This window comes from Rosa chinensis, chromosome 1 (assembly GCF_002994745.2).
Source record: "Rosa chinensis cultivar Old Blush chromosome 1, RchiOBHm-V2, whole genome shotgun sequence".
NCBI classification, from domain to species: domain Eukaryota; kingdom Viridiplantae; phylum Streptophyta; class Magnoliopsida; order Rosales; family Rosaceae; genus Rosa; species Rosa chinensis.
The window spans coordinates 24,647,254-24,719,342 of record NC_037088.1 but is presented as its reverse complement, the minus strand read 5'-3'; the positions used below and the strand labels follow the sequence as shown (position 1 = coordinate 24,719,342).

Sequence of the window (72,089 nt, the reverse complement as noted above, 5' to 3'; positions counted from 1 at the left end):
AAAGAATATTATACATGTGCTTTCGTTTCTTATAATATGTGATATACTTGCTATCTTTCACATATACTTGAGTGTATAAGCTTTTAAGCATTGCCATGATCTGAGAGAAGAAAGAGTGGATATACCTTGTGAGGAGTTGAATCATACTTGTTTGAAACGTGCTTAACAGAAACCATCACCATTGTTCCAACCAAGTCCTACTTGTGTATATGTAACTTATGTGTTTTAATTAACTCTCGAATGCCTATACATTTATTCTTGGTGAAGTGCTAATCTTGGTGTTATGAAAGTAAGAGATTGCTGAGACAAAAAGTTAATGGGCAATAGAGTCTGTTATGTGTCGAGTCTTTAATTTTTGTTGAGTCGTAGTCGTGTCTGTGTTGTGATTTTGCTAAGGGACTAGCAAAAGCTAAGTGTGGGGGAATTTGATAGGAGCATTTTAATGCGACGTTTTAACTGCATTTCCCTACATTTTTCTGCGCCATTTCCTTGAAAAATCCCTGTTTGGGAAAGTTTCCATTCTTTGATTGGGAAAGTTCCTTATTGTAGAAAGTTTCCATTTTTGTAGTTTTCATTTCTCATTTCTCATTTCTCATTTCTCATTTTTGGAAAGTTTCTATTTTTAACTTTTAGTAAGTTTCTATTTTTCATTTTTTAGAAACTTTCCATTTCTCATTTTTAGAAAGTTTCTATTTTTCAAATTAGGTAAGTTTCCATTTTTCATACTAGTTTCTATTTTCAGGACCTCCGAGCTAAAAAGTGGAAATGAACGCACGAATGGAAAGAGGAGCTTGCGAACGTTAAGGCGAACAAATATGAAAGAAAAAAGGCCACAGAAATGAGCAGAAATGAAGAAACAAGCTTTCCTAATCCAACTAAGAAACCCTGCGAAATGGAGGAAGGCTTCCCGAGCAAGTTTCCAACGCAACCATGAAAAAGAAATGGAAAAATAATGTGTTTTGCGTTGGAAGATGAGAAGGCTTAAAGAAGAAGCAACGAGGCCCAAGAACTCTTTGGATTTTCGGCAAAATGGATCAAGGCCCATCAAAGCCCATGACATTAGGGTTTGTGACGCAAAACCCTAACCCTAGGGAGGTGTTGCCGTGAAAACCAAAGGGGAGAGAGGCAAAGTGGCGTGAAAATCAAAGAAAGAATAAAAGATTACGCAAGAGATTTTCTAGGGTGAAGTTTATGGAAAGAAATCAAGAAAATGCACCAAATGGCGTCTAGATTCATTCCTAGAAACCCTAAGTATATTTTGGCCGAAAATACAAGAAGAAAATCAGAAAATATTCAAGGAATTTCGGCAAGAATATATTAGGATATCTTCTTGGAGTTTTATGATTGGTTGGATGACACACTAGGGCTTACTTGGAAAATTCTCATTGGTGGAAGGCATGTGGAATTAATAATTTAATTCCTTGGAAAATAAATCAGAAAATCACGGCTTGGAGGCCAAGCATTGCCGTTCCCTATATATACAAGCACCCTAGACGTCTCAAAGGAAGACTTCACAATTCAGAAAATTCTCTCTATGCGCGGAAGCTCTCTCCATTCTCTAGTTCAACTTTTGGCGTTTTCAAGCAAGGAAGGAAGAAGCAAGCTTAGGCCGTGAGCATCATCATCCATTCCACCTTGAAGCCGTGCACTTTGAAGCTTGCTTTCAAGCTTCATTCGTTCATTGTTCAAGTTATTCATCCATCTCTCCATTCACGGTGTAATTCAACCTTCTTTCTTGTAATCACTTTTGATTCTCCTTGTTTGATTTCATTGGATGTTGTTCTAGTTAACATTGATGTTTGAACAAGGTTTATATTCTGAAATTTTATGATTGAATAAAGGATTTTCGATTTCTATGTTGTGATTCCATAGTTGCTTATGTGTGATTGTTCGATTGAATTTGCTTTATAGATAACTTTTATATTTTAATCTTATGTGGTTCGAAACACTTAGGGTTTTGATATGAATGGTGCTAGATTTAAGAACATGAAATCAACTTTTTGTTTTGTGTAACTTGAATCAAAAGTAGTAAAGGTTTTGGACAAAAATCGAATTCAATTGAAGAGGATTGCAATTAGATGAACTTATTCATACTAAGTTGTACACTTGAGTTGATAGCCTTTCTATGTGTTTCATGCGTTGAATGTGTATGATTGACTAGCTTTCTAGGGCTTGATTACATGTTTGATAGGATTAGTCTTTGTGCTTTCACTTAGATTAATTAGCGTTAAAAGTAAAATATGGGAAATCGTTTGCTTCCGAATGTTTCACATGATTAACTCCTTTCACATGACTTGGAAGAACAATATAAACTTGATTCGAATTCAATCATGAACTTGGTTTTAATCTTTGTTTCTTACATGTCATTCTTGTATTTGTGTTTTTGTTTATACTTAGTTTTAATTCTTGTTTTTAATTTTCGAAAACTAAACCCTAAAACCCCCTTTGAATTCGTAAATAATATGTATTTGTGTGAATATTATACTTTGTTTTGTTTTAATTGTTTAAATTGTCTTACATTGACAGGTGTACCCTCAATCCCCGGAATAGAACGATCCCTACTTGCTTATACTACTAATGATATTTCTAGGGTTAAATTATATGCTTGCTTTGAGCGTATCAAATAATACTAATTTTGTTTAACGTTTTTGACAGGAAGTATACCCCAATCCCCGGCTTAGAACGATACCCTATTTACTCATACTACAATTCAATGCAAGGTTTAAATTGGCACTCACTTTGAGTGTATCAAATGGCCAGCCTTACTCTCTGCCATCTGTTTTCTTTTATTTATTTAACATAGCAAATCAAATCAAAACACCCCCACAAACTTCGTGTGCGTGTGTAATTTCAGTCAATATGTTAATAACTCACTTGTAAATTATTGTTGCATTTTGTTAAATTTAGAGTTGTCTAGTAGTAGAATTTTTAGAACTGGAAAAATTAGCTAGGTTTCTTTGTAAAAAAAATCAAGCCATTAATTAGGTTGTTTTGACACTATCTTGTGCAGGAGACCCCTTGATAGGACCCGCCCCAGGTTTCACCCTAAAATTCAAAGTAGTCCTACGGGGCCCACATCAGGAGAAATTCTACCGAAAATTCAACAGAACTTCCCCTAAAAATGGACTACCCAACCATGTAAAAAACAATTGGATACTTCCAATCATACAAATCAATTCTCAACCCGTAGTACCTGTTCTTCATAACCTTAACCACCCCCCCACTAAAAATAACAGGGGTCACATCCTATCAGATCTCAATCATGCATATCCATATCAAAACATATATCAATATACATATATCGAATCAACAATTATAATAGCCACCAGTACATCTCCTTTGTTCTAGTGCCACAACAATAACTATGACCACCAGTGCATCCCCTCTCTCCTGTTGCCACAACATGAAGAATATATGGCCACCAGTATATCCCCTCTCTTCTGGTGCCACCACAATAACTATGACCACCAGTGCATCCCCTCTCTCCTGGCGTCACAAGTCGATTAAGACCGCTACTTCATTCTCTCTCTTCTACTGTCTCCGAAACAATATAAATCTCCATTTCAATTAATCAAAAATATCAAGTATATAATCCAATCACAACCCCAATACAAATACGAAATATTCATCGGATAAACATAAAATATAATTCAATGCAATTCCAAGATATTACTCAAGTATTCACAAAATCACTTATAAAAATTTTATCCAAAGATATCTTAATTTATATATAATCATTCACATTCAAAACTCCCATAAGAATAAGTCAATAGTTAATTAATTACGCAATCAAATAAAACTCCGAAACCCTAATTTAACAACTCGTCTTAATTCTTGAAAATTTGAAATTGCGTCAGAATTGACTCAAACTTCAAGGGTTTCACAAAATCAATAATTCTAACTTGCTCATGAAAAATCAAAGTGATCTAGCATTCGGATCATCACGAATTTCTGAAACTACAGAAATTCCAGTCGATCTTAAAGTTCGACGTATTCCTACCAAACTATGTGCACACGATCGCAACATCATGCGCTACACATTGGAATAAAATGGAAGACACGAAGCGCCCCCACTTGTGGACACCAACGGCAGTGCGTGGACCCCACAACAACATGCACAACAACTTATTCAACTGCACCTAACATAGATTTCAAGCGAGAATATTTGAATTTACCTTGAAAGTGCCCTAAATTTCGGGCTTAAATTCCGGCGGCTTTTGACTGAATTGGGAGACAAAGATAGTGGCGTTGAGTTCACAAGAGAGAGGGCTTCTAAGCTTAAGTGGTGGTGTTGCCGGTGATGACCGGAAACGGGGGATCGAACCATGTAGATTTATCCCAGTTTCAGCACCTTCTCGGCCTCATTTCTCATTGTACACCCCAAATCAAAGCAAACTGTGGCCAAGGATCGACGGAGAGAGCAGTGACGCTTCTTTTCTGACCGATGGTGAGTCAACGACTACCGGACGGCGGAGAACCCACTAGGTTCAGGTTTCCGGGTTAGAAAAAAAAAACTAGGGTATCATAAACTTCTGCATACTGTATCTTTCACATACGAACTCCAATTTGGGTGTGCCACATGTTCACAAACTCAATTTAACATGCTCTACAACTTTCCATAAGAGAGTTTCTTCAAAAACTGAACCAAACAAAAAGTCAACTTTTGGTCCTCTAAATAATCGAAATGAAGATAAAAGTAAAGATTTTAATCGTTTACCGTCCAAAATGATCAATAAACGGGTAAATTAAGGTATGGGACGCAAAACCCCTACTTTTCTTTTATTCAAAAGCGAGTAAAGGCTAGCTAAATGCATTTACTCGAATTTATTAGATGAAATAGAGGTTACAGCAAGCAAGTCGGACATTACCCTCACTTGCAACGAATACAAAAGGAAAAGAACAACAAAAATGAGCTTACAGTAACTAACCGTAACCTTGAATAAAGCTAGAGAACTAAGAAAAACGACAGAGAGTACATGATGATAGGTCTCGCGCGTCTATAAAGAAGAAAATTATTGGTTTCGCCCTTGCTCGGCCACAGCCGTCTCTATCAGGAAGACGAAGGTGGACGATGGCAACTCTTGAAGCCCAAAATCCCAGCAAACATCATGAACCACCACTGCAATGGCCACAGGAACTGATAGCTATGTCGCCCATATCAAACAATCACCACGTCACCATCCCTGAATAACAGATCAGAATGAAACATAACACGGCAAAAGAGATATATACCACGACCAAGTGATAACATGTTAGATAATTAATAACTAGAACTCGCGAGTGGCCAATGACGAGGACAAAAAATCCCTCAATCCATACATGGTACTAGTCGCAAACCCTAAATTGGGAACCAGTATTGCATGCTATTCTTCTCCTAAAAAACTTAGCAGAGCTTTCAAAGACGTTTGACAAACAGAGGTCGTAGTATTCGTTTATCTGTCAGATTCTATTCAGAACCTCCATAAAAGAAAAACAAGAAAATGGAGCATAGAATAAATTCCTTGATATCCACTCTAATTAAGCGTGATCATGCAAAATTCGATTGTTTCCAAAAAAGAATATTGATTTCTCATAGATTCTTTGAAAGTGCATGATGTATAACAAACAATGACGATACGTGGCCAACAGTAATTTGATCACTGAGAATATTGAGCTAATCGATCGTATATCTGGGTAGAATACACGCACTTCAAATGGCCAGCTTATATTCTTGGTCCAATATTCATATAAAAAGTAAGAATAATGCATGGCATCGATCAAACTCTACAGCCTTCCATTTTGACCAAGTTGAGCAACCGTTATACGTTTCAAGATGGAGAGTTCTACAACTAATTTATTCTTGAAAAAAAGTACTTCTAACAGCAAATTAATTAATATTACCTAGCTAGATATACAAACGACTTTCTGACAACTAGCGAGAGAGTATTTAGTGCACCGATATACACTTGCTCCAACAAAAATGAACGGCTGGATATCAAATACAATTTTTAGTTATTAAAAAAATATTGCCTATAAGTATCAACAACTGAAATTTTCTGGATCTACTAATAATTTACTTGCACTGCCAACGCATAGAAAAATTTTTCCTAGCTAAGAAATAAAGAAAAAGTCGGTGTGAGTTAATTTTTTGGGGCCGTGACCACTTACCCAATTTCAGCTTAAAAATTGCCCACTTACTCCACTAGGAGTTTTTTAACCCCACTTACCCAATCTAACATCTTTTGACAATTTTGCCCCTATTATTAAATTTTCACTCTCTCCTCTCAGTCTCTCTCCCCCCTCCCCTCTTCGATCTATTTTCTCTCTCTCCCCCCTCACAGATCTCTCTCTCTCTCTCTCTCTCTCTCTCTCTCTCTCTCTCTCTCTCTCTCTCTCTCTCTCTCTCTCTCTCTCTCTCTCTCTCTCTCTCTCTCTCTCTCTCTCTCTCTGCGTCGAAATTAGGATTAGCGCTTTCTCTCTCCGGTGCGGCGGTGCGGCGGTGCTGCGTCGAACTCCGGATCACGCCTGAAGTTCTCTCTCCACCGGCGGGGCGGCCTCGAACTCCAGATCTTGCCTGAAGCTCTCTTTTCACCTCCGGTGCGGCGTCGAACTCCGGAATCACCCTGAAGCTCCAGTCGGAGCTATCAGAGTTTAACTAAGTCTAGATGCAGAGCGTCGACTGCAAGGCCGATAACAGGTTGGTGTAGACCACTGCTCTGCTTATGCTGCTCTTCGCAATTCCCTTCACTGCTTCTGCTATGGGTATCGAGCCTCACCCATCTTTAATCTGTCTTATAACTTGATTATTTGTCCATGGCAATTCCCTTCACTGCTTCTGCAATGGGTCTCGGGCCTCACCCATTGAAGTCGGAGAAGGGAGATCCGCAACCGTCGAAGTCAAAGATGGGAGGAGAAGAAGAAGTGGGTGCCCAGAGCATTTTCTGGGTGCCCGGACTTTTTTTTTTTTTTTTTTTCCGGCATCCTGAGTTTTTTTTTTTATTTTTTTGTTTTTTTCGGCAGTAGACACATTATTGGCCCCCAGTAGACTTTGATACGATGGACAGGGATCACTATAGTGTGGTGTTTTGATAAGTTACCTGTTGTTTTCTGTGTATTAAAGTCAAATTATCTGTGAATCCTACAAAATGGTGCATTTTTGGTGGTATATTGGGAGGCAGTAGAGACATTGGACTTTGTATTGGGGGGCAATAATATGCTTATTGGGAGGCACTAATATGATTATTGGGAGCCAATAATTTGATTATAAATTGATCAATTGTGCCTGTAGTGTATTCATTTTGGTTTTGCGAGTTCATACAATTCACTAGACGACAATAATAGGATTATTGGAGGCAATAATATGATTTTTGAGAGGCAGTAATATGATTATTGGGGGGGGCAATAATATGATTACTAGGGGGCAATAATATGGTTACTGGATATTATTAGGGACCGGTCGCGGGATTCCGGTCACCGGTCGTCAGATTCAGGTCACGGTCACCGGATTCCGGTCACCGTTCGCCGGATTCCGGTCACCGGTCGCCCGCGCCTTGCCACTGGTCACCGGAGGCCGGCAAGGTAGAGGATGACTTCTCCCTCTAAGTGAAAAAGAAGGAGAGGGCAAAAAAGTCTCAAAAAAAATAAAAAAGAATTAATTGTGTAAAGGGGAAATAATCCCTTAGAATGTTTTGGGTAAATGGGGTTAAAAAACAGTTTGTGGAGCAAGTGGGCAATTTTTAGCCTAAAATCGGATAAATGATCATTTCCCCTAATTTTTATATAATGTCTCTTTATATCATCGATATGTTTGCATCTTCAGAGTCTCGATATTTTCATTAATTTAGATAAGGGCAGGTACATACTAGTTTTACGAATTCAGGACTCTCAAGAGGCCTGAATAAGATCCTGCAATAAAGATAAAAGGATATATAGTTGGGTAGTGCAGAATATTTATATGACGTATGGAAAGTTGAAGTTTGCTTATATATAAGCTCTTGCAGCTCTAGTTATTCCCAAAATCATCATTAAGCCCGTCATACTTTCCTAGAGATCGAAAAACTAGCTAGAGGAGAAGAGAGAGTAACAGAAATGTCAAGGTCGTCATCAAGTCTCAATTTGCAGGTATCCGAAACAGCTCCACCCCGACTTCTTCGTTTGGAGCGGAGGCCTACTTTCGGGAAAAAGTTGGAAACCATCGAGGAGGAGAACGAGCAGGGAGGTCACAGCTACAATCGCAGCGAGAAGCAACCTTCATTTGGATCGACAAATAAGGCCGAATTCACCAAACATACTCCTGGTGTGGTGGCTCGTTGATCAAGCTAGTAACACTGCAAAATATATATGCATCACAAATGTTTGATTAAGGAGTTTGCAGTTGTCTGAAGGGTTAGCGGCGTCAAACATAATAAGAATTGTTGTTCTTAGATCATTACATGGATATGGTTCTGGTTAATTATACCATAATGCGTAAGGATTGTATAATATCTGGAAACAACAATTGGTTACCTCTTGAAAGACTATATGTATAATACAATATATTGGAGGAACTATATGACACGTATTTTCCTCATTCCAAGGAATTAATGTTGTTATGGATCATCTTCATTAATTATATCCTCATCATTGATATGTCGATCAGGCTTTCAGGGTGTTCTGCCGCCTTCATTTATCACTAAGTGCTTTAGGCTGGCCTGACTCAACAGTTTGGATGTTTTTGGGTACTTTGGGTCTATATATGGTATTTAATTGCTAATTTATTTGGATCATGATTTTTATGAGAGTTGGTAACTATCCAGAATGTAACTGTTGTATTTCGAGCGACTTATCGATGAGGAGTAGCTCCTATTTGTTTGCTAGGAAGTTTCATTATGTTGGTACCACAATTGCATGCAGGCTAATAAGAGACTAGTTAATTGTTTTTCCCTAAAAGACACGGAGTTGTTAGTTGCTCTATAAGAGCAACTCCAACAGCTTACCTATAATTTTTGTATTATAGAGAAGCAAAAGTCAAAGCTTTAGCTATTTTTTCTTCTCCAACTCCAACAGATTCCCTATTTTGCAGCAATCTCTAAAATCTCCATAATTCTTCCTTAAATTTTAGAGATTGCTGTAAATTTAGGGAATTTGGTTTTCTCTCTCTTCATTATCTCTAAAATAGGGATGGTTATAGGGACTCTATTGGAGTAAAAGAGGCTCATTATTCCCTAAAATAGAGTAAAATTAAAATATGGGGAAGCTGTTGGAGTTGCTCTAAGTTCTCTAAATATAGAGCTTAAAATATATTTGAAATGAGTTGCTGTCACGCCCCGAATTTTGAATAAAGGAAATTCAAATCCGAAATGCGATAACTCAACAATAGCCCAAATGCTTAGAATTTTTTTCATTTAAACTAAGCAACAAAATAAACTGAAACCGCAAATGTTAATACAGACTCAATCACTAGAGTCAAATATTACATTACCAAGTGTTTACATAAACTTGAAAGCACCAAAGTAAAATATAAAGCTCACTAAGAGCATATTACAACAGTAGTACAATAACAAAATAGGTTCTGAACATAATCCTGCTGCAACTACACGCCTCGATCTCAACTATGGTTGTCTTTACCTGTAAGAATAACCCCTACACCATCAAATAGTGCATTAGGTTGCAAACAACAAACCCGGTAAAACGACTCAAACACCGCATGCTTGACAATTTATCACTCATGAATAAATTAAAGCAATCTGAAACCAACTCCACAATTTAGTAGGAACCCAAGTCCCTCAATGGACAATAAAAGAAAGAAACCACCCAACACTCTTTTAAGAACGCGTACTCATGAGTCGCAAGTAACCTATGTGTTACCCCCATGACGTACAATGGCAGACAGACTAGAGCTCTAACTAGATTGTAACCAGTCACCCGGCCAAATGTTATGGTATCTGATATCTTGCCTCTGTCACCATTGTGACACCAGATCCGTAGACCGAAAATATTTAAAAAGTCTCACATAACTCAAAATGTGACACCAAAACTCAAATACTCTTTCAACACAATAAAATCAACAATTACATGATATATTGTATTCCCGCAAAGAGTAAATGCTTAAGACAATAACCTAAATAAAATCACAATCTATTATGCATATCACAATGCCACGCCATCAAGATATATATTTCATGTAAATACACACACACACACACACACGTAGTCATCCACTCAAGAATGTCACTAATACCAACTATAGTCCACAATCACAAAACTCAAGAAAAATTATTTTTATAATTAAAATCTCATTTTACTTACCTATGAACCGTAGCTGATCAAGTTCATATAATTTAAAACAAATATTTATTTTCAGAAAACAATTTCACAATTCAGCGATTAAACCAAACAATAATGTAACTTGGTTCATAAATAAACCACGTGAAATTTACTCACCTCTAAATCTTGCTGCGTCTTCTCTTACAGTCGAGATAAGCTACATAACATATGTACTCAGTCAATCACCTAAGTAAAATAAGGTCTCAACTTAGCACATGATTTAAAAATGAAAGTGGTTGTGGTTCAAGCCGAGCATTTGAACTCAAAACCGATGATTTCGTCAATCAAGAAAAAACATCCTTCGAGACCTCCCAAGATCTTCAAAAAACTTTTACGATCAATTTCTCATAATTATAAAACGATCCAACGGTCGGATCCTCACGGATCGCAAACCTAGAAAACCGAAATTACGTAAATCTAGCATGCTTCAATTCATCACAATATGACCTCATGATATATCGACAAGATCGTATCGACAAGCAAGTGACAGCTATGAAAACAAAACCCAAAAACCTGGTCGGACCCCCCCCTCCCCACGCGCCGCTGGCAGTGGCTAAGCGTGGGTTCCACGCGTTGCTGGCAACCCTAAAATTGGGTCAAGAAACCTATGCCAAAATGTTCATCTCAACATGTACAACAACTTTCACAACTAGCACAAAGTCTGAATCAAAGCCATTTGGCAGGAATTTACCTCGAAAAATCCAAGAATCGGAGAAACCCCAGAATTTCAAATCCAAAATTCGACCTCCACACTTCAAATCGTTGCAAGCCTCTTGGAGGGAAGTATCTACGTCACTTGGGCTTCAAAAGCACCCAAAAATCATCGCCAGAGGTGGCTGGAATTGAGAGTTCCTATGGTGTCCCGACGCAGCGCCACCACCAAGCTTCTCCTCCTTGCTGCACCTTCCACAACCCAAATCGTGCAACAAGGCCACCCCAGACTTGGAGAGGGACGAGAGATGAAGAGATTGGGGCCGGTGGCACTGCCAACTATCACAACCCAAATTTTGAATAAAGGAATTTAAATCCAAAACCCGAAAACCCAACAAGCACAAGAAGAATAAACATAAATTTTTTCTTTCAAACTAAATAAACCAAGCTTACAATGTCAATAAAACAAATTGAACTCACAACTATCAATATCGACTCGTTCTCTACAGTCACATATCACATCACCAAGTTTTTACAAATTAAACCGAACGACAATTCATTAAGTAACACACCTACCACACTCACTATATAGCGGAAGACTAAAACTAAAAGTACCCTACTACATCCAAGCTACGACAGCAACAAAACCTTAGTTTTGATGACGATTACTCTGACCTGCAAAATAACCCCTACACCGTGGAACACTGCACCGGGTTGAAACAATAAACCCGATAAGTTTTTAGAAGCTCGTGTGAGTAAACCCAAATTAATTAACACAACCCACATGAATAATAATTCTTCAGTTCAAGGATAAATCAAAACAATCATATCAACACCATCACTTTAATAGCAATCCAAATCTCACATAGAAACTAAAAAAAGAACACCAGAAACATTCTTTGAAAACTACTTACTCATGATGCAGTAACACAGTTACCATCATGACAGTACACTTACAACAAGCTACGTACTCATGATGCAGTAATCACAGTTACCACCATGATGGTACTTTTACAACAGACTGCTTACAACATACTACATACTCATGATGCAGTAATCATAGTTACCACTATGACGGTATGCTTACAACAGACTACGTACTCATGATGCAATAACACAGTTACCACCATGACGGTACGCTAGCAACAGATTAGAGCTCTAACTGAATCGTTGCCTGTCACCTCGGCCAAGGTTCAAGCATCCGATATATTGCACTCAGGTTACCACTGTAACCTTCGAACTTTGAACCATTTGGCCCTTACAACAAGACATTTAAAGAAATCCCACATGACTCACAAATGTCACACCACAACTCCAAATCACTCTTTCAACAATATAAATCATCAAATATATTTCTGGCATAAGTAAATGTTCAATTCAAAATATGAATAAAATCACCAAAATTATACATATCACAATGCCACACCATCCAGATATATATATTTCACATAAATATATATATATATATACGTAGTCATCCACTCAGGGATGCCTACTAATACCAACTATAGTTCACATGCACCAAAGTTGAGAAATTCATTTTTATAATTAAAATCTTATTTTTTTCATACCTGTGAACCGCAGTCCTATGAACCGTAGTTGATCGAGTTCATATCATTTAAAACAAATATTCGTTATAGAAAACGATTCACAATTTATCAATTAATTCAGAAAAATAAGTAAGTCCTTTCGTAAATGAACCACGTGAGATTTACTCACCTCTAAATCTCGCTGCGTCTTCACTAACAGCCAAAATAAATTACCTGACGTACTGTCAATCACCTAAAGAAAGAACAGCCTCGATTCAGTACACGAATCACCAAAAAAATTAAATTCCGAAGCTCCTGAAACAATCCAAAAATCTGAAAGTGACTCCAATCGAGGCTAAACATCATCCAAGACCACCCAAAGTCTCCACAACACTTCTACGGTTAATGTATCAAAACCACAAGTCGATTGGACAGCGATTCCTCACGGATTGAAAACCGATTGAACCGAAAACCCTAAAAAACCCTAACACGCTCATATATACACTATGCCAATAATGTCTTCAGACGACAGAATTTTTGTTTTCTGTTGTCTGAATAGCATAAGAATCCATACTATTTCAGTTTTTTCATTTTTTTAGTAAGTTAGAAAATTAAGACGACAGATATCTGTCGTCTGAAAGAACTGATAAATTCGCACGAAAAAGTGGAAAATTAGGACAACATTCATATGTTGTTTGAGTAAACGGGAAACAAGTGGAAAATTAGGACAACATTCATATGTTGTCTGAGTAAACGGGAAACAAACCCTAATTAATCTAAAGTATTCCCTCGCTCCCTCTTGGCTATAACTTGGGCTTTTCGGCCCACGTACTCATTTTGCTAGCTAGGACCTTTCCCTTAGATGAAAAAAAAAAAAAAACCAACCCTAGATCTAAAAACACAATTGCGACACCTCTCACTCTTAGTCAATCTCTCCCTCGCACGCTCTCACTCTCATGAACCTCAATCCCTCAATCCCTTTCACCCTCTCAAGCTGAAAGACACTCTCATCCTCCTGCGATTCCAGCAAAGCAAGTTTGGGTATGGAAGTTTTGGGTATAGAAGTTTGGGTAAAGTAAGTTTGGGTAAGCGATTTCGGCAAATTAGCTTTGGGTATACAAGTTTTCTGAAACCCGTCTCTCAACAAGAACACAGTGTGACCAAATTTGCTTCACTTGCCCAGTTTTAAGGTTTGAATCATATGAACTCTTATTGTCAGTTCACTCTTTTGATTGTTGATGTTCTGGAGAGACAAAGCACCTAGCCTTTAATTGTGGCTTGATAATTATTGCCTCTAAACTCCGATGTTGTTTTCAATTTGATACTTTTGGACTGAAGGCACGCAAAAGCTTCTTCTTTTCATTTACAAAGAAACAAAGCTTGCTTTCATTAATTTTATTTCTTTTCTTTTGTTGGAACCCTCCAGACCACAAGGTTGAACCTTTTGTCTTGTTCACCTTGGTTAGGTTTGATTAAGACTAGAAAGCCACCGCCAAATTTATTTCTTTAATCTTCAAGCCTTTCAACTTGTTCTGTTGGCTTCTGCCAACACTTTAATTCTTTATGTTTTTGACAAACGCATGACTGACAGAGCTTTCATGTAACGCAGGAACCATCTCCAAGCACCTCTTGAGTATACAAGTTCGGGTTATTGCTTGGTCGGTCGCACTCTGCAATTTTCGGCTTATCTTTTTATCCCTCTTGCCTTGTAAGTTCTTCTTTGTTTTTAATTTCATCAAGTCTTGATGGGTTCTCTGATATGATAGGTTCTTTGTATTTAATTGCATCTGGATCTGAATATTGTCTCCATTTGAGTTCTTATGGGTTCGATTATTGTGGATTTTGTTTGAAGTTGCAGTCTTTGGATGGAAATTGGGGGTTTTTAGTTGTTTTGCTTTTTAGTGACATTGGGTTTTTGGATTTGGTTTGTTTGATCTTCTGTTGTGGAAATTGAGAATATGGGTTTGCTTTTTTGCTTCATTGTTCATGCTTTCAGTGATAAGGGTGTTAATTTGTTTATTATTGTTTGTTTGTTTGATATGCAATTGGTGGTGGCAAATTTTGAAGGTATCAAACTATATATTGACTTCTTCATCTGAGTTGTTAGTTCAACATACATTAATGAGTGATTTGGACTATTTCATGGAGTGTCAAATATGGCATCAAGGTCTCAGTCCTGACTTCATTTTCTGGAAATATCAATTTCTTTTTTCTAAAATAGACTCTTGATTTTGAAGATCCGAGGAAGAGTTATTACTGCGTTGGTTTTGCTTTTGAGTTATTCTGTCCATTAATCTCTGTTAATAGATTGTGTTCAATGAGAAATCTACAAAAGACATTAATATAAAAAATGCCTCCTTTTACGGTACTTGTTCTCTTTTTCCCCTTCAAACCTTTAATTTCACTTGCTTTTGGTTTGCTGTTTGTTGGTGATTTTAGGCTGCGAAAAGGTTTCTGCAGTAGCTTGAAGCTCTGGAGTGATCCCTATAGGAAAATTCTTTTGGTGGTATCTAAATCCACAAGACTACAAGGTAATGCCTGAGGAATATAAACTATTCAATTACACATAATATTTTAATGTAACGTTTGTGTGAAAATGTTACAGTTTCAGGCTCATCTAGTTTCTTGCATTATTGAATGGAATTGATTTGATTTACAACATTACTAGTATTCCTTCTTCAAGGTACAATACATATGTAGTGGATGGAACAAAATTAATCAGTTAAAACTTAAAACTGTTGAATATAACTATGTCTGTAAACTTAGCTAGTATTCTTGATAAAATTCTTTTGTCTGATAATTTTATGTATAACATAGATATTCATTTGCTTTTCAAAAGTATTATCCTGTTTTGAAACATTGTGTCCAGCGTTCTTTCTGTTTTGATTTTTAATTAATTAATTTATCTTAATTAATTCATTATTGAGTCTTTAGAATATGGCAACAGGCATTGGATTGAGATACTACAACTACGAATAGTTAGGAGTTTTGAGTATTGGTACCCTTATACATTTGACTTTTGGAAACCTACTACAAATTTCTTTTTATCGTTATTGATTTTGGTCCTAAGATCAATAACATACACTCAAGTTTCTTGCAATTGTGAAACAAATGCAATACCAATACGAATTTATTGATCATGATAATTTATGCAGAATTTGTCTTTGAGAACAACAAGCTTCTACAGTCCATTTATAAGTGATAGATTATAATATTTAGGTACAGTTTATTTTCTAATGTATGTTTGAATATATGTCAATGCATTCTAAGATTTCTAAACTGCATCCTTCTTACTATTAAGTTAGTGTTGATGCAACTTTATTTCGCATCTTTTACATTCACTAATTGCTCTTTTTTTTTTTTTCTTTTAAATTGTTTCTTCTTATCATGTGCAGAGACCTAATAAACAAGAACCCATCTCTAACACAAGACACAGTTCCACAAGTGATAGAGTAGACAAAAGGTATGAGTATCCTAATCACTTGTAGTCCATAAATTGCTGATCCAAGAATTCATGGATAGGTGCTAACTTTTTTTGGAATTCTGTAGAAACTGCCTTGCAGCACAGCTCTCTTCTTTCGATATCATTGTTGTTGTTGTTGCTGTAGTGAAAGGTTGGAGTACTGGGAGTGGTGATTAGCTAGGCTGTGACTTGAGCAAATTAAGGTAAGCAGTAATCTTCTGGTATGTTTTACGTGAATAGCATAGTTGGTTTAGCTAATTGGTATGTTGATGAATTTAGTTGGTTGTTTGTATCTGTTTATATGCATGTGGTGACCTAGTTTGAAGATGCTATGATGATGCTAAATTTAGCTCCTAGCTGTTGAATATGTGTGTGTATATGGAAAAATGATGGATGGTATAGAATTGAATTATGTTGATCCTAAGTGATAGTTTAACCAATTGGTATGTTTATGAATGAAGTTGGTTCTATGTACCTATATACATATACATTATATATTGATGTATTGAGTTCAGTGCTCTATGATCCTAGGTCGTAGTTTAGTTCCTAATTGTTGTTTTTGTGTATGTATAAGATGGAAAAAGGATGGATGCATGCTGATAGGAGATCGTTGAGGTTTCAAATAGGGTTTGAGGATTTTCTTAAGTTTGCTTCAGTGATTGCTGCCGACAAATCAAATATCTGCTGTCCTTGTTTGAAGTGTTGTAACACTAATGGATTTTCCATTGGAGTTATTAAGGACCATGTATTTTTTAATGGCATTATGACTAGTTATAAGAATTGGAAATGGCATGGAGAACCTTCTGTCAAGAATACCGATAGAGTAGGTGAATCTGAAACAGTAGATATGAATTGTAACCAAGATATGGGGGAAAGTGAAGATGAGGAGATATCTAGTGACTCGAATGAGTTTCTAAGGTTTGTGGAAGATAGAGATAAACCTTTGTACCTCGGTTGTACAAAGACAACAAAGCTGAACTATCTTATTCAAACGTTCAACTTGAAAGCAAAACACGGAATGAGTGATGCTTGTTATTCTGACATGCTAGTCATGATTGGCATGTTGCTTCCCGAAGGGAATGAGGTACCCGGTTCTCTATATGAGGCTAAAAAAACACTTGCAGCATTAGGGATGGAATATGAAAAGATTCATGCTTGTCCAAATGACTGCATGTTGTATAGAGGGCAGCATTCTGAAGCTACAAGCTGCCTGATCTGTGAAGAATCACGATGGAAACTGGGAAGGGATAAAGTTGAGAAGGAAAGGGTGCCTGGGAAGGTATTGTGGTACTTCCCACCAATCCCAAGATTCAAAAGGATGTTCCAATCAACGAAGACAGCAAAGGACTTGACTTGGCATGTTGAGAATAGGAAAAAAGATAGCATGATGCGGCATCCATCAGATTCACCGACCTGGAAATTGGTCGACACAAAGTGGCCATAATTTGGTAGAGAAGCTAGGAACCTTCGTTTAGCCCTTTCCTCAGATGGCTTTAATCCCCATAGTTCTTTAAGTAGTCGGTACTCTTGCTGGCCGATTATCCTCATTACGTATAACCTTCCTCCATGGTTATGCATGAAGAGGAAGCACATGATGTTAACATTGTTAATATCTGGACCGAAACAGCCTGGAAATGATATTGACGTGTATTTACAGCCATTAATAGATAATTTGAAACAATTGTGGCAGGGAGTTGAAGGTGTGTACGACGCTGTAAGAGAAGAGTCATTTACACTCAAGGCAGTCCTACTTTGGACTATTAATGATTTTCCTGCATATGGGAACCTCTCGGGCAGCATTATCAAAGGATATAATGCTTGTCCTATTTGTGTCGACGAAACCCGACCATATAGGTTGAAACATAGTAAGAAAATGGCATTTATGAGGCATCGCCGTTTTTTGCCGAGACATCATCCATATCGCAAGCAAGCTGCTGCCTTCGACAATACCATAGAGGAAGATGTTGCCCCTTCACCATTAAGTGGAGAGGAAGTGTTGTCAAGAGTTGAATGTTTAAACATAAGGTTTGGGAAAAAAAAACCCTTCTGCCCCTTACAAGGGTGCTGAAGAGACTAGACCTTGCTGGAAAAAGAAATCAGTTTTCTTTGAACTTGATTACTGGAAACATCTTCCAATACGACATATTCTTGATGTGATGCACATTGAGAAGAATTGCTGCAATGCTATAATTGGCACCCTCTTGAACATTCCCGGGAAGACAAAGGATGAAGCTGCTTCTCGTTTGGACATGGTTGATATGGGCATCAGAACTGATTTGAAGCCTACACCTGGTCCAAAAAAGGCCAAGTTACCTTTAGGTAGTTGGAACTTGCGGGCAGAAGAGAAGAAAATAATGTGCAATTCATTTTTTGGTATGACGGTTCCTGTGCGTTTCTCTTCAAATGTGAGGAATCTGGTCTCGATGGAAGATTTAAGACTGGTTGGTCTTAAATCACATGATTGTCATACGGTGATTCAGTTTCTTCTCCCAATTGCAATAGGATCAGTTTTAGAAAAGCCGGTTAGGTATGCAATTATTCGGTTTTGTCTATTCTTTAAGGCAATTTGTAGTAAAGTCATAGATGTTTCAAGACTTAAACAAATGCAAGCAGATTTGGTTGATATAGTTTGTTTGCTGGAAGAGTTCTTCCCACCTTCCTTTTTCGACGTAATGATTCATTTAACAGTTCATCTTGTTAGAGAAGTTGATTGGTGAGGTCTAGTATTTTTCCGATGGATGTACCCCTTTGAGAGGTACATGAAAGTGTTCAAAGGGTATGTGCGAAATCGACAATTTCCTGAGAGGTGTATTGCTGAGAATTACATTGTTGAAGAAGCTATAGAGTTTTGTTCAGATCGTATCTTTGAAGAAGATGCTACCACTGTGGGAATTCCCTCTACAACCGAACCTGAACACTACAAACAATGCAAACCATTATCAGGCGCAACCATGGTAGTAGTTTATGGAAAGGAGTTGATGCTAGCACACCTTTGTGTATTACGAAATACTGAAAATGATCAGCCATACTTCATGTAAGTGTTTTCAACACTAGCTATCGTTTTTTTAGTTTTGTCATTTTAATACCTACAATCATTTATGCATTTAATTAATCTTGCTGATTGGTTATCTTGTTCTTCTACTTAGGGAGCATATGCAATTGTTAGAGTTAACGTTCCCTAGATTCAAGAAGAACCATAAGTGGATGAGAGAAAAACAGAACAAGACATTTGGGGACTGGTTAAAGGAGAGGGTAAGTTCATTTTGCACCCGTAATGGTGTAAGTGTACTTTTTAGTTTGCAAATGGAATGAGGTTTCCGGACAATGATGTTTCCGAATCCATTTTATAGATTGCAAATCAAATGAGGTTTCCAGACAATGATGTTTCGAAAACAAAAAGGTGGATGGCTGGTGGCCCAAAAAATGAAGTGCCATGTTTTGCTTCATACCATGTCAATGGAGTTGACTTCAACACCAAAGACCGGGACAGGATTCGAACAGTTCAGAATAGTGGAGTTTTTTTGGTTGCCGATGCAATGCAAGTTGCAAGTGCCAAGGATCCAAACCCAAGGACTAATGATATGGACTTCTATGGTGTTATAAAAAGTATATGGGAGGTAGACTACTATAAGTTTAGGATACCAGTGTTCAAATGTGATTGGGTAGAGAGTACTAGGGGCGTAAAAGTAGACGAACTGGGATTTACTTTAGTGAAACTGAATAGGATAGGCCATGTGAATGACCCTTTTGTTTTAGCTACACACGTTAAGCAGATTTTCTATATTGAAGATCCCATCGATGTCGAATGGTCAGTTGTTGTGATGTGCCCAGATAAAGACTACTATGGGGTTGATGATGAAGAGGAGTTGCATGACATAGAAGTAGAAGAAAGTCCATTTGTTCCCACAATGCCATCAGTTGATACCTTTGATGATGTAGATGGTCATCAGCCTAGCATACATATGCGAGATGGCGATGAGGGAATATGGGTTGAAAATGAAAGCTTGCCTCATGATTAATGGGAATAGGTAGCTCATAGGGTTATCATGTTTTTTATATTTATGCTTATTAGGGTTTAGGGTTTATTTCCAGAATTGTTGCTTTTAGCTGTTAAAGTTATAAGGTGATGAAATATATTTGACATAATCATTTATCTATATTACCTCAATGTGCTTTTTCATAATATATCAGCCATTAATTATCATGTAGCTGACCAGATTTGCTTATACATTTCAGATCATGGCACCAAAGAATAGAGCAGCAGCTGCTAAAGCTATCGCTTTAAGAATGAAAGCTTTGCAAATGAAGAGGGCTAAACCTAAGGATATAGAGCCAACAACTTCACCATTGAAAACGTATGTGTCTAAGAAGAAGTCTGCATCTCTAAATAAGAAGGATGTGTCCCAAAAGAAGAGGACTTTGTCACCAAAGAATAAGGCTGGATCCCCAAAGAAGAGGACTTTGTCGCCAACGAAAAAGGCTGCATCCCAAAAGAAGAAAGGCACATCCTGTTCTAGTGCTCGATCTATGAAGGATGTGTCAAGCAGTAAATCTAGAAAGATTGTTAAGTCCACTAAGAGAGTACAGAGAGCAGCAGCTAGTAATGAGGAAGATATCAACGTAACAGGTGGTTTGAGGCTGCTAAAGCGAGGAATGGTGACAATGAGTCACATTACAAGACGGCTGATCAGAGGGAAGCGGCTAACTGTGGAGATTAATGATAAAGGGGAACCAATTGGTAAGGCTGCAAAAGAAATGCAATCTTACATTGGGGTCTTAGCACGTATAAAGATCCCCATTATCACTGGTGATTGGAGAGAAGTGGACCCGGATGAAAAACAGAAAATATGGGAATTGATTGAGGTATTTATATTATCCCTTAAACTAACCTTATAGCTTTGAGTTTCACTAGTTTTATATGTAAACTAACCTTACTGCTTCTGTTTTAATGCAGGAGGCATTTGTGATTCCTAAAGAATGTAGGAAATTGGTGATATCCTCCGCTGTAAACAAATGGCTGGAGTTCAAAAGCAAACTGACTAACAAGTACATTATACCTTTTATCGATACACCTGAGCTATTGGAAAATCCTCCAGATGACTATCGATGCATTAACAAGGAACATTGGGAACAATTTGTTGCTGAAGGATTTCTGATGCATTTCAGGTTTGTGAACTCTTACAAACTAAGTCCATCTGTTGGTTTTAGTTTAGCTATGTTGAATAAGTTGATTCCAATTTTGTTCCTAATCATTTTCTTTGTAGGAGCTGCATGAAGCCCAAATAGAAAAAAGAAAGGAAAACAAGTATCCTCACCGTATGGCGCGTAAAGGATATGCTAATTTACAAGAAGAATTGGTTAGTTCTTGGTTCATAACATAAATTTGCTAGGTATAGCGTGATGTTGTTCAACTCCTAATATGTTTCTCATGTGTCATAGTCTATGACAATTCCGATAGAGGAACTCGATCGTGCAACAATGTGGGTGAAAGCACGGCAAGACAAGAATGGTAACTTCAAAGCAGTTGAGGTGCAGGAGAAGGCCAATAAAATTGTAAGTCATTTTATGGTACTTTGATGGATGATATTGGTATTGTACAAGAATTACATCCTGAATCATGTGTGTTTATATATTTTTGTCAGCAAAAGTTAAAGCAGAAAGAGTCTGATGGATCGATTACCACACAAGGTTTTGATGATGTGCTCACTTTGGCGTTGGGGAGACCCGAGCATCTTGGTAGGTACGAGGAGTTGGAGGTTATATCAAACCAGCTTCATTCTTTGACCTGCCTAAACGGCGAAAGAAAAGTGTTGAAGAGACAGTGCGGAAAAGTGTGAAGCTGATATTGGAGGAAGAGAAGGAAACCATCCTTGAAAATGAAAGAGCTTTATGGCAGCAGGAGAGAGAAAGAGCGGTTGCTGAGGAGCGTGCCTATTGGGCAGCCAAGTTTGCAGAATTGGCGGCAAAGATTGATGGAAAGAAGCTGCCATTACAGTCACCAAAACTAGTCACACCCCTTCAAGATCCTGGTTCAGGACAAGGGAGTTGTTCCCAAAATGCTGCGAAAGTTATGCAGAATAATCCGGACGGTGAGCTCAATGCAGTGAAGAAGAGGTTGGTTTTAAATGATGATGCAGCTGGACTGTTAGTTGAAGAGAACCATGAAGTTCCAGAAGGGAACCACAAAGTAACGGCAATAATCGAGGAGGAGGTTAGAGACATCATGGCTCCCAAAACTTCAGCAAATGATGATTTGGTAACACCATTATTCTCTTCATTTATCTCTTTTCTCATTTCCTATAGTTTGCAGCTTTAGTGGAACTATTAATGAAACTAAAATATATGAACTAATTGTTTATTTTCATTATTTGTCTTAGGAGACGACTGCTGCGGTCCATGAGTGTGAACTGGCAGTAGATAGGGTGGACAACATTGTTGCTATTGGAACAATTATTCAAGTGAATGTTGCATCGAGTGATCAGCTGATACATGGTGTTCCATTGGGAAAGGAAAATATGCGCGTCTCAATTGTTCGAGCCATTGTTGATGATGCCCTGTTACCTATTCCAGTGAAGGATGAGATTGTCACTGTCAGCGATGCTATTGGTACTTGTGTTGCCTGGCTAAGAAACCTGGTTGTTATCCCTGGAGAAAAGGCACCCCCTAAAGCCATTGAGCAGAAGGTAATCAATCAGTCTTATGTTTAGCTAGTTTGAAAATGGTTTTGTTCAATATGCAATTTTGTTTATGTACTATTGCAATATGTTAATCTGGGAAATGTTGATAACATGTAGTCTTATTGGTTTACACAACTAGAAAAAAAAATCGTGCTAATACCAAGAAGAGAATGAGAGATGTATTTGATGACAATGAAGACCTTGAAAACTTGCCACCGAATTTGCCAACGACATTAAAGGATTTGTGCATGTGGGGGAACAATTTCCTTAGAGACGGGGTCACCATCCACACAACATTTGCTGCAGACCTTTTCGGCCGTTCAAAGAAAGTCTGTCTGTTTAGAAATGATCTCTATACCATGGCCAACAAGCTAGAAGTATCAAATCATGTACTTGTGTTTTACATGAGGTAAGGAATTATTAAAGCAAGTTGGGTGCATATAGTCAATAATACATTATATGATTGAATTTTGATTGGCATGTATCACTGTTTCTTTTGAAGTACTTTTAATAGTTTCATATTCCAAAATAATTTGTAGCTACCTTCATGAAGTCTTGAAGAAGTGTAAGATGGTGGATATGGTTGCCTTTGTCGATCCTGATTAGACTAGTACACTTGGGTGTGGAAATCCCACTGAAAGGGCTCGGTCTTTGTCAGATCGCTATAGGCAAGGGAGGTTAGGGCAAATCTTTGTGGTTCCACATAACTCAGGGTACGTAAAAATTAAAGCATCTGGTCTGCCAAGTTATATTGTTAATGGTAATTAACAGATTTTATTTTATTTTTTTATAATGTTATCCCATAGTGCTCATTGGATGTTGACGGTTGTGAACCCAAATGAAGAAGTCGTGCACTTCATGGATCCACTTAAAAGGCGACTCGATACTGGGGAATGGAAATCTATTGTCAACAAGTAAGTGTCTGATATTGTACTATAGTGATTGATCAGTTGGTGTTACTTGTTCATGTACTGGACTTGTTTACTAATTATCATTTTCTGTTTGAAGCTCCATTAAAATCTATAATGCTCACAAGAATCGAAAAGGAAGGAAAGTAATTCAATGGAAAAATTTTGCTGTGAGTCAGTTGAACTTTTTGTAGTGGTTAGTTTTATGTACTTCATTGTATATTTCACCTTCGATTACCTTAATTCTTTATTTTCAGGGTATTCCGGAGCAAAAAAATGACAAGACTTGTGGATATTTCATTATGCGTTACATGAAAGAAATTGTGGAGGACAAGAACTTGGATTTTAGTGTTAAGGTAAAATTAATCAACTGCTTACCTATGGACTTTATTGTTTAATGATATAGTGCATGCTCTGTGCATATAACTTTCATATTTAATTTGCTGCATTTCCTTATTGCAGTGGGGAACGAGGTCAAATTTGGTTTACACAGACAAGGATATTATTGAGATCCGAGCGGAATGGGCTAAGCATGTTTTGAAGTTCCCAGAAAATTAAGTATCAGCCTATATATCTGCTTTTGTTTCTGGTAGCTTGATAACTTGCAGTAGTACTGTCTAGGAACTGCTTTTGTGCATTTTGACAGAACTGATGGAAAGTGTTGAACAATATAATGCATGCAGTTGCTGTAACTACTATATGGATGCTACTAGGTTTTTGTTTTAGTTAGATTAGGATCCATGCAACAATGGCAAGGGTTAATGTAAAGGCTAGCATGCTAGCTAGTTTAATTAGTATTATGCTACTGATGGGAATGTATTTTGGTGTGTTAATTGATGCAATGAGGAATTTGCAGATTTCTGATCTTATAATATGCTTTTTTGATGACTAGTGTACATAATGATGTTTACTATATGCTTCAAATCCAACAAAATGCAGGCTTATGATATGTTGTATCATAAATACAGTAACAACATAAAAGAATATCTCTCTGTTGTTCCTTCATACTTGTAACAACAGAAAACTAAAGTTTATTTCACTATCAAACAACAGAAAACTAAAGTTTATTTCACTATCAAACTACAGAAAACTGAAGTTTAATTCATTATCAAACAACAGAAAACTGAAGTTTAATTCATTATCAAACAACAGAATACTTTTACCAGACAACAGAAAACTGAAGTTCAATTCACTATCAAACAATAGAAATACTTCTAACATACAACATAAAACTGAAGTTCAATTCATTATCAAACAATAGAAGTTCTTCAAACAAACAACAAAAACGCATAGTTCATTTAATTATTACACAACAGAAGAATGTGTTTTCGACCTCAATCAAACTAAAGAACTACAAGATTACATATAGTTATATTGTCTATCAGACAACATAAATACTTAAAACTGTGGTTGGAATACAAGATAAAAGACATAAAAATAAAGTCTTAAAACTATTTAGATGACAGATGAGCATAATTTACCCATTTATAAGTGATTTTCAAACAACAATTAAATGTCTTTGAAAATGCATTCAGACAACAGATTGTTAAACAAGCCTTTATTTTGGTAACTTTAGACGACATATAAATGTGTTCTTATTACATGTCAGACAATAGCAGTTTTATTAAAACTGTAGTTTGTAGTTCATTTGAACAACATTAATCTGTCGTTGTATAGGATTATTAACGACAGAAAGTCCCAAATCCTTTAGTGTTGGGTTGTTCAGATGACAGAGCCTTGTGAAACTTCTGTTGTCTGAGTGAGAAGAGACAACAGAGGATATATGTGGTCTGATGCCGTAAGAGACGGCAGCTGGATAGACAACATATAATTTACATATCAGACGACAGATCTCATCTGTCGTCTGAAGGCTTTATTGGCATAGTGATACGATCTCCAAAAATTACAAACTATACATCGAAATGCTCATATCGACGAGTAGATCGTAATGAAGGACATAAACTGTCCCTGAAGTGGCCTGAAAATGCTGCCACAGAAAGTGGCAGAGCTACCACCGACCTCTGAATTAGGTGGCAAGACCTATGCCAAACTCTTCCTCTCAACATATACATCAACATTCACAACTAGCACAAAGTCTGAATTAAACCCATTTGGCCGGAATTTACCTTGAAAGATTTGAAATCCGAAGAACCCTAGATTCCCAATCTTCAAAATTCGATCACCGTGAGTTGAATCGTTGCAAGCCACATTGGGAGAAAGATTCTATGTCCTTTGGGCTCCAAAAGCCCCCAAGAATCACCACCTGAGGTAGCCAAAAATGTGAGTTCCGATAAGGCTAAGAATTGCAGCGCTGCCACCACTTCTCGCCGTCGTAGCGCCGCCAACAGCTTGACCCAGGCGACAAAGCTTCCACAGACTTGGAGAGGGGAGTGAGATGAAGAGAATGGAACAAGTGGCATAGCCAACGGTGGCTGGAGGAGAAAGAAATCGCTGCCGAAATTCGGCTGGCCGATCTGGGGTCGGGAGGGAAGAGAGAAAAAGTTTCCTTTTTGTAAACTTTGATTTTTCTAATTTTTTTAATGATTTTTCCTATTTATACTAAAATGGAAACTTTTTCCAAATGCCATAACTTTTTCATTCTAACTCTGATTTTTGCGTTCCATATATCCACGAACTCGTATTAACGCGCTCTATGACTTTTGTACAGGAAGTTTTTGGAGAAACCCAACGTATAAAAGTCAACTTTCGCGACCTCATAAATGACGTTTTCTGAAAATTAATTGTTCGAAAATAATTCTACATCATCTCCGAACTTCGTACTTGTGCTCACAACCACAAAATAATTTTCAGAAAGTCATCGGAAATTAATATGAATTTTAGGGGGGATTACACCAACGGTGGCCGGACAGCGGAGATATCTCCGGAAGAAGGATTGGGGAGATTTCTGGTCGGGGAGAGAGAAAAGGGAGCTCGAGTTTCCAATTTTGGAAACCTTGGGTTTTTTTTGTGATTTTTCTTAAAATTTTCTATTTATCCAAAAATGGAAACCTTTTTCGTTGACCTATAACTTCTTCATATGAACTCCGATTTTCGTGTTCTATATGTCCACGAACTCGTATCGACTCGCTCTACGATTCCCGTGAAGAAAGTTATCACAGAATCCTAATGTATAAAAAGTCAACCCTTGAACCGAAGCATTCCGAGCAAATAATTTTCTGAAATAATTTCTATTTCTCGATTAATCATAAGAACAAGGCATCGCTATTATAATTTGTACTAACTGGGACTTCTGTTTAATTTCACATAAAATACAAGAATTTAATAAGAAAATCCAGGTCATTACAGTTGCATTGCTTGATAGAGTTTGGGATTTAATTTCTTGTCATATCATATTTAAGTATATGTTAAACTATAACTGATGTAGGACGAGAATGGGCCTGGTTTAGCCGGCGTAGAATCAAGAAGAGTGATTAGAAAATAGGTAACTTACGCATAATGAGGTTACTAGCCTCTACAATATTCAAGAAGATTTGGTTTCGGACTTTTCGGATGACTTGTGCAAAAAGTCAGGTTTTGATTGTGAATTAGATTTGATCAACTTTTGGCCAGAATGTCCGTTTGAGATGCATGATACCTTTCCAGAATGGGAACGATGAGATCTTCAAGACTCACCTTAGTGAGGCCTAACAGATTTAGGCCAAAATATATCGTTTTAATTATCCGATTCGGGATTTAATATTTTTAGGCTTGTCTTACTTTTGTTTTAAGATTCTTTTTATTTTAGGTTTTATTTTCCTTTTAAATTTGGATTCTTTAGGATTTCTTGATAGATTATGATTTAGGGTTTTGGATGCCTATATAAGCACCATCATGCTTTGTACTAAAATCAATGAATCATTTTATCATATCAAATTTAATAAAATGAGAGAATTTTTCTCAAATTCTCTGGTGGACTCCAGATTTATCTTTTTAGGGTTTATTGCTTGTAAACCTAGGTTACTTCCGACTGCATCAATAACCAATGGCTATTAATTTTAATGATATCAATTCCTATTCCAAACAACAACCAAAAAACAAAAAAGACACATTGAAAACCAAGACAGACATTAAAGTACGGTCAAGTATTTGTATATCAAGTTTATTCAGGTAGTTTAGATCGAGTCTAATCTATATTTCATTACATGTAGGAAGGAAGAAAGAAAAAAGAAAAAAACAATGCGAGCTTACTGGATCCATGACAGTGATAAACTTGATCAATATTAATTTGCAAATTGGTTTTCCACTTAGTAATCAGTAGTACTCTCTGAAAGGAGATATATTGATAAAACCATAGTAAAATTATATCGATCACAAAAAACAAAGGAAATGTTGTAAAATATATATATATATATATATATATATTTATATATTACAGCATGCCACAAATCAACACTTCTAACCTACAAACACAACACAAAACGTTGTATTTCTCCATTCCAATTGTCATACCAACCCAAACCATTCCTAGAACTAAACACAAACATAATGTAACAGGATGCAAAGCAAGCAAAAGAAACCCATAAACAGTGAATAAGATACCAAAGGCATAAAACAAACAATAGATTAGTACCTGTTCTTGGAAAGCAGACACACCCAAACTCCACAGAGCAAGCGCTACGAACTGAGTTGATAGAAGTGAAGGAAGAAGAGACAAAAAGCAAACTGAGTCGAAAGAAGTTAGGCGAAGAATCTAAATAAAAGAGGGAGTTTCCCTCTTAAATTCAAGCTCATACAAATCTGGACGATCGAAGATCAAAGGACACCACAATAGGATGTCACCACATGTCCCACTATCATTGCAGATTCTCGCACACGCCTGAGAAAGCAGTTAAAATGACCCCTGCATTTATTACTTTCGCTTCAATCCATAAACTAAGCTCAGACGTTTCAGTAACCGAACGAGATTTAAACAGTGTCTCCTCTACCTCACCCGGTAAAGGAGGCCCAAGCCCTCAGTTATCATTCTACCTCACCCGGTAAAGGAGGCCCAAGCCCTCAGTTCTACCTCTCTAGGTAAAGGAGGCCTAAGCCCTTGATTCTACCACCCCCCCCCCCCCCAACGGGGTAAAGGAGGCTTAAGCCCTTATTCCATCGAGTAAGGAGGCCCATGCCCTTATTCTATCCTATTGGGTAAAGCAAACAATAGATTAGTACCTGTTCTTGGAAAGCAGACACACCCAAACTCCACAGAGCAAGCGCTACGAACTGAGTTGATAAAAGTGAAGGAAGAAGAGACAAAAAGCAAACTGAGTCGAAAGAAGTTAGGCGAAGAATCTAAATAAAAGAGGGAGTTTCCCTCTTAAATTCAAGCTCATACAAATCTGGACGATCGAAGATCAAAGGACACCACAATAGGATGTCACCACATGTCCCACTATCATTGCAGATTCTCGCACACGCCTGAGAAAGCAGTTAAAATGACCCCTGCATTTATTACTTTCGCTTCAATCCATAAACTAAGCTCAGACGTTTCAGTAACCGAATGAGATTTAAACAGTGTCTCACATGCATCAGTTATCATTCTACCTCACCCGGTAAAGGAGGCCCAAGCCCTCAGTTCTACCTCTCTAGGTAAAGGAGGCCTAAGCCCTTGATTCTACCACCCCCCCCCCCCCAACGGGGTAAAGGAGGCTTAAGCCCTTATTCCATCGAGTAAGGAGGCCCATGCCCTTATTCTATCCTATTGGGTAAAGGAGGCCCAAGCTCTTGAATCTACCCCACCGGGTAAAGGAAGCTCATGCCCTCATTCTACCCTATTAGGTAAAGGGGGCCCATTCCCTCATTCTACCCCATCGGGTAAAGGAGGCTCATTCCCTCATTCTACCCCACTGGGTAAAGGAGGCTCATGCCCTTATTCTACCCCACCAAGTACAACTTAACTACCTACAGTGCTCACAACAAAATTTAAATTTCACCCGATCTAGATGTTTCTCGTATCCAGACTTGGGGGACTCCCTATGGCATAGTGAGTATGAAACCTATGTGCCAACCTATTCAAGTCCCCACCAAAGAAACATCTTGAATGGGAACCTAGGGGACTTGTACATACCAGCACATACTCGGGTCTATCACAGGTTTCATACCACTACCAGACCCCACGGGACCACCCAAGTGCTAATAGGTTCATAGCACGGACCGATACCTGGCAGCACGGAATTCATAAGGAACGACACCTTGTATGGTCTAGGGAAACACTTAGCCCTGCAAAGCTCCCCAAAGTATGCACCAGAACTTACTATCAGAACCCATAAACTGGGGAACTGAATCCCACATCAAAGAAATGGGAAACCTTTTCCCCATGCTGAGAGTATAAAAGTCAAACCCAACCACCTTCATAAGGGTAATAACTTCTTGTCTCTTGCTGTTACTCTGTCACATTACATACGTAGCCTTACTTAAGCATCGAAGAGGCATAGACCGACCGGCTCGGTCTATACCTCTAAAGCTGTGTATTTCCTTTTATAGGGCCCCGACTTATCTTTCCACCTGCCAGTGGGTGAAGCATCCTGCCAGGCTACATCGGAGAAACCAGCAGAACAGTGGTAACATTTTTTATAATGGTGTAGTAAAAATCGATATCTACAGATATTAAAAAAGTATTCGTCCCTTCCAGAAATATTCATTAAAGAGGCTTTGATGTCATCCATAAGACTTATAAGTGGAGAGTTATCCTCCCCATTCCTTTGCAATGCAGCTACTAGCATTTCATTATCACTCTCAAACTCCACTTGTTGTCAACCACGTTGACATAAAAAGAACACACCTGCTCTCAAGGTAAGTGCGACACCCAGAAATTCGTTATTATTTTTTGAGGATTTTTTTCAAAATTTATCCAGTGGTTATTGATACGATTTCGTGATTCAAGGATGGAGTGGAAGTGTTTCGGACGAATAATTACTCGAAACGTTTTATTTTCGAGGGGTCAAGGAGTTGACTTTTTATTCATTGAGTTTCTCCCAAAACTTCCTTCATGAAAGTCGTAGAGCGCATCGATATGAATTTGTCAATATGCGGTACGCGCAAACCTGCAGAGTTCATAAGAGAAAGTTATGGTTAGCGGAATTTTCTGCTAATTTTGGAAATTACTATAAATCAGAATTTCTGTTTTGGAAATTCATAAATTGATATTTTTGGAAACTTCCAAAAATAGAAACCCAAAATGCTTTGTTCTCTCTCCTCGAATCCCTAGGATCCGGCAGTTTCCCGTCCGACCCGACTCGAATTTTTTGGCTGATTCCGGCTTTCTCAGGCCACAACACCGACTCAGATCACTTCCTCTCCTCATTTCATTCCTCCCTACGGTGGTCTCTAACTCCTATTCTCACCCACAGATGAACTTGGAGGTTTGGTTGATTAATTTGCACCGGAGGACTTTTAATTCTTAGTGAACAGTGGTTTTAGGCTTGCAGAGGTGATCTAGGCCGATTTGGCTTAAACTCTAGGTATTAAAGTTATCCTTGTGTTGAGCTCTCCATGTTGGACTGTTGGATTGATCTGGAGTGAAGTTTGGCAAGGCGGCGTGTGGGGCTTATGTGCATCCACCTATGGCTGTGCGTCCGGCCATTGTTGGGGCAAGTTCTTTCACCAATATCATCTAATCATTGATACAAGTATTTTCATATATGGTTTGAAGCATTTGGAGATCGTATGGGAATGCTCGGGTTTTTAGTGATTTCAATTCGCTAGGTTTTCTAACTGTGAGGATCCGACCATTGGATCAATTTGTCGTTTTGACATATTGATCATAGGAGTGTTTAAGAGACTTTAGGTGGTCTTGGATGAAGTTTTGCTTCGATTGACGTTACTTTCGGGTTTTAGTTCAAACAGTGGTTTCAAACTTTATTTGCTTTGTGTTTCGTGTACTAAGATGAGACCGTATCTGATTAGGTATCTGATGAAGTTTTCGTGGACAGATATTTGATGATTGTGTTATCTCGGTTCTGTAAGAAGACGCAGTGGGATTCAGTGATGAGTAATCTCACAATAGTCATTTACGAACGGAGTTACTTTATCGTATTGGGAGTTATTTATTCAACTGTAAACTATAGTTGGTATTAGTGTCATTCCTGAATAAATGACTACGTGTATTATTGTGTGTGTGTGTGTGTGTCTATATATATATATATATATATATATATATATATATATATATATATTGGTGGATTTGTTGTGATGCAAGCAATATTTGTGAGTGGGTTCATATTGTTGTTTTGGGGTATAACTTTTTGGGAAACAATGTGTTGTCAAAAATGATATTTTTATTGTTTTGAAAAGTGTTTGAAGATTTGGGAGTCACAGGTTGTGATTTCTCCTTTTGAGATTTGGGTAATATTTTCAGGTTTGTTGTGACCATTTTAATGTTTGATCTGACAACCGGTGGTCTAAAGATTTGGGAATCACAGGTTGTGATTTCTCCTATTGAAATTTGAGTAACATTTTGGGTCCAGTGTGACCCGTTTAATGTTTTGGTCTGAGGATCAGGTTGACCTAAGGATCCGGGGTTGCAAGTTGTGACTTCAGGCAAGATATCGGGAACCAAGCCTTTGGCCGGGTTATTGGTTACGATCAGTTAGAGCTCTAGTATATCTGTCATCGTATCTCATAGATCTAAGTAGGTTACTTACGACTCCTAAGTACACTTTTTTCTTGTCCAAATTGGACCGGATTTTCATATTGAATTGTTAGGTTAACCATTTATATGATTTTGTCACTGAGTTAACTTTTATTGTCCAGGTTGGACCGGAGTATCGTATTCGATTTTTTAGGTTAACAACATATATGATTTGTCACTGCGTTGACTTTTATTGTCCAGGTTGGATCGGTTTATCATATTATATTGATATTGTGGGTTCAGAGCATCAGTTTGTAATTGGTTTAAAAGAAAAAAAAATTAAGGTATTTTGTATTGATGGCTGAATCATCACGTCTGTATAATTGTGAGAATTATCTTGATTTTCAATTATTTTAAAAATCGGAGCATGACAGTAAGTGTTTCCATGTGTAATGGAAATGACACAAACTTGTGGCCAACACTCTCGATAGCCAAGCAGCCGCTTTGTTCATGAAGCACCACCACTCTAACACTCCTGCGCCTGTCAGTTTCATTAAAATCCTATCAACATTAACTTTAAAGCGTTCTAATGCGGGGTGTTGCCACTGGACCGCTGAGCGTGTCTGTTTACCTCCTTCCTTTGGTATACCCACCTGAAATCATCATAGCACTGCAAGCGCCACGAGATAACCCGCATTTGCACACAAGTTCTTCATTTCAATAAACCACTATTCCTTTCACACCAAAAACCCCATAGCAAGATCATGTAGATTTCTGTTAACTCAGTTGAGATAGAAACAAGCACTTCAATGACTATATTAACTATAGATGTATGCTGCAATTCCCTCACCTATAGGCCCATCGGACTTGTGTTGGTGCAGAAAAATTCAATAGAAACTCTTCTCGCCTACTTTTCTGATTAGAGTGAGAGTGAAAGCTTTGCGGTCAATATCGTAACGCCCTTTGAATTTTGATCAATATAGGCAAAATTGAAAGAAAGGGGAAGTACTGGCAAAAGATACTCTGATGCCTACTCAATGATTGTTTAATTACTAGTGAGTGTCATCGGGATGCATTGCCTACCTCAAAAGTTCACCTCACCAAGTATTTATAGTTGAGCATGAGCGGATATTTCGACTGGTGCTCATAGTGGCATGGAAAGTCCACAAGTCATACGTTAGTGGATCCATTACGCCACTCTCAAGAAAACATGATGAAGTGCATTCCTGCTTGCTATAGATTTGGCTGGGTTGACTAACTCTGCTGATTGGTTCTACCTTATCCAAATACACCTTGAGAAGTTTTCTCCTCGAGTGGATCTGAACTTGTCGGCAGTCCAAATAGATTGGGTCATCTCTTGATTAAAACTTGATTTTACCTCACTTAGGTCAGCCTCAAGGGGATTTTTCCTTACTTAGATCTGCCTTGAAGAGATTTCATCTCACCAAAATCTGCTTGGATGAGATTTCACCTCACTTAGATCCACCTCAAAGCTAGGGGATTTCACCTCACGTTTTTTTTTTTTTTTTTAAACTAGGTGGGCTTCCTCTTTATCAGCTCATTCCGTAACTAAAATCATTCTCAAAATTTTTATACCCACACAGATGTTAATGAGGCAACCATCCTCTACTTGGAAACGTATACCAGCCTTCAAAACCTCCCTTCTAGCAATGAGGTATAAGAAGGTGCCTCTCTTAATTCAGCTTCAAGGAAATTTGAACTTGGAAAATATTTTGCTGTAAGCACTTGAGCAAGAAGAGAGCTTTGCTTCCTTATATATTATCACCCCCGTTTAGCTAAAAGAGCCAAGTTGAAGTTGTGCATATGTCGGAAACGCCCTTTTCCTTCTGATTTAGGAGTACACAATTTCTCCCATACTACCAATGAATTGTCCTCTCTTTTCCCTTTTGTCCTCACTAGAACGACATTGTTGAATTTTATAACACCAAAGCTTTGGTTACTTGAAATAGCTCATAACATAATTAGGGATAGCCTGCGCCATAGTTTTTATCAACAAATTCCTTCCTACTACAGTAAGAATCTTCTCCTTCCACACGCTGACCTCCAAATCATCTCCTTGACAAACTCAAAGCTATCTGATCTTGGCTGCCAGGCATTGCCAAAAGGTAAAATGGCAAACTGCAAAGGCATGGATGGCTGTAAACTTTTTACTTATGCTACCTTTAAATAAAGTCTCCATTTTTTTTTCATTATTCTAAGTTACATGAAAAAAAAAAGATAGAATACAAACAACATAATCCATTATTTCTTATGTTAGACAGTATTTTATTTGGTTGTTGTTGCGTGCCTTATTAATGTTATTTTATTGGAAAAAAAAATTTGTACAAATTGATTTATAAATCAAATTTGTTTACTTATAAACAATTTCATACTTGAATGTAACAAGATTTAGAAAAAGCTACAGAGGAGATAATGAATTTAAATGTCGAAATAACTCCATAAGTTAGAGAAGATATCGATGCAGAGGTTTTTGGGGTAGCAATGTGTAACCGCGTGAGAGGACTTGAAGCGGGAGTCCGTTAGTGTGATATTTCATATATTCGTACCGAGAAAATAGGTGTTTCAAGCACTATGGAAGTATTGGGAGCTACAATTGAGAAACAAAACATAGAAACCATAAGATTGAGGAGTGAAGCTATCAAGGAGAGAATTGAAGCTGCCCAAAGGGAAACAAGGATAATGGCTGAAGCTACAATAAGGGAGGAAAGAATTAGGAATGAAGCTTCTGAGATGGAAAAAAGATTGGATAAGTTCAGGATGCAACAAGAGGCAAATTTGGCAGAGAATGCAAAAAAGGTAAAGAGACTAGCAACATTTGAAATTGATAGATGGATGAAAGAAGCTGGTTTTTCAGGGATCGAGACGGCATCGTAAGTAGATCGATATTAACCCAATAACACAAGATGCATCATTCCACGAACGAAGTAGTAGACATGTGATCCCAACCTCAGTCATCAATGATGTATATTGCCCGCAAATGCATCAAACTGTTCCCGATTTGCAGCTGAATTGATCTGGCAAGTTTCACCTAGTGTAGATGTCATTTATCTACTTTAATGGTTTTGTTTTTGTCTACTTTTACATTAGTCCTCAAAGCATTTTGATGGAACCGATATTATGTTCTTGGACAAGGATTATGTTGTTAAAAGGGGAAAAATCTTAGTAATATTCCATCATGAACAACAGTGAATTTTGGAAAGTAGCCTAGCTTTTTTGTATTTCAAGACTTTATTTAGGGTATGAAATGTCATCTTGTTGGTAATGTAAATTTTAATATTTTCAATGAGTTTTAAAGTTGTTTACTATATTGTACATAATAATGAATGAGTTTGAAGATATTTATTGTTGAAAAATAAGAGTATTGAAATGTTTGATGAATTACATTGTTGCTATTGTTGGGTTAAGTGCAGCATTCTGCAGAATTTTCATTTTCTTTGTATATGTTGAGTATGCCTTTAGCATAGCTATGTCACGGAGCATAATTGACACCTTCCTAGTGGATCCACGAGTCATGGTGAGGTCCGACCACGACTTGGATCCTGAAGACCAACATACGAGCTATTTAGCTATGGTGATCAGCCAAGACCTCAAAGGAGGCCACCCTCCTGGCCGTACCAAGCTTTTCATGAATAGCTTTGTTGTACACTATAATAGCCTTTGTACATTAGAATAGCACATTTGTATCCCACATAAGGAGACTCCCTCACACTTAGATAGCATTTTATTTTTCTGGCAATAGAAGAAATTTGTTGAATAAAAAAGATAGCACATAAAGGAGGGACATAAATCCAAAATCCCTTAAAAGAAACAACAAAACCAAAAGCAACCAAAACATAAGCAGAGCTGCTTGAATCAAAGATCAAGACGCACTACAGGCGTTCGATTGCATGTAGGGTAAGGGTCTCGTGAATCTCTTTTGGCCTTGAATTTTTTATTTTGAGACTTTGGGAGAGACTCAAAAACATTCTCAATTCCAAAGTTGCTTCAACCTCAACAAACCAAGAACACAAAGGACTTATCGTAGCCTGAGCATTGGGTTTGAGATATTCTGTCCTACCTCCTATATTATAGTAGACAATTTCAAGTAGATACCATTCAATACTCTATATAGTAGACATTTCCTACCTCACACTTAGATGAACCACTATACATCTTGTGTCCTTCTCTCTCCCCTCTCCAAAATCACTTACATATATATATATAGTTGATTCTAGTGTGTGTGTACATACATATATATATATATATATATATAGAGAGAGAGAGAGAGAGAGAGAGAGAGAGAGAGAGAGAGAGTTGATTCTAGTCTTTTCTAGTTCTTTGAAAAAAAATTGTTGCAGATACATATATATTTGTTAATAAATTTGCAAATTTTTTTTCATAATATTGTGCCTCTTCGCACATAAATCAATGTGAGTTAGGAAGCAATTTCACACTGACTGGGATATTAATATATCATTTTCGACTCACTGAACTAAATTCAATTACACATGTGGATAGAGAGTGGGGTCCATGATAAATATTCACATGAACTTCTAAAACAATCCGTGCTGTAGGTACAACTTTTTATACACTGAAATTCATGTGAAAAAGCCTTATTTCACATGAATTCAAATCCGTAGATAATTGATGTTTTGCTAGTATTGCATCTAAGGATGTACGAAAAAACTCCATTCTAAGTTTATTGTTTATGTCAAGTATTATACTAATTGGATTGTTAAATGGTCCTTCATCGGCCCCACAATGGTGCTCTAATAATTTAGTGACTAGTTATTTTTTGTTTTCGTTTTTACCTTGCTGTAGGTGTTTGCCATCAATTCGAGAACATGAACAAATTGTACAACACAAGGATCGCAATACAACACATGCATTATCAATAATATTAGTATTGGATATTATTACAATTGAGTAGTTAAGCTAATTTGTTTTCAAAATTCCAATTCCTCCATTGTTATATGTATTATATATTACTACAGATCAGTAATAAAGTCTACTTGGTTAACGGATCAGTGAAAACCCAATCCTATAATTTGGTAACTGTTCTTGGGCAGACAGACTAGAGGAAATTGGATCATACAACATTAACCCGACTGATCGATCAATTGAAAGAGTGGTTGCTAATGTGGAGTGCTGAAAAAATCTCAACCTTGACCAAAAGAGAAAATTAGAGCAAAATGAACAGAAAGCAGCTTACAGGTGAAGAGACTGTGGCCTTCTGAAATGAATACCCTATCAAATATTTTCTTCATATGTTAATGCAAACTAATGTACTATGACGTCAATTTCTATACGTCAACTTGGTTGTGTCTGTTGAGAGTCGGGTACAATTATTTATTTTTTTATTTTTTTATTGTCTAGGTGCAATTGTACATGTACATATTCTATCCGATTATTTTTAAAGACCACAGAAAAATCTTTTTATTAATATTCTCAGTAGACTTGCTATTTTTGATTGGGTCAAGCTAGGCTAGCTGTCTTTGGGACTGGAATATACGAAGCGACAACGATCGAGTGGTGGTTGCTACAAGGACAAGTTGGTTTAAGCATGATAACCATTCCAGAAACTCACCTACATACAATAGGGATTAATTATATTTGTCACCTCTAAATCTCTAATTAATATGCTTGCAATTTAAGCACAAGTTAACCATTGAGCAGATTTAGAGTTCACATGGCCAAGTGGCCAACTGAAACTCTTCAATAGCCACCCTCAAGTCTTTTTTTATTTTCTTTTATTACGGATATCTCGCCAAGTCTTAATTTCATTTGCTTTTTTATTGATGTTTAGTCTCTCTCTCTCTCTCTCTCTCTCTCTCTCTCTCTCTCTCTCTCTCTCTCTCTCTCTCTCTCTCTCTCTCTCTCTCTCTCTCTCTCTCTCTCTCCCCCTTAGAATTATTCAAACAGGCAAGTCTTAGCGAAGTTTCCTTTTGTGTTGAAAGTTACTCAACCTTTATTACTCTATATATGAGTTTTGCTTTGTTTAGGTTACTGCATTTTTTTTTATATTTAAAGCTTCGGCAACGAATTGGTAACATTTCTTTTCTTATATGTGTGTGTATATAAGAAAAGCTAATTACAAATAGAAACTTTTAGTCTGCATTAACATGCATAGGGTTGTCATATATCACTACTAGAAAAACAAGCCAATGCACACAGATGACATACGGATATTCACACATATAAGAATCTGTATGAGTAAACCAGCAATACACACATATTTTTGTATGAAAACAACATTCACACAGAGATCTGTGTGAAATATATTCTAAAAGTTTGGCCACGAAGAAACTCACGCGGACAGGCTGTATAAATTATAGTGACACACAGACATTAGTGTGAAAATTACAAATAGACAGATTGTTAATTAGTATCATCTGTGATTTGATGTTGGGAAATATATATCGAATGCAAAAGATCTGTAAACTTGCAAAACTTGTTAACCATAAGATGTACAAAGTTCAAAATCTTCATGTAGCGTTAATCATGTACTTTATCTACACTTCTACAATATTATAACCACTGCATGTTACCAAAAAGCTAATATTTTCTTATTTGACGACAAGTTGGAAAAAAAAAAATAAATAAGATGCACCGCGAATCGTAAGGGAAATTCAAGATAACACACCTAAAAAAGGGTTCTAAGATACAATACATTGATGAAGCATCTACACAAGCTGTGGTTAGTACTAAGAACTTCATTATAGTTAGTTGTTTTATTTGAAAGGTCATATAGTCCTTGATATAGATAAAATTTGATGATTATTTGTGTCGGTTGTAGCTTAGCTTTGAACAAAAAGAAGCAGAAAAAAGGAACCAAAATATCGACATAACCCTTGAAGTTGTAGAAGAAATAAATGCATAAGTGTTTGGTGTTGAGAAGAGGAACTGTGTTAGGGGAATGGGGACCGGGTATACGTGGTCAGATGTTCGGTTTATCCATATAGAGAAACGAGGGGTTTCAAAAGAGGTGGAGGCATTAAGAGCTACTGTGAAGGAACAAAAAAGAATGTCCGATCAGAAGAGAGAATGAAGCTGCTGAAAGAGAAAAATAACATGAGGCAGAGTTGGAGAAAGTAAAAGATGAACAAAAACAAATGATGGGGAAGATGAAGAAAATGGAAGAGAATCTACAAATACGTTTTGCTACAAAAATGGGGTTGACATGATGAAAGCGGCTGCTATCACACACATTTTTTTGTATTTTTTTCAACAGATTTCTCAAGTGTCATCATCTCAAGGTGAAATGTCAATGCCTCTAATACAATCAGCTCTTCCAGATGAAGCTCTAGAAATGAGAATGCAAGATGCATCAAGAGAAATGTAGTAGGTATGAGTTGGTGAGCGTTTTTCATTTACCTAATAAACAATACTTTATTGTATGTTGCTATATTAATGCACATAGATGCTGTTTAATTTTGGTCATTTTGTTAAATTTTGCTCATCTTGACCAACTGCTATATTGTCTTAGGAAACTAAATTACGCCTTATTTTGTATCAGGAGAGATGCAGCAGCATAAACTCCTACTTATATTAATGTGAAGCATGCTTTCTGCTTTTATTGATCATATAAAGTTTTTTTTTTTTTAGTCATAGGATTAATGTAAAGTTTTGTTTATTCTTTGATGGATATTGTGAATATTTACTTTTATTTTTTGGTTTCAGCTGCATTAGTTATATGGCTTATTTGAAAAAACATATAGATGACCATATATTAATTTGGTTGTTGACAAAACACACCGATGAGATCGATAATTATTAATAACAATAAATAAGAATATTAACAGCAAACAATATTATATATTTAGACACAGATACGGACAAAGAAGCAGTAGCTGTGATTTAAGTGGGACTAATTGGTTGTATTTGATCATTATCCAATGAATTCTCAAAGCTTGATAAAATTAAAAAAGAAAAAAAGTGAGACTCACCAAATGCTTTCATATGGATAGACAACCAAATTAATAATTATCTCATCGGTGTGTTTTGATTATATGGTCATCAACTAATAATTATTAATTCGGTGTGTTAATATATTCTCTGATTATTAATAATTATTAATTTGGCATCAGTTAATATTCTCTAGGGTCCTTGACCCATAGCAAAGATCCTACCTAAAACATTTTCACTTACCCCATCAACAAATTAAGATTCCCACTAACCCATTTAATAATAAAATGTCAATTTTAACATTCAAAAAATGAGAGAATTACATATCGTGGCCGTGTGGGAAGAGACATGGGTGCCCAGATCAATTCTCTCTCTCTCTGACGGACTGGTGGTGCAGCTTAGTCGCTCGAGTCCCAGCCACCACTTGAAGACGAGAGAGCAGGAGTCGTGGCTGGGCTTGGAGTCGAGTCGCCGGGATCTCGTCTGTGAAATTTTCGGCATTCCTTCCCTGAAACGCCTCTCTCTTCTCTCTCTCTCTCTCTCTCTCTCTCTCTCTCTCTCTCTCTCTCTCTCTCTCTCTCTCTCTCTCTCTCTCTCTCTCTCTCTCTCTCTGCAGAAGCCCGTTCCCTGAAAATCTCGATCCGCTGTTCTTCCACCTCTGAATACTGGATTAGAAACATGAAGAACCGGTACTATTGCAGCGGGACTTTCTTCATCTCGGTGGCTCCTGTGGAGTTCTCGTCGTCGCTGCTGTCGAGCTCAACCGGAGCTACAAGAGCTCACTTCGGTTTCTGGGTCAACATTTCAGAAATGTCTTAAACTTCTAATCATATTTGGTGTTAATATGGATCCAGGTAAAAATGTAAACACTGTCAAATGGAAGAAGAAAATAGTTTTTTTTTTCCTTTGGCAAAATACATAAATTCTCCAATTTGGCTTCACTTCTTTCTTTTGACAATTGAATAATATGGAACATATATGATATACATCTTTATCAGGGTCAATTGAATAATATGGACTCAATTTGCAGGGTAATTAAATCTTTATTGGGGCAATAGAGGTCTATTGGGTGGCAATAGACGTCTATTGGGGGGTAATAAATGTTTTGAATTGATGTAATGTCTTTGTTTTTTTCCTTAATCAAAGTTTTATTTGTCTAATTTTATGGAGTGATGTTCCTATTCCAGCAACGAAAAGTTCTATTAGGAGGCAATAGACGTCTATTGGATGGCAATAGATGTCTATTGCCCCTCTATTGGGGGGCAATAGAGGTGTATTGGAGGCAATAGACTTTCCGGTGAGGTTTTCAGAAAAGTCCGGTGGGCGGCGTCTGATGACCAAATTCCGAAGACCCGATTCCAATGAAAGTTGGCCGGATTCAGGCGACCGGTGGCTGGATTCCGACTACTAGTGACCGGCTCTGGCGAAGTCTCCTATGGTTTCTCTCTCTTCCATTTTCACTCTCTCTCTCTCTAATTAACAAAGGAGTGAGACTAAAAAACAAAACCCTTAATGGGGTATTAGGAAAGACCCCCTTAGAGTGTTTTGGGTAAGAGGGAATTAAAAAAACTTAATGGGGTAAGTGGGGAAAAAATCCCTAGAAATGGAGTAAATGGACAAAAACCCTATTCTCTAATTATCTCTTCTATTATTAATTTGGTGCTTTGATTATCACTGATGAGAATATTAACTGTGATATTTGATTATACAAGTAATGTTCTGTGGCAAACTTTTGATAATCCAATTGATACCTATCTTCTTGCGATAAAGCTTGGTTGGTCTGCACTAAACACTAACCAGCCAAACTTTCACTTTTTTGTTTCATGGGTAACTCAACAATGCCTTACTCGTGGCCTTTACACCTTAACCATGGATAAGAATTATGACCTAATATTGTTTGTGATGGCTTCAACAAGAAAGCTAGATAAAATACTTATGGTGGATAGGGTTTAATCTCTCCCTCTTAACCAATGGAGGTTTTTCTCGAAGATTACAGGGAAGCCTTTTAGGGTTTTGGAAATCCCAAAGAAAAGCTTGCTGCCTGTCCGGCGGGGTCCAGGCTTCGACTGTGGGTTCCGGCCTCATCGACGTGTGGCGGGTGTTGCCGAACGAGATCGTGGGGGCTCGGGGCTCTATATCTGGTTTTGGCTTCATCCTTCCGGGTCGTATACGACTTTTCTTTCTTCTTGGAAAGAAGCGCAGGCGTACAGGATGGGTGGTTGGGATTCGACGCAGGCTTGGAGCAGGTGGCCTGAGGCCAGATTGTGGTGGCAGTATGCCATGGATTGTATGGCACTGGCTATCTCTCTGAGATAGGGCGGCAAGGCATGGCGAGTTTCTCACTGGATCTTGGTGTAGACTCGTTGGGATCTGGGTTTAATTCTAGTTTCGACCAACAACAGTTGAGGTCGGCGTGGCTTGTTGTGCGGACTGTGTCTTTCCGGCGATGTGAGTTTGATCGGGCAGTGTTATGGAGGTGGATTGCAAGCGAGCCACCTAAGGAGAAGGAAGACGGTAGGTGGGGCTATTTCATGTTTTTATTTAGAGTAATTGTTTTGGTTAGGTTTTTTATTAGGATTTTGGTTAGGTCTTTCTGGTCATTCGCATGTCCCTACTCTGTTGAGCTAGGGTTGGGTCAATTGGAGGTGCCATGGATGTGGTGTCATTCCTGGGGACTAATTGGTTTAATTTCGGTGTTATCTTATGGTCAATGTGCTGACGAGCGATCCTTGCATGTGGTCTGGTATCTTTGGGACACGGCGTGGAAGAGGGCGTTGGTTTTTTTGGCGATTGTCTATGAGGTGGTATCAAGATTCTCGGGATTTCTTGTAGCCCGAGAGGCTGGGCGTTATAGGTGGTTAGGGGTTGGGCCCCTTCGGCTCATGGAGGTCATTCTTGATGACGAACCCATAACTGGTTTAGGTTTTAGGGATCGGAAGAGAGTGGGGAGTTCATGTCCGGCCAGTACCACCAGTCATTCCCGCATGGTGTAATTTTGGTTTTATCAATAAAGGTTCTTATTCTCAAAAAAAAAAAAAAAAAAAAACTTATGGTGGATGGGAAGATTTCTTCTGTGAGTGATGCCTATTAAATTGGATTCCTTACATTCAACAAACAATTCCTTTATATCTTTTGAATCTAAGCAATTGCAATTGGTACGTATCCATATTTTAATGATCATGTCAATGTCCATGAGCTCAATTCAATAATTAAGCAATTGAATTGGTATACACTCAATGACCTATTCAACAATACATAAATTTTGCATCATCAATTAATTCTATTAGACGAGGGGCATTGTGGGAAAACTAGAAATGTGCAGATAACATATTGATTATTTGTAAACATAAATTGAAGGTCTATTAAGTGGAGAGATCTAAATGTCAATTTTAGAAGTATGAATAGAAACTCTCATGCAAATAATATTAGCAACGCTCGCAATACGTATATATTATTAATCAGTCGTTGTACCGTGTGTGTTGACATATTCACACAGATTTCCATATGAAATACTATGATTTCACATGCATGGATGACTCCGTACATGATGGGTACCATTTCTATTAGTGTATTACTGGCCAACTAGGGTATAATCCCAAAAATTAAACTTCTTTTTTTATTTGTGTCTGCTGTCCAGTCTTTCTTTACATATTTGGCTATTATCAGTTATATACCAGAAGTTTGAATAATCTCAGGGTTGACTACGCATGCTCCTCATCTAATCAGAAAACTACTATATATATGTATGTATGTATGTATGTTCACAGAGTAGGGCAAGATTTAATACAACACGCAGCAAATTTGCTGCCATATCCCAATTAAATCCTTAGGTAGTTATATTGTTATTTACTTTATTTCATTCTCTTGATTAATTTGCTTAGTTTCCAAATAAGAGACTTGGATAAATTGACAGGGTTAGATCGATCGAGCATGGCAGAGACAACGACCGCAAGTGCAATTGTTCTTCAAGTCCTGGGCAGAGATAACTATGAGGATTGGAGTGTACGGGTCAGAACCTATTTGATGGCAAAAGATCTTTGGGATGTGGTTGAAGCCCGTGGTGAACCACCTAAAGCTGAGGAGGGTGAACCTAAATGTAAGACCTGGAGGAAAAATAATGCAGAGGCTCTGCACGCAATTCAAATTTCTTGCGGTCCTGATACGTTTCGTTTGATCCGTGACAAAACCACGGCAGAAACTGCGTGGAACACTTTGGAAGCCCAGTTCAAACCATATTTACAGAGAACTCCAGGTATGTCAATTTAATTTTTTTTTTTTTAATAATGTGGAAAACTTAATGCTAGTGAACTAAAATTTTGGGTACCACCGCACCACTACTATGGTATATAATAGCAAAATCATTAATACATAGGCATATAGCTCCAATATCACTATTTTGAAATGGATAAAAATTAAGAAATATCTTTATATTACAAATTTCATGGACATATGAGATCAATGGGTTGTGAAGAAGGTAATAAAAAATGTTTACGATGATTAGAACTTGTTGAGATTGTCGGTGAGCCATGACCTATTTGTTAGCTAGTCTAGCTAACACCGTGGCACAGGGTCAAATGTCACTGACATCAGGGATGGTAAGTTGGGGAGTTAATTACATTGTCGACAAGAATAAAAACAAAAATAATAATAAAAAACTAAAAATAAAAAAGCTTGTCGATATTGAAGAAGTTTAATCCCTCCCCACTAAACAATTGTCATGGCTAACATATTTGAGGTTTCATCTGGAAAAAATAATATATATATATATATATATATATATATACACAGATCCTATCCAGAGCGGAGCTCCGCTTTGAAAATTAACGTGTGAAGTTCGAGTTTTCAGTCACTTTTCGGTCGCATATCCACATCTCGACTGTTCAGTTTTTAGGTACTAGTGTATAGATCGTCTCTGAAAATTTTCAGCCAAAATGATGATCGTTAAGGCATTGATAAGTGCCTTAAAGCTAGTACAGTTCAAGTTGACAGATTCAGTCCTTCCATTGGTTTAAACTTTAAACGAGTTAGATGCCTTAATGATCATCAATTTGGCTGAAAATTTGCAGAGATGATCTATACAGTAGTACCTAAAAACTGAACGGTTGAGATGTGGATATGCGACCAAAAAGTGACTGAAAACTCGAACTTCACACGTTAATTTCAAAGCGGAGCTCCGCTCTGGATTGGATCTGTACGTATATATATATATATATATATATATATATATATATACATACACACACACACATATACATATACATACATACATATGTACATACACACACGTGTGTGTCTATATATATATATATATATATATATATATATATATCTAATTTAGCTAGTATTTTCACTATATGACCTGCATATAATAACTAGTCAATTCTTTGTGGAACAATTGTTGTTAGATCCATTATGATATAAAACGTTTGATTTTTTTTTAAGAATATAAAAGGTTTGAGTATTAGATGGTGAAAACCTATTTGATTTTTTTGGTTGGAGAATAAAATTTTCCACTAACTAAAAGAAAAGCAATAGGTTAGTCTCAAAGCAAAAACATGCATCATGTTCTAAACTTATTATAACTAGCCTGCACCACATGCAAAGTAAGAAAATTTTTCATTTGAAATTGTAAAAATTATTTAGCAAAAAAAGAAAGTCATCTGAATATAAGAGGTAGTTATCTGCACATAGTGAGTAGTTATCCTTTTTTTTTTTTTTTTTACTTTTTTTTAAAGAGGATCAAAGGGTTTCACTCCTGTCCCATGGTGATAGTGAGTAGTTATCCTTAAAAAAAGTTATGTTTAATCCATTTTATTTTTTATTTTAGCATTTTGTAATATACAAGCAAATGAAGTTTTCTTACTTTTTATTATTTGTTTCCTTCTCTGTTATTTTGTTAATTATATTTATACATCTCATTTATTAAACATTAAATTAATGTAAAAAAAAATTAATAATTTATGCTACGAGGGTATTTGAGTATTTTCACACCTTTATTGGCTAAGAAAGTGAATTTTCTCAATTATAGTATAGATAATATGTGCCTATTTTGACTTCTGGAATAGTCTTTAGCAATTGATGTCTATCTAAAAAATTGGTGCCAACTTCTTGGAACTAATAAACCCCATCTGAAGAAAAAAAGATTACTTTTATATCTAAAAAAGAAAAGAAAAAAAGATTACTTTACTTGCTAATTCACACAGTTTTGGTGTTAACTGTTTCTTTACAAAAGGAAGGAAAACGGATTCAAATTTGCTCATCATTTTTATTTTGTGATGATATCACCACCCAATTAAAATTTGCCACGTCATGTAGAATTAATTTAATACTTAAAATTTATTTGTTTAATAAACATCATGATTAATTCTAATTATATTTTATAACACATGACAGTTTTATATTGAGTGGTGGTGAGCAAATTTGAAACCCAAAAAGAAAACAGGACTACGCAACTTAAGTAGATCCACTATTGAAACGAACAAAAAATAGAACCACTAAGGCCCAAAAGCCAAAGCTTAGTTAGAACAAAGAGAGAGAGATTATAATACATTCTAAATCATTGTTTTGACTTTTCCCCGTTACTGTGCCTGTCTCCAAACGAAAATAGAAAATGTTAGGAAATAGTGACTCTTCTCTTACTGATAGTAGACAACTAGATACTTTATATTAAATAAATTAAAATATAAAGGAAAAAACAAGGATGTTGGCTCAATTTGAATAAAAATAAGGATTTACTTACCAACCAATATGAATAAGAAAATCTTTGCAAGCAGGAAATGCCAACAACTTTCGTCAATATGAAGAACTCTTTAAAGCTATCAAGGATGGCAATTGCGAGGCCACAAATGAGTTTCTGGAAAAAAATAAGAATGCAGAAAGTGCCCCAATTACTTACTTAGAGAAAACAGCTCTTCACATCGCAGCCGATGCCGGGCAGCTGAAAATAGTGGAATTGTTGGTGAACAAGATGAGTAAGGACGACTTGAAGATCAAAGGAAAAGATGGCAAGACTGCTCTTGTTGTTGCTATAAATACAGGAAAAAAAGAAATGGTTAAATGCATGGTTAGAAAGGACGAATATATTGTTCGCATTCGTGATGGTTCCAATAGACTTCCTGTTGTCTTGGCATATCGAAATAGCTTTTGGGATATAGCTAGGTATCTCTATTCTAAAACTCCAGTGGAAGATTTAAATGGCTCTAATGGCGCAACACTTGTTTCTCAATGTTTTTATGCAAAACAATATGGTAAGAGTATTGATATAAGAATAATATGCATATAAATTAGTACTAAAGTATGTTTCAAATTAATTTTTAAATTTTTTTCTTTCAATTTCTCATTCGAAACTATGAACAGATATTGCGTGGGATCTAATTCATCGGTGCCCAAGCTTGATCACTACTAAAGACCTCTTTGGGGAATCTCCATTACTTGCATTGGCTTCTGTCCCTGCTGCATTCCAGAGTGGCATGCAACTAATATTCTGGAAAAAGTGGATCTATAACCGTTAGTAGCAATCTGTTTTCTTTTTTCGTTAACAGATTAACTACTTTCAGTAATATAATCTATATATGTTTATTTATTTTTATTTTTTTTTATCAAAAGGAAGTTAATTGCATTAATATGACGCCAATAGCTATCCAAAGAAATGCATACTTTTTTTTCTTTGAGAATTAAAAAATTAGGCGATATTAGTTTTTCAAAGGTAGACACCGTAGGGCACAAGACCCACCTTCAAGCCCAAAGAAATGGGTCCACCACTTTTTGGGAGCCCACCACCTGTCTCTTTAGTTACACATACTATAAAACTAAGCACCTAGATATCGTTTTTTCAGATGAAAAGAAAAGAAGAAATATATAGTCTTTTAGAATAACAACTCACTTTTAGCAAGTAAATTAAACTCATTAAAAACGTTGAAAGTTGCTTAAAATGAGCTTAGAAACTAGGGGAAAAAACTCTACACCCTAAATCTATAGTATTTCGTTCACCTATACGTAATTTATAAGTTCTACGCTTCTACTTATATAATTGTGAAGCATAGTTAGAGCATGGAAAAGTACTCGTAATCTTGAACCAAATAGTATTATAAACATATAAACACGTATAAATATGTCTTTTTTTTTACTATACACATATAATAGAAAATAATAAGCATAGATTTATATTTTAAGTTTATAAAAAGGGAATCAAACATATTATGGCTGAACTTCTAAATGTATTTTAAATAAAATTTTCCTAAAGATGCACATAGTTTCTCACATTAGGCTTAACTTTAAACTATAGTTGAAGATAACCAAATCATATTAAAAATATAAAGATGAGTTTTCGATTATGATCGAATTCCCTAAATTTTTCTTAAAAAATCAAAAGCTTAGTCTAGCTTATCAGCGGTAACAAAAATTTCAAGCTTAAGCTTAATGAAGTATGTAAAAGACTAATTTTAAGTAATAATTTAGCTGCATTCTTTTCTTATAGGTATTCAAATACCTGATTCTCCTGATTTCAATGATGATAATGATACTCGTATAACAATTGAGGATGGGAATGACAATATCGACACCAACAATAATAACACCATCGCCATTTCAACATTATCATCTATATTTCACAAGAATTTCATATGGTCAGGTATAATCTATGTAACATTCTCTCTGACAATTTCACTTCAACATTTGTTGGCATTCTTGTTATATATAGATTATATAATCTAGTACTATGAGACAATTCATTTTCTGTTTCATTTTTTTTTCTCTCTATATTGTTATTAGAACATCATATCTGCTAAAGAATCTATCAAATTGCTTATTATGTAGTTATCTAGCTATCTTAAAAGCAATTGACATACAATTCCGAATGAGCATCAAAATGTACTTTACTATGACCTTGCATTAATTAGCTCACAGCAATTCACTCACTGTAATTTATTCAATTAACTGATTTATTATGTAGTTGATTTTGATCTAAAAATGATCAAAAAAATATTCAGTTCTCCATGAGAATTAAAATGTACATTACCAAGACATGTATTGACCATTAAATTTAATCTGATTGATTGATTTTAGATGGAGATGATTTCTAAGGATAACCAGTCCAAAAATAAATAGTTTCAATATCATAATTGTACATTATCAGATAAGAAGACCAAAGGGACAAAACTAGAAGGTTATAATAATGTGTATATTTTTTATTTGGTCGTCATAACAAGGGAACAGTATCCTTTTTTAAATTTTTTTTTGTGCTTTTTCGGTCTGGAGGGAACATTGCCTTTCACTTTGCCTTCTAACTAATATACTAGTTTTTGGATTCTCATTGCAGTCGTAGGTTTGCCGCGAAAGTTTATTTGGAAGCTTTTAGGTATGATTAAAAATAGCTGTTACTTATTTCAAAAAAAAAAATAGCTGTTACTAACAATACCACAATGTCAACCTATACTCCTTTTGTACTTTACAAGTTAGTACAAGAAAATAGGGGTGTGGACTGACATTATGGATGTGTTAATAACAACACAAATTTTGTTTTTTCAATACTAATATCTATACATTTTGTATAAAGTATTTAATAATGGTTTCAATGTCAACTAGGAATCAACCACATATATGAAATGAAACTAGTTCATACCCGATCTACAGAATTTCTTAACTGCATGTGTGATGGGATAAAGCATCTGAACGATGAACAAATGAAAGATGGAGTTCTACAATCATCAGTCTTACGAGCTGTCGAGAGAGGAATTCCTGAGTTTGTTATTGGCATATGTAATGCGAATCGAGAACTTGCTCGAGGCACTAATGAAATGGGACGGAGCATATTTCACTATGCCATTAAATGTCGACAAGAAAAAGTTTACAACCTTATTTATGGGCATGACATGAGAAATGCGATTTCAAGTCTTACAGACGCATATAATAATAACATGTTACATATGGCAGCATTGTTGTCTCCATTTGCACAACTCAATCGCATTCCAAGTGCAGCTTTACAAATGCAGAGAGAATTACAATGGTTCAAGGTTAGAATTCTTCACTTTATAAATTTACCTATCACAAGTGATATCATGCACTTGCATGAATGAATTATTTTAATACCATAAGTTTTATACGTATTATGTAGTAAAAAAAAAAAAAAACTGTCTTCTCTAAACAGTTTGCAAATGCATTATGACACTTTTTGAGATTACATTTATTTATTTTAAATGTTCATTCTCATTTAATTTTTAGACTTTGGTTTTATAAACATATTTTCAATCTAACTACAAATTGATAGTTAAATCTTAAAATCAAAACTCTAAAGTGATAATTTCAATTCTCAAATGATCAAAGATTGATTACAAACTATAAATCTCATAAAAGCTACCGTGTAGATAAGGTATATATGAAGGGAAAATTTTACAATATGTTAACGTATGACATGCATACAATTGCCTTAAAGTGGTAAAATGAGTCATCAAAATAGTAATATTAGTCCTCAAAGTATTAACATGAATCCTTAAAGTTGTAAATTTTCTTAGTTACCATATGAGTTCTCAAGTGATAAAATGAGTCCTTAAATAGATAAAATGACTCCACAAAGTGGTAAAAAAAGTTGATGTAAGAGAAATATTAACAAATCATAGCCTTACCCGATATGAATAATTTAGTTCACCAGTGCGACTTTAATATTTTTGTATTATTTACTAAGTTACTTACACTAGTCAGTAACCTTCATTTCGTCCATTTCTGTATTTTTTTTTTTTTTTTGTCATGCATTGGCTACTTATGTTGGGTATCAGTAAGATAGAAGTTAGCCTTCACAGGCCTGGGTTGTTTAGGTTGGCTTCCATGTTGCCCCTTATTTTCTATTATGAGTTTTTTAATGAATTAATACCTAAGATAAAATAAAAAATAAAAAACTTGTGTTTTAGCATTTGGTATTTGGGTATATGTGTCCGCTCAAATAGTTTCTAAAACAAACGTCCACTTTATCAAATTTTTATTTTTCTAGTTTTGCTTGATGAATATACAGGAGGTGGAAACTGTTGTAGCTCCCAAGGCCCGTGAGTTCATAAATTGGACCGATTATATGACACCAAGGGATCTATTTACAAAACATCACAAAAATTTGTTGAAGGAAGGAGAAAAATGGATGAAAGATACGGCTACTTCTTTTACAGTGGTTGGGGCTCTTATTGTTACCCTCATGTTTGCCACAGCATTTACGGTTCCCGGAGGATATAAAGAAGATACAGGTTTTCCAATATTCATAAATGAAAGGTTGTTTATGGTATTTATAATTTCAGATGCCATTTCATTATTTTCAGCTACAACATCATCGTTGATGTTTTTGGGAATCCTCACATCACGTTATGCAGAAGATGATTTTCTCAAATCTCTACCCACAAAGATGATAATAGGGCTATTCACCCTTTTTTTCTCCATTGCAACCATGATGATAGCATTTTCTGCTGCCCTGATACTTATACTTCAAGAAAAACCATGGACTGCCATTCCAATTATTTTGTTATCTTGTGTTCCGGTTACCTTATTCGCTGTTATAAAAATTCCCCTGCTTATTGAAATTATTCTTTCTACTTACGGACAGGGAATATTTGATAAGAATTGTAAGAAATGGTTATTGTAATGACCTCTATTTTTATTATTAATTTCTTGTGATTTTTTGAAAATTAATAAAGTCCCAATTGGTACAAATTCTTGTTGTTGTGCCTTGTTCGTATGTTAATTGTGAAATAGAAATTATTTTGGGACAATTATTTGGCGAAACACTTTGTTTTCGATAGCACAAAAGTTGACTTTTTGTACGTTACAATTTTGTGAAAACTTCTTTCATGAAAATCGAAGAGCACTTCAATACAAGTTTGTGAACATACAACACACAAAAATTGGAAATCGTATGAAGAAGTTATGGTCAGCTTAAGTTATGCTATTTTGGGAAATTCCTATAAATAGAAAAATTCCAAAAATATTTTCATAAACTCCTGATAGGTCAGTTTTTCAAATTTTTCGAAAGCCTAACTCTCTTTATTTTCTGGGTGATCCGACCCATATCCAGTCGACCCAACCCGGTTGAAAAACCATCCTCCGGTGATATCCAATGACGCTACCACAGTAGACTTGCTCGCCGCCACCTCGCCTTCCTCCCCATCGGCCTCCTTTCCATCGATTCTCACCAGAAGCTATAGCCTGAGGTTTCAGCAGCTGCAATCCCAGTCAGAATTTCTGATTTCGGCGGTGACTGGGCTCGATTTTTACCCAGTTTTGAAGCTCTCCTCTTGCTCGTCACATCCATACAAGCCTTGCAACTCGATTTAAAGTATGGAACTCGAAATCCCAATTTAAAATTTTTGGCTTTCGATGGCCATGTAGGCTGACTGCAGAATCGACCATAGCTTTAGGTATGAAATTTGTTCCTCTCATCACGATCTGCATTTTGGACGGTTGGATTTTGCTGGTTTGAAAGTTAAAGTGGCGGCGCATCTGGCCACTTTTTGTGCTTATGTTTTCTCTATTGTCTCCTACTTGTCGATACTAGCATGTTGATATATTATGGGGTCATGTTGTGATCTTTTGACGCATGTTAGGTTTAACATCTTTTCAATTTATTCGGTTGCGATCCGACCGTTGGATCATCGTATAATTTTGAGAAATTAATCCTGGAAGTGTTCCGGAGACCTTGGGAGGTCTTAAAGGAAGTTTTGTCTTGATTGACGAAATCTTTGTTTTTGGTTCAAGTGCTCGATTTGAACAGTAACTTCTTTCGTTTTTAATAGTGTACTAAGTTGAGACCTTGTTTTACTTAGGTGCATGATCGACAAATGTGTTTTGTACGTCATCTCAACCATGAGAGAAGACGCAGCGGGACTTTGAGGAGAGCAAATCTCACGAAGTTCATTCACTTTATTGTCTTGGATTATTGCTAAATTGTGAAGTCGTCTACGAAAATAAATATTTGTTTTGAATTATATGGAGTTGATTGTCTAAGGTTCTTAGGTAAGTTAAAATGAACTTTTATTATAAAAATAAATTTTTTTACGGGTTTTGCGATTTGTGAACTATAGCTGGTTTTAGTAGCATTCCTGAGAGGATGATTATTTGTGTGTGTGTGTGTGTTCACGTGGAATATATATCTTGATGGTGTGGTATTGTGGTGACTACAATAATTGTGATTTTATTCATGTTATTATTTTGAGAATTCACTGTTTTCGAAAAAGCAATATATTATGAAAATGTTGATTTATATTGTCTTGAAAGAGTACTTTGAGTTTATGATTGATATTGTTTTGACCTGCGGAGGCCGAGGGTCACAATAGTGACCGAGGGCAAGTTTATCAGGCACCATGCCTTTGGCTCGGTTATGGTTACAATTCAGTTAGAGCTCTAATCTATCTACCATTGTATGTCATAGGGGTAACAAGGAGGTTACTTGTTACTCATGAATACGTGTTTCAAAAGAGATTCTCGAGTGTATTGTTTCCTTTAACTATCCAAGGAGGAACTTGATTTCACATTTAAATTGTGAGTTATAATAATATGATTTTGTCGCTTTAGTGACATATGTTATCCTTAAGAGGTAAGGATGTTGAGTTTTGAAAACGAATCATTATTGTGTGATTGTTTTACTTGAGTTGAAAGGGTGATTTTGTGGAGTTAAAGGTTGTTGCTTTAGTTTATTCATAAATTGAGAAAATTATAAGCATGTGTTGATTTGAGTTATTTAGGTTGAGTTTTACTCATACGAGTTTAAAAAGATTATTAGGTTTGTTGTTGCAACCCGGTGCACTATTCCATGGGTTATTCCTGTAGGTCAGGGCAACCGGGGTTGAGACCACGGATTATTGTTATAGCACTGTTAGGTTCAGAACCTAGCTAATTTGTTATTGTACCGCTGTTTGTAGTACGCTCCTAGTGAGCATAGCAACATTTAGTGAGGATCTATCACTTGAGAAGCATAGCAACAACCTGTAGGAATAACTCATACACCATGGAATAGTGCACCGGGTTGCAACAATAAACCAGGTAAGCTTTTTAAGCTCGTATGAGTAAACTCAAATAAAATACTCAAAACAACATATGCTTAACAAATTCTCCAACTTAAGAGTAAATTAAAGCAACCAAAATCAACTCCACAAATTAGTAAGAACCCAAGTCCCTCATGAACAATAAAGAAAGAAAAGACCCAAACTCTCTTTTAAAAACATGTACTCATGAGTCGCAAGTAACTCCTATGTTATTCCCATGACATACAATGGCAAACACACTAGAGCTCTAATTGAATCGTAACCAATCACCTGGCCAAAAAAGCTTGGTATCCCAATCTACTTGCCTCAGTCACTATTGTGACACTAGATCCTCAGACCGAAAACATTTAAAAAGTCCTACATGACTCAAAATGTTACACCAAAACTCAAGTGCTCTTTCAACACAATATAAATAACAATTGCATGATATTTTGCATTCCTGAAAAGAGTAAATGCCCAAAACAATACCATAATAAAATCACAATTATTATATTTAGGATTAATTTCACTTTACCTCCCTGAGGTTTAGGTCTACTATCATATTAGTCCCTATGGTTTCAATTTGATCAGTAACACCCCTAAACATTTTGATTTCATCAGCCATGTCCAATTTCGATCTCTCCATCCAAATTAGACGTTAACTCTGACAATGGAGCCCACTTTCAGGGCTAAGATCGTCATTTCAAAAAAATAACCCAGAAAAAAAAAATCATCTTCTTCCTCATCCTCTAATTCTCCTCTTCATCAACTGCGAACAACCCAAGTTATCATTCACTCACAAAAGTGATTTCTAAACAACTAACTATTTTTGCAAGAAGAGAATTAAATGCATTATCACGGTGATTATACCTATGATTGAATTAGTTGGCTCTTCTCCAAGTAATTTCACCTATTTATCCACGGTACATTTCCATTTGTTGAAAAAACCAACCCCAAAATGAATTATAGAGTTGACAATGAAGAACCCGGAATTTAATCAGTCAATTGTAATGCAAGAAGTTTAAACCAGAAAAGTTGCTTGGCCAATGTCCGAACAACCTCACTGCTTTGATGTTGCTTGAGTAATTGACTCACTTGCCTCCTAGACACCCAAAACAATCAAAATGAATGAATCTGTTTTCAACAATCTCCAATGTTTGATCAAAGAAAGCCACTAATTACCTTGAGGTTTTGGAATAATATATCCATGTCAACTAGGCTTTGAAGCAATTCAATCAGAGAATCCTCAGACGGAAAAATATGAACAACCACAAACAAGAGTCAATATATACAAAACAGAACTAAGAACAAAAATCCAGATATGAAAATAAGAGATTGAATCCATAGACCTGATCAAGACACTCAAGCTGCTTCTTGATATCAACAATCTTCTTGAGCTCATCATCGAACAATCCATCGAGGGATCCAACTCTTCTTCCTCCTCATCCTCCTTGTCTCTGTTATCCAGAGACTGCAACATTGCTTGCGAAACTCCTTTGCTGCCTAGGTACAAAAATTTCATATAATTTGCTATCTGGGTTGGTGCTTTGAGCTCCAAAGATGAGTCCTTTTGCAATCTGGGTCTGTAAATTTGATTAAGAAGATGTTGGGATTGTGGGATTAAGGTAGAGGAAGAAGGGTTTGAGGATTGGGACTCAAGTGTTTGGAGGAGTTGGAGTTTTTGGGCGAGGGAGGTTCGGAGGGAGGTGAAATGGGAATCAAGATCAGTCCAGGTTAGAGAGAGAGAGAGAGAGAGAGAGAGGACCTCGTAGAGGGATTTTTTTTTTTTTTTTTAATCCCGAAATAACCATTTTATCCTTGAAAGTGAGCCATATCGTCAAACTTAACGTCCAATTTGGACGGAGTAAGTGAAATTGGACACGACTGATCAAATTAGAGAGTTTAGGGGTGTTACTAATTAAATTGAAACCACAGGGACTAACATGATGTTGGACCCAAACCTCAGGGTGGTAAACTGAATTTAATCCTTATGTTTATCACAATGCCACACCATCTATATATATTTCACGTATATATATTTATATACTCATCCACTCAGGAATGCCACTAATACCAACTATAATCCACAATAAAAAAAACTCGAGAAAATTATTTTTATAATAAAACCTCATTTTAACTTATCTATGAACCGTAGACGATCAAGTTCATATAATTTAAAACATATATTTATTTCCAGAAAATAATTTCACAATTTAGCAATTAAGCGGAAACAATAAAGGGAACTCTGTTCATAAATAAACCTCGTTACTCACCTCTAAATCCCACTACGTCTTCTCTTACAACCGAGATAAAGTACAGAACACTCTCCGTCAATAACTTGAGTAAAATAAGGTCTCAACTTAGTACACGATTTAAACGAAAGCGGTTACCATTCGAACTGAGCACTTGAACCAAAAACTGAAGATTTCGTCAATGGAGACAAAACTTCCTCTAAGACCTTCCAAGGCCTCCAGAACACTTTTAGGCTCAATTTATCAAAATTATACGATGATCCAATAGTTGGTTCCTCACGGATCACAAACCGAGAAAATCGAAACTATATTAAACCTAGCATGCTTCAAATGATCATAACATCACCCTATAATATATCAACATGCTCTCATCAACGAGTAGAAGACAATAATGAAAACAGAAACCCAAAATCTAGCTGGACGCGCGTCGCCTGGAACTCCCAAATCGAATCATGAAACCTATGCCAAAATGTTCATCTCGATAAGCACAACAACTTTCAAACTACAATGAAGTCCATAAATGAAAGGATTTTCATAAATTTACTTTGAAAATTCAAGAAATCAAAAAATCCCCAAATTCCTATTTCATTCGATTCTCCTTCCTCGCTGCAAATTGGTTCAAGCCTCTTGGAGGGATTGATCAGCGTCTCATGGGCATCAAAACGTGACCGGTGGCACAGCCAGAGGTAGCCAGAGGACGAAGAAATCACTCGCGACCCGAAAATGCACTTAGGGTTGGATTTTCCCTTGCTGCGCTCTGCCTACAAGCCAAGATGGGTTGCAACAACCCCAGATCAATGGAGGAGAAAGCAACGGTCCAAACGACGAAGGTACGGCCGAAAAAAGAAATCAATCTCGGTCGGCGTCGGGGGGAGAGAGAGAGAGAGAGAACTCGGGGTTTACGAAAATAGAAACATAGGGTTTTTTTTTGGTGATTTTTCTAATTTTTTCTATTTGTACAAAATTTTGAAAATTGGAAACTTCTTCCTCTAACCATAACTTCTTCACACAAACTCCAATTTTCGCATTCCACATGTCCACAAACTCGTATTGACGCACTCTAAGATTTTCGTGAAGAAAGTTTTCACAGAATCGTAACGTATAAAAAGTCAACCCTTGAATTGAAGCATTCCGCGCAAATAATTGTCCGAAATAATTTCTATTTCACAATTAACATAAGAATACGGCACAATTATTAATTTCAAGTAATTTACCAGAAATTAACACGAAAATCCAGGTCATTAGAATTTACCTTCCTTTGTCCCAAAATTCAAGTACACTAATCAATAAAAAGCTGTGGATACCTAGTGCTCATGTTCGACTCTAATTAACTCCCAAGATGCATCAACCTTATCATGGTGACTCCACTACACCTTGACCAAGTCGACTTCCTTCCTTCAAAGCCTCTTTGACAGGGCATGTCCCGGATTTCACCTCGAAATCTGAAGTGGCCCTGCGGGGCCCACCTTAGAAGAAATTCTACCAAAAATTGGGCGGAACTTCTCCTAAAAGTAGGCTACCCAAAACCTGTAGGAAAAACATTTACACTTCTAAATCATCCATCCTTATTCACCTAGAGCCACCCTGCTCCCCAAATTACAACATTAACCAAAAATCACATAACACAAATCACAACTTAAATAACATTAATTTCCTCAGGTAATCAGAGCAATTCTAACAGCAAGAGTAATCGAGGAAAACCTAAATCAGATAAAAATGCGGAAGCCATGTTGTTGATTATGCCTAAACTCCAATGTACGCTCGACCTCAACTAATTTCGCCTGCAAACTGGGCATTTGAAACTGAAGGGCCCAGGGGAAAGTAATTGAAAAACATGTTAGAGTGAGTGGACAAAATAAACGACTAAATAAATAAATTAAAAGAATAGGAATTGTATTACTTCCCCACGAATTTAAATTTGTAAAACTTCGATGCATGCAACATTTATAAAACGTATGTCTTTAAAACTCAGAGTCTCGTGAAAACATACCAGTCCCCGCTGGCTAAAAGAATCGAACTAGCCCCGCTAGTCAAGTAACAAATAAAAGGATATGGGAAAGGGATGTTACCATACGGGTAGGGTAAAGGAACCCCTAACCTCGACTGCCACCCACACATAGATTGTGTGAGGAGGAGACTAATAACCTCGACAACCACTCACGTGAGGAGGAGAATAAACTACCTCAACTGCCACTCACAAACACAAAGTAAGTGAGGAGGAGACCTAGGCTATGTTTGGTATGGCTGGGCTTTTCAGAAAAGCTGGTTTCTGCTTATTTCTGAGAATAAGTGGCTGAAAAGCAAAGCTGCTGAGTGTTTGGTAAACTGGCTTTTTATAAGAGCTGTCAGTGGCAGAAGCAGTGAGAAAGTGTTTGGTAAATCAAACTGGCTTGTGCTTTTTATTTGTAGAATGACAAAATTGGACATGAGAGATTATTTTGCCTTGATTGTTTGGTAATACAATTTTGTTCAAATGCTCTTGTTATTATTTTTAATCTTTATTATGTCCTTATTAATTTTTGTTAACTTTCAATTTTTATAAATCATGGTGACTATATGATTAATATTGGACAATTTTAAAAATAACTTATACAAATATATTAGTAACATTAATAACAATTGGTTTCTGGTTCGCATCAAATGTTCACGTTATTTCTTATTGTTTTCATTTCTTGTGCACCGTGACTATGATATTCTTCTTCTACATTTTTTCCGACATAAGGAAAACGTAGTAAAAAGAACAAAAAGCGTCATAAATAACCTTTTGCAACGGTTTTGCGACGCTTGGTGAACCGTCGCCATAAATCGCGTAGCAAATACTTTTTCGCTTTTTACGACACATAAAGAGGCGTCGCAAAAGCCTTTTACGACGGTCTTGCGACGTTTTTTCAAGTGTCGCAAGTACTTATGTCCTAAATAATTATCATTAAATGCGACGGGTAATCAAACGTCGCAAAAACCTTTTGCGACAAGGTTACGACGTTTTTTATCCGTCGCAAATACATTATGAGGTAAATAAAAAAAAATCACAACAGCCAAGATGACTGTCGCAGTAAGAGGTAAATTGAAAATATACACTATTTGCATTTGAATTATAAATACCTTTCACTTATAACAAGTTTATATATCATATATATTTTTGACCTAAGGGGGTGTAGGTAAACATCATATATGATCTAACTGTTTATACAAAAAATATTCTAATGTCATATACAAATGTTACTATCAAAAATACTCATATGGGGATGTAAGGTCTGGTATGTAATCTCGATTGAAACCTTGCACATATACAATTAGATTTAATTAGCATGGTCATGAAAAAAAATAGTGTGTCACTTACTGTAAACAAAATTCCAGACCTCCCATTTTCATTCACTTACTGTAATTTATATGCACTCTTACGATCTCCCAAGTTATTTGATAATGATATTTATATGGACTTATCAATCTATAATTGTGCTTCAACAAGAGAATCAAAGCAAAGATGTAAATGTTTGAAAAAGAAAAAACAGAAAAAAAAAAAAAAAAAAAAAAAAAAGAGAGGCAAAGTTGTAACAAAACTTATCTCTCTCCAATCCCCATGGTGATTTGTATTACTGGAACTTCAGAAATCAACATCCTAAGACAGAACAGTATGCAGCAGCAAGATTAACAAATAATCAAACCACCAAAGTAAAGAAAAAAGTCAAAACTCCCAGAACTATGAATAGTAGCCAAAATAAAATTATATCATCATAACTAAGTTAGGGTCAAGAGATTTCACTAAATAAAGCATGCATGCCACTTTTCTCTCTTTTTTTTTATTACTAAGGTTTACTGCAGCTCCTCCTTTGATTGCATTACTAATTGTGTTCATATTTTTCCTTCAATTCATACATATCTTCCTATCAGAATAGATCAATTATTTGTCTTTTTGACAATGATAGCTTTTTTGTTCCTTTTTCATGCAAAACAATTACAGACTCATGAAATGAAAGCTCAACAACAGAAAGCACAAACACATTAGCTCTATATCAAATTCAACCAGCTCTTATAATTACATAAGAACATAACTTATCCAAGTAATGACTTAACACAAACTACATAAGCTGAACAACAATATCAAACTGTAGTTATCCACAAGCATTATAGGCAATGCTGTTATATTTTTTCACAAACTCACCGTCCCAAAAACTATGTTTCATGACTTTCATCTAAACTGATAAGGCTCCCTAAAAGTATTAAATTCCCTTCGGGCATGATTTAGGATATACCCTGTCAAATTTCAATTTTGAAAGCAAAACATAAAACATAGAGCTCTCACCAGGACTTTTGCTCTGCTAATAGACTTTGTCTTGGAATTAATCACGAAAATCTCTTCAAAATCCAGTACAAAATCAGGGTCTCCCAAGCGCCGGTTCCTGTAGTGCTTTGTCAAATAAACCTGAAACAGAAAAGCAGCCTAGTGAGTGATGCAATTGCTGGAAAAGACACCTATTTACAAAGAAAGCAGAAAAATAAGAACACCAATCCACTTGGACACTCAAAATTATCAATCTTGAAAAAGACCAACTGTGTCTACTATACTTCAACAATTATAACAAGAACTACGAAAATAACAAGAACTATGAAAATAACAACAATTATAACAACAATTAGAACAACAATTAGAAAGAAGCAGAACTACGAATTTAACAAGAACTACAAAAATAAAAACAATTATAACAACAATTAGAACGAAGTAGAGGGAGAGAGACTGACTTGCTTGATTCGAAAATTGCTTGATTGAGGCTTCAATTTCAGATGCAAGTGAGGCCGAGATGCGTTCTGTGATTGGATGGGTTCTGTGAGAGGGAGATCGAACAGAGGGAGATCGAGCAGAGGAGATCGAGCAGAGGGAGATCGAGCAGAAGAGATCGAGCAGAGGGAGATCGAGCAGAGGAGATCGAGCAGAGGGAGATCGGATGGGATGCGTTCTGTGATGTTATTTGAGGGAGATGGGATCGAGCAGAGGGAGATGGGAGATGGGATCGGGAGACTGATCGAGGGTGGGTGGCAGATGGCTGTAATTGTTTCAGCCAACGGAGGATACAAAACGGGATTTTCAAAAATTCATTAATGAACAGTATTACCGCTACAGTACCCGACCGAGCTTTTGGCTTTTAAAAGCTGGGGAAAGTGGGCTTCTGCTTTTAGACAGAAGCTGGGGCAGCTTTTTTTAAAGCCTGAGAATAAGCTCAGTTACCAAACGCATGATGCTCTTGTGCTTATAAGCAGGGGAGCAAAAAAGCCCCCCCAAACATAGCCCCAGTAATTGGACCCTGGTATGGTGAGGAAAACATTCAAAATCCCAAAAAAAATTCAAAAGACTTCCCCAATCTCTCACAAGAAAAATAATCATTTTAATGACGTGGCCCCGCACGCAAAAATATTCTCAAATCCATAACCCAACTTGGAAATTAGTACGAGCACAAATTCCTTTGGAAAATCCAATTTCCAAAAATATTCCAGAATATCTCAAAATTGGCTACTAAATATAATATGTAATCTGGAAATCATCTTGGTAAAATAAATCGTCGAAAAAATCACGTAAATCATATTTCCAAAATAATAATCATATTGTGAAGACCCGAAATTTCAGTTAAATATTTTCTAATTCAATATTTGTTCAGTTATATGAATTATGAATTGTGGGTGTGATTCGTATATCGTTGCATGAGAAATTTGGTTTCGAATGATTTTATTTTCGAAACGAACGTTATTTAGGGGGGGTCACTAAAATCGATTTTTTTTTACGTAAGGAATTTGGGAAAACTTCCTGCACGAAAGTTGTAGAGCTCGTCGATACGAGTTCGTGCATATGCGGAACGCAAAAATCGGAATTCGTATGAAGAAGTTATAGCATTTGGAAAAGTTACCAAATTGGGTATATATATAAATGGAAAGTTTCCAAATTTAGGGTTTTCCATTTCTGTCGGCAGTACTGTTCATCTCCCTCTCTCCCCCGAACCCGAGCTGAAAACAGAGCATAACTTCTCCGGCCGATATCTCCCTCGTTCGGCCACCAAACGACTTTATTCCAAATTCAATTTTGCTCATCTTGACGTTGTCTACAATTTCCCAGAAGACATTGAGGTGAAAAATGAACTGTGGAGAGCGCTACAAGGCCAAGAAGCTACACAGCTCGAGCTGAAATCGCCCGAGCTGTTCCCTCCTTCGCCGGCTGATTTCTTCCTCCTCCGGCAACCAAACCACACCAAACCACTTCCTTTGGCTTCGACTCAACCTTTCGCAGCTTCCTGTGGCATCCTTGCGCCGTCTTGTGGCTTGTGGCTGCGGCGGCAGCACGTTTTTCCTTTCCGGCCGACTTGGGGTGCGAAGAGAATATCCCGAGTTCTAGGTCACCAATATTCAAGATTCTTAGCTTGTTGAACTCCTCTTGAGTTTCTGATCAATATTACAAAAGACCAGGACCGGAGGTGAACGTTTTCACGCTCGTCGGAGCTCTCACCGGTTTCTGCAAAAATTCCGGCCAAACAGGACTGTTTTAGGTAATTTCGACCACTTCCACTCATTTTCTGACTTCGTGATAGTTATGAAAGTTTCTCATATCGATGAAACGAAGAGGAGTAGTCTATCCCCGACGTCGTTGGCGGTGGTCGGCGGCGGCACTGCCTCTAACTCCGGCGACATTTTCCGGCCAGTTTCGGGGGTCCCAAGGGCAGTTTCTGCCCATTTTTATGTTCTACATATTCATAAGATCATTTCAATATATAGCATGTGAATTTTGGATATCGTATGATTTAGTTATGAATTTTACAATTTCGATCGATTTCGATCGTTCGATTTGTGATCTGTGAAGATCGGACCATCTGTTAGACTTGTAGTTTTGATATGATGATCGTAGGACTGTGCTGATGACTTTCTGTGGTCACGGGAAAAGATCCGACCATTGGATCTGCATATAATTGTGTTTTTATGAATTGTTTGCTAAGTTAGGACCGCACTTGATTAGGTACTTGACGGTTTGAGTTGGCGAACGATTTGTGAATCGTTATTTTTGGATTGTTGAGAAGACGCAGCGGGATTAGAGGTGAGTAAATCTCACATGGTTCATTTACAAACGGAATTTCATTAATTACATTTAATTGTTATGTTTGAAAAATGACTTTAAGAAAATGAGTTTTTAAGTATATAAAAATAAATTTCTCGGTTTTTACTACGTGTGAACTATAGTTGGTATTAGTAGTCATTCCTGTGTGGGTGACTACGTATATATATATATATATATATTTACGTGGAATATATATATTGGATGATATGGCATTGGGTGAAGTATTGATTTGATTGATTGATTTATCATTCCGAGCATTTCTCTTGAAGATATAAATTATCATATATTGTTGAGTTGATGTTGATAAAGAGTAATTGAGTAAAGTGTGATCCTTTCATTTATTGTCCATGAGAGACTTGGATCATTATTGATTGTGGTGTTGATTTGTATGAATTATAGAGCATGTGGGATTCGATTTTGATGATAGCTTGGAGACGAGAACATATTATTTGGAATTGGTTTTGCTATTTGTTGAGGTTGTGGGAGTTAAGGAAACAATTTTATGTGACGATTTGTGTGAATAGTTTTGGTGACAAGTGTGATGGTATGGGATCGGACGCCATAATCCTAGGTGGAGGACGGGCTACGATTGAGTAAGTGAGTAGGACGCTATAATCCTGGGTGGATGACGGGCTACGATTGAGTAAGTGGGATCGGACGCCATAATCCTGAGTGGATGACGGGCTACGATTGAGTAAGTGAGTCGGACGCCATAATCCTGGGTGGATGACGGGCTACGATTGACTAAGTGCGTCGGACGCCATAATCCTAGGTGGATGACGGGCTACGATTGAGTAAGTGGAATCGGACGCTATAATCCTGAGTGGATGACGGGCTACGATTGAGTAAGTGAGTCGGACGCCATAATCCTGGGTGGATGACAGGCTACGATTGAGGGGTTTATATTGGATGCCATAACCCTGGGCGGTGACGGGCTACAATTGAAACGCGTTATTTTGTGAGATTGTGTATGCGGAGTTGAAGGGTGAATTCTTGATTTTTGCGTGAGTTGGTTGATTTATTTATATATATTTCTTTTTCATCTCTATCGTGTGACTTCTTTATCTATTTTCTTTTTCATTCATTTGTTTGATTTTAATGTAATCTTCTGAACTAAACTATATGCAGGGATTATTATGATTTTGTTTGTTTGTTTAATGTGATCTCCTGAACTAAGTTTCTATGCAGGGATTACTATGATTTCGTTTGTTTATTTAAAGTGATCTCCTTAACTAAGTTTCTATGCAGGGATTACTATGATTTTTATTGATTGTTTGAATGTGATCTCCTGAACTAAGTTCTATGCAGGGATTACTGATTTTGTTTAATTCTTATTGTGTGTATGGTTGTGGGTTGTGATCCGTAGTGATCGTGAAATGAGTTGAGATGCCATGATTTTGGCAAACGCTTTATGTTGAGGGGAGTGAGTGTGATTTCGTGGTTGTTCTGTTGAGGCAAATGATTGGTGATCTGATAGATTGTGGGGACGTAGAGTGTTTAATATATTTGGAGTTAATTGTGTAATTGGAGTTTGTGGGGAAAGAGATAAAATGAATTTGAGAGACAGAGCATGTGGATTTTAGTTGGTTTGAAATTATTGAGCATGATTATGATTATTATGAACTTGACGTTTGTGTTGTGATGATTGCTTATTGATTTTGTTAGACTGAGATAGTGAAAGCATGTTTTTGTGGAATTAAATGTTAATGCTTTAATTGTCTCACGAATTGAGGATTTATAAGCATGAGTGACGTGAGTCATTTTAATTGAGTTTACTCATACGAGCTTAGAAATGCTTACCGGGATTGTTTTGTTCAACCCGGTGCACTATTCTATGGTGTAGGGTTTATTGTGTAGGTTAGAATATCGATTATTCGTCGTCGAAGCTGAGGGGTACGTTCGGTAGCTTGGACGTCGAAGGGTAATCTTAGTTTTAAGTCTTCCGCTGTGTAGTGAGTTGTGGTGGGTGTGTTTACTTCTTGATTTGTCATTCAGTTTAATTTGTAAACTATTTATAATGTAATATGTGACTCTAGAGAACGGGTCTGTATTGACATTGTGGGTTCATGACATCTTTACTTGTTGTTCTTTAAAGAAATTTTTTCCTAGTATTTTGTATTGATGTCTGAACCATCACGCCCTGTGTATTTACTCTGATAATTAATTGTGTTTGAAAATCGGGGAGTGACACATATATTCCAAAACCAATTCCGAATCTCTCTTGAAATCTCAAGAATTGATAATTAATTATAATAAAAATTTCCGGGAATTCCACTGAATAAAAATATGGTAACTATTACATAAATCAAAATCCTCAAATCGAGCATAATGAATCTTAATTCAAAAGTTCAAACCAATAAATCAATCAATAATCCAAACTAAAATAAAATGCTTGATAATTAAGTTGATAAATCAATAAAATCAAAATTTGCGGAAATTAATTTGCATGCATCAATTAAAATCAAAAGTCCACTCACAGTACTATTGGGCGATCACGCAAACGAGTTCCTTCATCTAGCCGTAGCTCGCGACATTATCCTGTACATAATTATATTTCCGTAAACGACAATCCGATAAAAAACTTACGAACCTAAAACGAAATCTCATCTCCATAACTTCTCGGATTCAACCCAAATCTCCCCCATAACACCAATCCCTCAATTTACATAGTCCATAGCGGAAACAAGGGAAATCCGACGGCCGAATTTCCCACAATTCAATCACAAAACTCTGCACTTCGGAAAATCACAAACAATTCCAAACTCCTCCAAAATTCTCCAAACTTCACATACAAGCTCTACAACAATTATACAATTTAATGGGCTAAAAACTGGAATTAAAACACTGCCCTACAGGCCTCCACGCGCCAGCCACCACCATCGATGGCCACCAAATTTAGGCAGCACCACCTACTCATCTAGCCCAATAATTCTCTCAACTACAACAAAGCCAGAAAATGCCTAGAACTACCTCAACAATTAAGATGAAGATTATACCAGAAACGTGAAAAGTGTCAAGAAATTCAAACCTCAAATTCATCCTCCATGCTACGAATCGCTCCAAGAGATTTGAGGAGCATCATCTACGTCTTCATGCACTTCCAGAGAATCAAGAAAATTGGACGGAGGTGGCCGGAATCCGGAGAAACCGACGTTGACCCAAACTGCCGTCAAATTCTTCTCGGCGTCAAAACTGCATTTTCCGGCCGATTCACGGTGATCCACCACCACTAGCAAGTCCAGGAGGAGGAGACGAAGCTAAGGGTGGTCGCGGCTCATCCCCAGGTGGCTGGAAACGGAAGATTTGCTGAAAAAACCAAAAAAAAGAAACCGGAGGGAGAGCGAGCTCGGGGAGAGAGAAAGGGAGAGTTACCCAGTGGGTTTTCGAAAGCTACCATAGTAACTTCTACCTTTTTGGCCATAACTTTCGCATACGAACTCCAATTTTTACGTACCACATATGCACGCGCTCGGTTTAACGTCCTCTACAATTTTCATGAAGAACATTTTCTCAAATTTTGATCCGAAAAAAAAAGTCAACTTTTAGGGCCACTAAAAGTATCGAAACAAAGTAAAAAGTGAAAGTAATTGTCGTTTACCGTCCAAATGACTAGTAAATTGGTAAATTGAGGTACAGGACATAACACTCTTTGTCGACCTATTTAACAACAAAGGTCATATCCGCATTCACCTCAATAGTACCATAATCAATCACATGTGACTCATCCTGGATATACTTCCTCAGCATATACACATGGAAGACATTGTGCACACTAGACATATATTAGGAGGTGAAGCACTCTAATAAGCCAAATCTCCAACTTTATCTAAAATCTCAAAAGGACCAACATACCTCGGTGCTAACCTTCTCTTCTTGCCAAATCTCACCACACCATTCATGGGTGGGACCTTCAAGAACACATGGTCACCAACCTCAAACTCAACTTGTCTTCTCTTCAAATTAGCATAGCCTTTCTGTCTACTATGTGCCATTTGGATCCTATTGCGGATAATAGAGATTTTCTTAGTAGTCCCCTGAACAAACTTAGGACACAAGAATTCTCTATCTCCAACTTCCGCCCAACAGACAGGAGATCTACATGGTCTACCATAAAGAGTCTCATATGGTGCCTTGCTGATACCGAAGTGATAACTGTTGTTGTAGGCCAACTCAATCAATGACAGATGATCCTCCCAACTTCCCTTGAAGTCCAAGACGCACGCTCTCAATATATCTTCCATCACTTTGAAGTCCAAGATGCAAGCTCTCAACATATCTTCCATCACCTTGAAGTCCAAGATGCAAGCTCTCAACATATCTTCCATCACCTGATTCACTCTCTCAGTCTGGCCATCAGTCTGTGGATGAAAAGCTGCACTCATATCTAAGGTAGTTCTAAAGGCTCTTTGGAAACTACCCAATAAATCCGAAGTAAATCGAGCATCCCGATAAGAAACAATCGATACAGGCATGCACCCCCATGAAGTCTAATTACCTCCTTGACGTACAACTTGCACAAAGTATATAATAAGTATGTCTTCGACATAGGGAGAAGGTGTGCTAACTTCGTCAAATGGTCAACTATCACCCATACCTAATCATGACTTTGCTTGGACTTAGGCAATCCAGTCACAAAAACCATAGAGATCTATTCCCACTTCTACATACATACCTGTAGGTCTATGATGTTCTGCTTTCACCTGCTGGCAGGTAAGACACCTGGACACATACTTTGCCACAGATCTCTTCATCTAATTCCACAAGAACTGCCTTTGTAGATCTCTATACATCTTGGTCCTCTCCGGATATACAGTATACCGAGATCGATGTGCCTTCTGAAGAATCTGTCCCTTGAGATCAACATAATCCGAAACATACAATCTCGATCTCTATCTCAAACCACTATCTGATATAACTGCCCACTTAGAAGGACAATCATCAATCAAATCTATAGCTAACTCTGCTAACTTTGCACGTGAGAACTCATCCTGCGCTTGACCCTGAATAATCCTAGAAATCAAAGTAGGCTGCACATAAATAATACCAAGGAAGATCCCCTGCTCCCCTCCTGATGGTATGAGGTCAAACTCAGATGCAGTCTCTAACATGAGCCATTCCGGAACCACGGCAAAAGCAACAATACCCCTCGGTCTTCTGCTTAAAGCATCCACCACTACATTGGTCTTTCTGAGATGATGCTCCAAGGTAAAGTCATGGTCATTTATGAGCTCCATCCACCTTCTATGTCTCATGTTTAACTCTTTCTGAGAGAATAAATACTTCAAACTCTTATAATCATAAAAGAGTTCAAACTTCTCACCATAAAAATAATGCCTCCAAATCTTCAAGGCAAAAACCACAGTAGCCAGCCTAAATCATGAGTGGGGTAGTTTCTCTCATGAACCTTCAACTATCTAGATCCATAAGCAACAACACTGCCATGCTGCATCAACAGACACCCCATACCCTGATGAGATGCATCATTGTAAATGACTAAACCACAATCACTAGTGGAAATAGTCAACACTGGTGCCGCAGTTAATCTAGTCTTCAGTTCATTCAATGCCTTCTTGCGTGCCTCAGTCCACACAAACTGAACATCCTTCCTTGTCAACCTGGTCAAAGCATAAGTAATACTAGAGAACCCCTCAATGAATCTATGATAATGCCCAACCAAACCAAGAAAACTGTGAATCTCGGTAATAGTAATGGACGACTCTAACTCATTACTGCCTCAACCTTAGAAGGATCCTTAAAAACTCCATCCTTTGAAACCACATGACTAAGAAACTTGATCTCCTTCTACCAAAACTCATACTTCTCAAACTTGGCATACAACTTCGTCTCCCTAAGAACCAGTAGCACAATCCGCCGATGCTTATCATGATCCTCCAAAGACTTGAAGTAAATCAAGATATCATCCGCCAATACTACTACAAACTAATCCAAGTATGGGCTGAACATATGGTTCATCAAATCCATAGAAGCAGCAGGTGCATTGGTTAGACCAAAAGGCATGACAACAAACTCATAATGTCTATACCTGGTCTTGAAAGCAGTCTTAGGAATATCCTGCTCCTTCACCCTTAATTGGTGATAACCAGATCTCAAATCAATCTTAGAGAACACTGTAGCCTCTCTAAGAAGATCAAACAAGTCATCAATCCTAGGCAAAGGATACCTTGTTCAACTGCCAATAATCCACACACAAATGAAGTGAACTATCATTCTTCTTCACAAACAACACTGGTGCGCCCAAGGAGAAGTATTGGGTCTAATGAACCCCTACTCAAGTAAACCCTCAGTCTGAACCTTCAACCCCTGAAGTTCTGCTAGTGCCGTCTGATAGGGTGCCTTTGATACAAGTGCAGTACTTGACATCACATCAGCAGCAAACTACACTACCCTCCTTGGAGGTAACGCCGGTATCTCCTAGAACATATCAATGTACTTGGAGACAACTGCAATCTCTGCAATACTATAGCACTACTTAGAGACTCTATATGTGCTAAGACTCATACCCTTATAACAGTACTTGACCTCAAACACCGATAACGAATCACCGACTGTCCAGGGATATGGAAAGACACTACTATCTCTAAACAATCAATCGTAGCATGATTTGGCCTCAGCCAACCCACACCCAAAATCACATCATATGTGTGGTCTAGAATCACAATCAAGGCTGGAGAGAACTCTCTACCACAAATCACAATAGGGCATGCATCACAAACCAAACTAAGCTAAAGAGAAACACCGAGAGGCGAGGCAACACACAAAGATCTAGCATGAGGCATAGTAGTCAAACCCAACCCATCTACCACAGAACTAGATATAAAAGAATGTATCGCTCCCGTATCAAACAATACTCTAGCAAGGTAGTTAAAAACAGATAAGGTACCTTCTACTTCTGAACTCCGCTGACCGATAGCAAACACCCTAGCCTACTCTGGAGGCAACTGTCTTTGCTGGGTACCTTGCCTACTATCCTGAGGTCGGGTACACTATCTAGCAAAATGCCCTGCCGATCCACATCTAACGCATACCCTGCTCCTGGCTTCATGCATGCTCTAAAAGCATGGCCTAACTTGTTGCAGTTATAACATCTCAAGGCACTGCCTGTCTGATAGGTGCAGCTGCCACTTGTTGGGGACATCATTGAGTAGAAAAATATGTGCAAATATGATATCTCCTACTCCCAAGTATAGGAGGTCAAGTTTTAGTAAAGGAAAAGTAAGAGTATCGTACCCAAGCGATCGAGTAACTTCACCCTAAGCTAGATTACCGCGAAAATAAACCTAGAAAACACATGCAAAGTCTACCTTTTTACAAGTTCAATAATTTTGGCCATTTGGAAGCCTAACTACCAATTAGTGATATTAACAACGAATAGTAGTGAATCGGATTTTGAATTGATTGTAACTATATTAAAATTAAATTGCAAATAAAGAAATCTAAACTAACAAAGTGTAAGAGATTTGATCAAATGAGATGAAAAGGTTGTAAGGCATCACACCTAACCTTCTTTGTTCAAATTCTCAGTAACCAAATCTAACATGCTCATGCCAAGATGGACTCCCCCTTGGTTCTCTTGATTATCGAGTAACTGAGAAACAATTATACTAGAGAATGTATTTAAGCTATCTCTTGATTATCGGAAATAACTCTCCTACAAACCTTTTAGTTTCTACCAATTCCTTGATTATCAGTTACAAGTAGACCTATGTAAATGCAAGCTAAGATCCCTTGATTATCAGACACCTAAGCCACATCCACATGATAAGCCGAATTGTAAGGACCCAAGCAACATTATTTGATTATCACAAGATTACCATTTCTACATTTGCAACATGCTTTAGTTTACTAAGTTTGTCAAGCCTAGCATACTTCCATGAAATTATCAACACTTACCAACCTTAGGTGACAAATCTAAGATGCATAAATGATGAACAATTAAACTAGCAAAGTAGAAATTCATGGCATGATCCATATTAAATTTAACTACATAGTTTGTACACATATTCGGCTAGGGCTAAACCCTAGCCCCAAATTTATTCTACTCACAACCCATAGTTACATATAGCAAACCCATAAACATAATAACATCAAGCAAAAGAGAGGAAGAGTAGAGAAAGTGGTTGGTTACCAAACTAGCTCCCCTTGATGCAAAACTAGTGAGAGAAGTTTCAAAGTATGAAAATTTCGGTTCTTTCAAACCCAAATTGCCATACAAATCCACAAACTCTTAGAAACATGAAGAACAAAGGCTTGAGATGACAAAACTAATGTGTGATTGATCAAAGATGTATAAGACTCTTCGGTTTTAGAACAAAACCAAAGAAGCTATACACTTTTCTCTACACAAAAGCTAAGATATAAATTACATGATGAAGAACTATGGAAAATGGAGAGGAAATGGAGAGAGAAAGGAGATGAAATGGAAGAAGGAATAGATGAAAATCGTCCAAAGTGAGAGGAGGGTGTTTTTATAGGCCAAAAGTGATGAATGGAGGGTGGAGATCAAAGGAAATGAAGGGCTAGATGTGATTGACAAATGTGTAAGCACAAAATGTGGATCTAGTATTTAATTCCAATATAAATGAGCTAGAAAACCCATAGATATTTTGATGGAGGAGAAAAAGTAAGGGTAAAAGGATCATTGTGTAAGGGAATAAGGTAATAAATGAGAGACAAAGGAGTAAGGTGTAAGAATGGGACCACTAGCCACCTTTCAAATTTTGAATTTCAAAATAACCTAGATCTAAAGTCTTCCCACCTAAAGTCT

The 72,089-nt window shown here is 37.0% G+C and overlaps 1 protein-coding gene and 2 long non-coding RNA genes across 3 annotated transcripts; all 3 read left to right on the top strand.

The window, feature by feature from the left end:
• The first annotated feature begins 16,071 nt into the window (after nt 1–16,071).
• On the top strand, nt 16,072–24,106 carry LOC121050991. The gene is made up of 4 exons (XR_005804672.1): nt 16,072–16,130; nt 16,502–16,542; nt 23,707–23,868; nt 23,975–24,106. It is a non-coding gene; the product is annotated as an uncharacterized LOC121050991 (long non-coding RNA).
• On the top strand, nt 23,215–23,633 carry LOC112176196. The gene is made up of 3 exons (XR_002926935.2): nt 23,215–23,317; nt 23,411–23,518; nt 23,613–23,633. It is a non-coding gene; the product is annotated as an uncharacterized LOC112176196 (long non-coding RNA).
• A 19,557-nt stretch (nt 24,107–43,663) lies between the features above and the next one.
• Nucleotides 43,664–51,585, top strand: LOC112203978. The gene is made up of 8 exons (XM_040505668.1): nt 43,664–43,798; nt 43,882–44,220; nt 46,742–47,215; nt 47,325–47,474; nt 48,445–48,597; nt 49,285–49,323; nt 49,551–49,978; nt 50,971–51,585. Exons 2-8 carry the CDS (start codon nt 43,899–43,901, stop codon nt 51,583–51,585), a joined length of 2,181 nt encoding a protein of 726 aa, XP_040361602.1. The 5' UTR covers nt 43,664–43,798; nt 43,882–43,898.
• Nucleotides 51,586–72,089: the final 20,504 nt, after the last annotated feature.

What these genes read in the sequence shown, in the direction of transcription:
- LOC112203978 (XM_040505668.1), top strand. Translation starts at nt 43,899, where the DNA reads ATGGCAGAGACAACGACCGCAAGTGCAATTGTTCTTCAAGTCCTGGGC. An exon ending in GAAAAAGTGGATCTATAACC is followed by an intron (nt 47,475 to 48,444) that starts GTTAGTAGCAAT and finishes CTTTTCTTATAG; the next exon opens with GTATTCAAATACCTGATTCT. An exon ending in GAGAATTACAATGGTTCAAG is followed by an intron (nt 49,979 to 50,970) that starts GTTAGAATTCTT and finishes ATGAATATACAG; the next exon opens with GAGGTGGAAACTGTTGTAGC.